The sequence below is a fragment of the Tyto alba genome, unplaced genomic scaffold (genome assembly GCF_018691265.1).
Source record: "Tyto alba isolate M040663 unplaced genomic scaffold, T.alba_DEE_v4.0 Super-Scaffold_40, whole genome shotgun sequence".
NCBI classification, from domain to species: domain Eukaryota; kingdom Metazoa; phylum Chordata; class Aves; order Strigiformes; family Tytonidae; genus Tyto; species Tyto alba.
The window spans coordinates 46946027-47017011 of NW_024881316.1; the positions used below are offsets into that span (position 1 = coordinate 46946027).

At 48.9% G+C, this 70985-nt stretch overlaps 2 protein-coding genes across 2 annotated transcripts; one reads left to right on the plus strand and one right to left on the minus strand.

The window, feature by feature from the left end:
- Nucleotides 1-243: 243 nt before the first annotated feature.
- Nucleotides 244-33783, plus strand: LOC116964687. Its single transcript, XM_042803459.1, is given in 6 exon segments — nt 244-3070; nt 3873-3981; nt 4439-4838; nt 28593-28680; nt 29051-29177; nt 33750-33783. Coding segments are annotated over 6 exon segments (879 nt in total). The 5' UTR covers nt 244-2949.
- A 15694-nt stretch (nt 33784-49477) lies between these two features.
- LOC104355442 (antimicrobial peptide THP2) lies at nt 49478-51649 on the minus strand. The gene is made up of 3 exons (XM_009976741.3): nt 51598-51649; nt 50257-50335; nt 49478-49599 (listed from the first exon to the last, which is right to left on the minus strand). The coding sequence occupies exons 2-3, from the start codon at nt 50312-50314 to the stop codon at nt 49478-49480; spliced, it is 180 nt and encodes a 59-aa protein (XP_009975043.3). The 5' UTR covers nt 50315-50335; nt 51598-51649.
- Between the last annotated feature and the right edge of the window lie 19336 nt (nt 51650-70985).

Below are 70985 nucleotides of genomic sequence, written 5' to 3' on the forward strand. Positions count from 1 at the left end.
GACTGGGAGCAGCCTCAGCCTGGGGCATTGGGCACCTCCGTGAAGATGAGTCAAGGCCAGGACAGGGTGTCAGCTCTGGGTCAAAATCAAGGTCTGGATCAGCAGGACCAAGGTGCAGCTCTGGTGGGGTTCAGCACAAAATCCCCAGCTCAAAGTAGCTCTGGTGGGGTTCAGCACAAAATCCCCAGCTCAAAGTAGCTCTGGTGGGGTTCAGCACAAAATCCCCAGCTCAAAGTAGCTCTGGTGGGGTTCAGCACAAAATCCCCAGCTCAAAGTAGCTCCGCTGGGCAGGGGGTGGCCCCAACCATGATCTCCCTGCAGTGTGGGCTGGAAGCCCCCTCCAAATCAGCAGCCCTTGGTTGTGCTAGTCTTGAGCCTGATACCAAACCTCCAGGAGTAAGGATGCTCCTAGGACCTTCACATCCACAAAGACACCACCACGGACACCCAATCCTACTCCTATTGGTTTCTGCTCAGGGAAAATCCCCATTACGTGTGTAGAAAAGGTGGCCTTACACCTGTCTCTGACAGATGGCACCAGACCCTTTGTCTCTGATGTATCCAACCTCAAGTCCCTTAATTCTCTCTCGGATCCAACTTCCAGAGCTTTGGTCTCTCTGGGAGATGGACCAGCACTCCTGTTACTCTCTCCCATAACCAGTACTCTGGCTTGAATTTGCTAGAGGACTGCACAGCCATGCAGACACGCCACAGACAGATGGTTTGTACAAAGAAATTGTTATAAATAAAGTTTACTAGGAATAGAGGACAAATCATGGTGATCAGATATAGAGTATGGCAAGAGAAGTATAATAACCAGCAACCTGCTTACATGAGCTTAAGCCCTTTCATTCCTTGTTTCTTTCTGTTTCCACTGAACCACATTTGTGGGTTTTGTAACAGGAACTACAGTTTTAAGAGCAGTGAAATCAGACAGAATTAGGTGAGCTGTGGTTTCACCTGAGCACTTTCCCTCTGTTCGCTGTCTGTTTATCTCAGTAGCCATCAGAAAGGTAGCTTGTCGCTTCCTGGCATATCAAATGCAAATCACTTTGGTAAGGATGAAGCTGTTCTTGTAATGTTAAAAGAGGAGAAAATTAAAATATTTTGCATAATACTGCAAGTCGCACACTATCTGCTTACTATGTAAATTGAGAGGAAAGGAAGACAAATATTTTATCTTTTTATGGGACTGGTTATTACCGGTGTCTACACCAAGCACTCTGCTTTGTCCATCCCAGGCAGTTCATGTTGAGCCACCACAGCCCAAATGCCTGCTGTGACATGGGTGTCACAAGACTTGTTGCACAGGGTAACGGTGAAGATTACAACAACCTCCAGGAGGTACCTCAGCCTCTCCCATTGCATCAGAGAGGGACAAGGTGCAACCCCATCATCCTCACACAATGGGTCCCTTTCTGATTGGCCAAGGGGGGACGTGTCAGCAGGAATAAGCACATGTCCCACCCACCAGCAATGGTAGAAAAAGGGTATTTTCACCAAGCCAGTACTCTTCGGACACAAGGGCGTCTGGAGGCAGGTGACTCCTGGTGCACTGGTTAACTGCCTGAACACCAAGACCTTCATCAGGTAGGTATTATCTGGGTCTCTTTCTCAAAAAACTGACCATTTGGCTTCTCTGTTCAACTACCATGACCCTAGACTCATATAAATGACAAACTGCTGGATATAATTAGACCATCACAGACACCTAGGAAAAAGAATAAAAACCTTACTATGAGTCTAAGAGCCCAGAACATGGGGAGGGTGGCATTAATATTTCCTAATAACAAAAGGGACTGCAAAGGTGCGTTGAGACAGGAGGAGGGACCCGAGGTCTTCTGTTCTGGGAGAATGGGGACTTTCCTCAGCAAAGCAAGGCGATACTTTTCCCACAGCAGTGCAGAGATCTCCCATCCTGTCAGGCTTTTACTTAACTCAAAAGATTGATTGGTTTTTGTGTTTCTGGCCACCAAGACACTTGCTTGTGCTCTTTCTCCTCCCTGGGTTGGTGCTGCACAGGGCAGGGGTAGGAAGCGTGGGGCCGTGGAGCGTCTTTCCTGGGAGCCCAGGCTTGGTCTTGAGTTGGGGATGGGCACTCCCCAGCCAAGCTGGCAGGACTTTCCTGAGCACAGGAAAGCAGAGCTGATGGGGCAGGGTGTTTTGGGCAGCCAGCTTTGGACTGGCTGAGCTGATGGAGAGCACTGGGTAACATTTCATAGAGCGTGTTATTTCCAAGCACATGTATTTCCCCAAATTCGAGCGCCTGGATCCTTTCTCTCCCATAATCTGACTAAGGGCATGGCACTGAGTGTTGGCACAATCCTTTCCTGATGTGCAGACCTTCCTTGCTCTGGCCCTTGCTTAAAGGAGAGGCAGAAATGAGAGAGGAAAGTCACAAGTAATAATTCTGATCTGCTTGAAATCAGGTCACCTTTCACTTGTTGATTGGGGACAACCCTGGAGACAGACCATGTTTATTTCAGGCCATAAGAATTTAGCATCTTCAGAGAACCTTGGACCTTTGTGTGGTTCTAGCAATCAGGGAATATATATGTGCTTTGTTGATGAGAAAAGCCTTTGATACATGAAGAATGAGGGTGTAAATGTTCAATAGTTCCGTAACTTTCAATGTCAATTTTAAATCTTCATTTTCCAAATTTCACTGGATGTTGTTTTAATTGAATTGGTGACAATTGGCCCCGAGGTTTGCAGTGTGTTCTTTGGGGAAGACCTTTGAGAAAGTTAATGCAAAACATCAGCTTCGTTACTCAATTTCCAAGAGACTGAGACATCAACAAATGGTCCCAAGATAAGCTGGGCACTATAGAGGTGGAAATTGTCCTGAAGAGAAAGGTAGAGGAAATATCATCGACTTTAGCTGAAGGTAGACCCTCTGCAGTTTAGTATACCACAGTGCTGAGGCTTCTGCACCTCCTGGGTTCCTCCATGTCATTATTGCCTTGGTGTCCCCCTCTGCAGCTCCCTGAAGACCTGCGCCAGTCATCAGCCATGAAGATCCTGTACCTGCTCTTCCCCTTCTTCCTCCTGTTGATCCAGAGTGCTGCAGGTGAGAGGGAAAGAGGGGAGACAGGTGAGGTGTGAGGGCCCATCAATGGGTTTTTCCATGTCCCAGAAAGTGACCCCACTAGTTGGAGCAGTGCAAATGTTGTCAGGGATTGAGGAAAAGGGGTTTTCCGAGTGCTTTTCAAGGAGCTCATGGACAGGGGGCAGAGAGAGCCCCTGGCAATAGAATCCCGCTTCTTCTATGTGTCAGGAAGGGGTTTGGTTTCAGTCTCCAAACTTGCACCCAGCTGTTCCTCTGGGGGTTCCTCTGGATGATCTTTTGCCCCGTGCAGGGGCACAAGGGAGAGATCCCCAGGGGGTTGTTGGTTCGGTGGGATGCCTGGAGCAGAAAGCTGTCCCTTCTCATCTAGTGGTGACTCAGCTGAGAGTCCCAAAACCTCATTACCTCAAGGCAGGACCCTTGCAGTGGCTGGGCAAGGACTTTCCATCAGAGGTCACTCAAAGGTGAGGTGCAGCCAGGACAAGGACATGGGATGCAAAGAGTGCCCTGCTTGCCAGCTCTGCAGGTCCTGGCAGTGGTGGACACACAGCTGAGGAGCCAGCATGGCTCTTCCTCAACCTCCCTCTCATCCTTCCCACTCTCTGCTCTTGTGTGTACCCACTTTAGAGTGAAAGAGTCTTTCTAGGTGAAACACACTGCTCTTGAAAATGTGGCTTTGATGAGGCTAAAGAGCCCATACATTAGCTTGAAACACATGGGGTGAATAAGACTTTCTGTGACCACACCCTGCTCACACAGATTATCACTGCCATTTTTTTGTGTGTATCATTCTCCATGGAAACAGGAAGCTCGTCAGGATGCAGGCGAAGAGGAGGATTTTGCAAAATTGGGTCATGTAGGTATCCTACAACACCTATTGGAAGATGCTCAAGATTTCGAACATGCTGCAAAAGGTAACATCTAGATGTTTCTCAGAGGAAAGATATATTTCTTTGTCCACAGAAATATCTGTCAAATATTGCTTTCTTGCCAATGCGTGGTAAAAAATTTCCTGCCATTATAGTGTGTGTGAGAAGCCCAAGAAGGAAGGGAAAAACACTTGTGGGTTTGGACTTGCCCTGATTGAAGCTGAAGCAGCCCAAGGTCAGCCAGCACATCCTCACTCTCCTTCAGCCCCATGAGACCCATCCGGGCTTTGCAGAGGGCTCTCCCAAGATAGCAAAGAGGGAATCACTCACTGTCCTCGCACAGCATTGAGAATGTGATCCTGGCCTGACTGCATCTGCATAGGGCAGGAGTCAGGACAGCCAACACTGAGAGAAATTGGGTTCAAACTGTCTGCAAAGGGGACACAACTTCACCTGCATTGAGCTCGATTCTCTTGCACCATGGACTTGCTTGTCATTGCAGGGGAGAGAGGAGGGAGTGGGAGGAAGAGAAAAGTAAGTTCCAGCAGGTGACATGCTTGTCTGCTTTCTTCATACAGTATCTGGGGGTGAGCCCCTGAACATCCCAAGCAGAACGTCCCCCTCGCTTCTGGCTCCTGGAACCATGCCCTGATGTCCTCTCCCCTCCCTGCCTCTGCCGTGCCCAGGGTCTGTGCCAGCAGCAGTGGCAGCGCTGCTCCCGCTGGGTGCCGGGTGCTCGTGGGCTGGAGACACCCCGCGATGGAGCCGGTGTCGCTGGGGCAGAGGCTGCTTTTCCCAGCTTGAATAAAGACGAGCAGTTTGGCATTGCAGCGGGTGGGACGTGTGGCTGTTTGCTAGTGAGGGAGGGCGTGCTGCGCCGGCTCGCTCTGGGGGTGGTGGCAGTGGGTTGGTGGCAGGAGAAGGGCCGGGGATGTTGGGGGTCAGCAGTGTGGCTGTCCCCAGGGAGGCTGGTGCCTGTCAGCCGTGTGGGGACACCGAGCGTGGCAGTCCCTGCTGGGCCAGGGTGTTGGCTGTGGATGTGAAAGAGCTGCTCTGCTCCCTCCCGGGAAGCAGCATCCTTGTCCTGGCGCTCATAGGAGCAGACTTCTTCCCTTCTCCAGGGCTCTGTTTCCGTGTCAGTCTCTTTTTGGGGTGGGTAGCAGCCCTTTCCTGTGACGAGTGCTCAGCCCAAGTGATGACGAGTTGAAGGGAGGCTCCATCCTGCTGCTCGCTGGGAGAGGCGTCTCCTTGGACGCTCTGCGGGGGATGTCTGTACCCAAAGGGAGCGGGACATTGCTCCGACTGGAAGGGTCAGCCTGCCCATCAGTGTTTGTCTCTTTGGCCGTGCACACGGGGGCAATTCCCTCCCCAGCTCATCACTGGCTGGGCAGGCACGGGGCTGGCCGGAGCCCAGGAGGGGCCCCTGCCCTCTCTGCAGGTGGCACATGGGCTGCCAGCAGTGTTGGGGGAGGCCTTGGAGGAAACTGGGTGGCTGCAGCCCCAGCAACATCTCCCAGGCTGGGCAGCGCTGCAATGACAACCCACAGTTGTCCTCGTGTCCCTGGGCTGCATATTGTCCCTGTTCCCCAACAGCCAAGGGAACATTTCCAGGGGAAAGCAAGGTGATGTTCATGGCACTTGGATGGGTTGGTCACTGCTGAGCTACAGCAGTCTGTGGGAGAGGCTCTCCAACACGCCTGCTGGCTCTGTCCTGCCATAAAGGATGACTGCCAGGGTGGAAGCAGGAGCTGCCTTCCTCCCTCTTCCCCCTCCTCTGTGGGTGAGATGCTGCACCCAGTGTTGCAGACTGGGAAAGACGTGGGCCTGAACGTACAGAGATGGTGGCCAAAGCTCATCCCTGGAGGGCGAGAGCTCTGTTACAAGGTCCCAGCTCTTGTCTCAGCTGCAGAATCCGCAGCAGGAGACTCCGCTCAAAGATATGGGTGGTAAGGGACCCCTCGGAAGATGCCACAGCAACCAGGAAAAGTGATGCATGCCTCATGATCTCACTGGGGGAAAAATATATAGCTGTACCAAATGGTTAGGCTTCTGTCTCCTTTTAATTTATTTATAAGAAAGCCACATCATCTACTGGCCAGCTTCACTGTAGTATCAGAGAAATCCTCCATTTTTCCATGCACCTCATCCATTTCTATATTACTTGCTGCTCCCTGGAGCATCACGAGGTGGAGAGTGCAGGGGACAGGCTGGAGTTGCTGCTGCATCAAAAAGTTCAGCCCAAATGCCCCTTTTCCTGATTCTCCTCCCACCAGAGAAAAGGAGGCATCGCTTTCCTCTTCTGACACCTCTGAGAAGGCTCCCCAGGCATCCAGCCCACGGTCCTGCGTCGTCTCGCCTTGCGTGAGGGCTGTTCAGTGCTGGGGTTTGCTGGGCACCTCTTGGGGACACACACACACACACAAAATCCCACACACAAACACACACACACACACACGGGCAGACACACACACTGCATCCCTGCTCGATGGAAACCAGCTCCAGACTGATGCCGTACGACGAGATGGAACTTTGTCCGCTTCTCTTCAGGAAGGTCTCCCAGCAAAACCCCAGAGCAGAATTCTGGTCAGGTGGGCCCTCTGCTGCTGCTGAGCATGCAGGAGCCATCTTCCACGTCTTTTGTGCTTCTTCTCTTGGCACCGACACTTGACATCTCAATGGCGCGCAAGGAGGAAAGGCCAAGAGGCCAGGCCCCACTGCCACCGTCCCCAGCAGGTAACCCCGTGGAGGTGGGGGGAGCAGATTCCTCTTCCAAATGGCCCGAGAGGCAGTTGCCAAGATGTCTGCATGGCACAACTCCTGCCCGCCAAGGACTGCCACTTGTGCCCATTGCAGGAACGGCATCGAATGCCTTGGCTAAACAAGAGGTGGCTGCATCCAGCCTCCGTTTCTTCACCTTGGGTGGCTTTAGGAGGAGATGCAGCTTCACTGGATCACCCTCTTTCCTGATCGTAAATACTCGCTGGTGTTCCTCTCATTTAATCTGAAGAGTGACTAGAGAGACAGGTCCTGCTTTTCACCTTTGCCACGTCAGGTGCACAGCCATCTGGTCCTAAACAAGGGATTCTTGCAGTGTCTAGAGGTGGGATTATTTTCCAGCTTTGGTGTGTTCCTTTACATCAAACACTAGTTGATAATTCCTTGTGATGGGAACAGACAAAGAAGGCTTCTTTGCTTCTGGGACTGGGCTGGTGCTGGTGTTCACACCGAACGCTTACTTTCTCCATCCCTAAGATTTTTCAGCAAGGCACCACAAGCCGGGTGGCCGCTGCGCCGCGGGGTGTCACAAGTCGTGTTGCATGAGGATAACGGTGAGGATTGCAACAGCCCCAGGAGGCACCTCAGCCTCTCCCCCTGCAGCAGGGAGGGACGAGGTACAACCCCACCGCCCCCACGCCGATGGGGCACTTGCTGATTGGCCAAGGGGAGACGTGGCCGTGGGAATAAACAAGTGCCACCCACTGTCAGCGGTATAAAACCAGGGCGTTTGGGGCAAAGGGATGCTCCCTGGTGCTAACGCTTCTGGGTGCAAGTGCCTCCTCTTGGGTCGGACTGTAGCAGCCGGTTGCTGCCTTGGTGCGCTCTGAACCAACACCTTCACCAGGTAGGTGACGGCCAAGTCTCTTCCAGGCTGGCCATCCCCTTCAGCCTCTCTGTGGAGATTTACTTTCCTGGAAAGGTCAAAATGATAAACTGCTGGAAGTATGCCTTTAGGACACCAGAATGCTTCGATCAGAGAATAAAATCTGCCTAGTTCCCTTTTTCTCCTCCCTGTGTTGGTTCTGCACGGGTCAGGGGTAGGAACTGTGGAGCAGTGGCGTGTCTTTCCTGGGAGCCTCGGCTTGGTCTTGAGTTGGGGATGGGCACTCCCCAGCCAAGCTGGCAGGACTTTCCTGAGCACAGGGAAGCAGAGCTGATGGGGCAGGGTGTTTTTTAATCTGAGTTTCTGAAGATAGGTTTTTTGAGCAAAATGGAAACAACCAGGCATGAATCCTCCAGTCTGAGTTTTGAGGAAACCATCAAAAGTTCTGTGAAGAAGAAAACGTACGAAACTCCTGCTTGCTCAACAGTCTCGAGCTGCCCAAAATACTTCCAGGATACCTGTAAAGTTGCAGTTTTATCAATCATTGTCTCTTTTTGCTGGAGATGGTGCGTCTGCTTGTTGGCTCACTGTTTGTTTCAAGACTTTTCCTTCTACGTCATTTTTTCTCTTGTTGTGTCCTCTCTGCAGCCCCGTGAAGATCTGGGACACGCGTCAGCCATGAAGATCCTCTACCTCCTCTTCCCTTTCTTCCTCCTGTTGGTCCAGGGTGCTGCAGGTGAGAGAGAAAGAGGGGAGATGGGGTCTGGTGTGCTCCCAATTAGTGCAGTCCCCCATGTCCTGGGAAGTGACCAGCTTTGTCAGATATGTAGAACATTTGGGAGGAATTGGCTCTGATGAACACCTGTGCAGCTGAGGAGTCAACACAGCACTTCCCGGACCTCACACTGCTCTTTCCCTAGGACTGTGCCACGTTCTGACATGCTGCTGCAGAAAAGATAACCTCTCACTGGAGAGCTAAAAATGTTGGGTTTGGTGCTCAGTGCGTTTGGGAGACTGAGATCCAGGGGCAGTGTCAGCCCCTCTGGAACCATGCACATTTGATACAGTTAAACCCATACTCACGTATTTGGCCTCTCTCAATGTGCAGGATCCTCCCTGGCTCCTGGGAATAAGAAAGAATGTGAGCGACAAAATGGCTTCTGTGGATTTCTGAACTGTAATTTCCCCTTTGTTATTAATGGAAAATGTTCGAGGTTCTTCTTTTGCTGTAAAAAGTAAGTTTTTGAATTAGAAATTCTACTGTGATGATAGAAAAAGTTGCTGTTGTATTTAAGCAGCCATGACTAGCTAACAGGGAAGTGCTAAACATCCTCCAAGGCAGAGGGCAGGGGAGGAAAGGAAAGGTGCTTGGACCTTCCCTGACTGGAGCTGAAGCAGCCCGAAGTCAGCCAGCACGTCCCCACTGTCCTTCAGCCCCATGAGAGCCATCCAGGCTTTGCAGAGGGCTCTCCCAAGCTAGCAAAGAGGGAAGCACTCACTGTCCTCGCACAGCATCGAGGATGTGATCCTGGCCTGGCTGCATCTGCATAGGGCAGGAGTCAGGGCAGCCAACACTGAGAGAAATTGGGTTCAAACTGTCTGCAAAGGGGACACAACTTCACCTCCATTGAGCCCGATTCTCTTGCACCATAGACTTGCTTGTCATTGCAGAGGAGAGAGGAGAGAGTGGGAGGAAGAGAAAAGTAAGTTCTTGCAGGTAACATGCTTGTCTGCTTTCTTCATACAGGATCTGGCGGTGAGCCCCTGAACATCCCAAGCAGAACGTCCCCCTCGCTTCTGGCTCCTGGAACCATGCCCTGATGTCCTCTCCCCTCCCTGCCTCTGCCGTGCCCAGGGTCTGTGCCAGCAGCAGTGGCAGCGCTGCTCCCGCTGGGTGCCGGGTGCTCGTGGGCTGGAGACACCCCGCGATGGAGCCGGTGTCGCTGGGGCAGAGGCTGCTTTTCCCAGCTTGAATAAAGACGAGCAGTTTGGCATTGCAGCGGGTGGGACGTGTGGCTGTTTGCTAGTGAGGGAGGGCGTGCTGCGCCGGCTCGCTCTGGGGGTGGTGTCAGTGGGTTGGTGGCAGGAGAAGGGCCGGGGATGTCAGGGGTCAGCAGTGTGGCTGTCCCCAGGGAGGCTGGTGCCTGTCAGCCGTGTGGGGACACCGAGCGTGGCAGTCCCTGCTGGGCCAGGGTGTTGGCTGTGGGGGTGATGGAGCTGCTCTGCTCCCTCCTGGGGAGCAGCAGCCCTGTCCTGGCGCTCATAGGAGCAGACTTCTTCCCTTCTCCAGGGCTCTGTTTCTGTGTCAGTCTCTTTTTGGGGTGGATAGCGGCCCTTTCCTGTGACGAGTGCTCAGCCCACGTGATGACGAGTTGAAGGGAGGCTCCATCCTGCTGCTCGCTGGGAGAGGCGTCTCCTTGGACGCTCTGCGGGAGATGTCTGTGCCCAAAGGGAGCGGGACATTGCTCCGACTGGAAGGGTCAGCCTGCCCATCAGTGTTTGTCTCTTTGGCCGTGCACACGGGGTCAATTCCCTCCCCAGCTCATCACTGGCTGGGCAGGCACGGGGCTGGCCGGAGCCCAGGAGGGCCCCCTGCCCTCTCTGCAGGTGGCACATGGGCAGCCAGCAGTGTTGAGGGAGGCCTTGGAGGATGCTGGGTGGCTGCAGCCCCAGCAACATCTCCCAGGCTGGGCAGCGCTGCAATGACAACCCACAGTTGTTCCCGTGTCCCTGGGCTGCATATTGTCCCTGTTCCCCAACAGCCAAGGGAACATTTCCAGGGGAAAGCAGGGTGATGTTCATGGCACTTGGATGGGTTGGTCACTACTGAGCTACAGCAGTCTGCGGGAGAGGTTCTCCAACACGCCTGCTGGCTCTGTCCTGCCACAAAGGATGACTGCCAGGGTGGAAGCAGGAGCTGCCTTTCTCCCTCTTCCCCCTCCTCTGTGGGTGAGATGCTGCGCCCAGTGCTGCTGACCGGGAAAGACGTGGGTCTGAACGTACAGAGATGGTGGCCAAAGCTCATCCCTGGAGGGCGAGAGCTCTGTTACAAGGTCCAAGCTCTTGTCTCAGCTGCAGAATCTGCAGCAGGAGACTCCGCTCAAAGATATGGGTGGTAAGGGACCCCTGGGAAGATGCCACAGCAACCAGGAAAAGTGATGCATGCCTCATGATCTCAGTGGAGGAAAAAATAAATAGCTTTACCAAATGGTTAGGCTTCTGTCTTCTTTTACTTTATTTATAAGAAAGCCACATCATCTACTGGGCAGCTTCACTGTGGTATCAGAGAAATCCTCCATTTTTCCATGCACCTCATCCATTTCTATATTACTTGCTGCTCCCTGGAGCATCACGAGGTGGAGAGTGCAGGGGACAGGCTGGAGTTGCTGCTGCATCAAAAAGTTCAGCCCAAATGCCCCATTTCCTGATTCTCCTCCCACCAGAGAAAAGGAGGCATCGCTTTCCTCTTCTGACACCTCTGAGAAGGCTCCCCAGGCATCCAGCCCACGGTCCTGCGTCGTCTCGCCTTGCGTGAGGGCTGTTCAGTGCTGGGGTTTGCTGGGCACCTCTTGGGGACACACACAAACACACACAAAACCACACACACACACACACACAAAACCACACAAAACCACACACACACACAAAGTACCACACACAAACACACACACACAAAGTACCACACACAAACACACACACACACACACAAAATCCCACACACAAACACACACACACACACACACGCAGACACACACACTGCATCCCTGCTCGATGGAAACCAGCTCCAGACTGATGCTGTACGACGAGATGGAACTTTCTCTGCTTCTCTTCAAGAAGGTCTCCCAGCAAAACCCCAGAGCAGAATTCTGGTCAGGTGGGCCCTCTGCTGCTGCTGAGCATGCAGGAGCCATCTTCCACGTCTTTTGTGCTTCTTCTCTTGGCACCGACACTTGACATCTCAATGGCGCGCAAGGAGGAAAGGCCAAGAGGCCAGGCCCCACTGCCACCGTCCCCAGCAGGTAACCCCGTGGAGGTGTGGGGAGCAGATTCCTCTTCCAAATGGCCCGAGAGGCAGTTGCCAAGATGTCTGCATGGCACAACTCCTGCCCGCCAAGGACTGCCACTTGTGCCCATTGCAGGAACGGCATCGAATGCCTTGGCTAAACAAGAGGTGGCTGCACCCAGCCTCCGTTTCTTCACCTTGGGTGGCTTTAGGAGGAGATGCAGCTTCGCTGGATCACCCTCTTTCCTGATCGTAAATACTCGCTGGTGTTCCTCTCATTTAATCTGAAGAGTGACTAGAGAGACAGGGTCCTACTTTTCACCTTTGCCACGTCAGGTGCACAGCAATCTGGTCCTAAACAAGGGATTCTTGCAGTGTCTAGAGGTGGGATTATTTTCCAGCTTTGGTGTGTTCCTTCACATCAAACACTAGTTGATAATTCCTTGTGATGGGAACAGACAAAGAAGGCTTCTCTTCTTCTGGGACTGGGCTGGTGCTGGTGTTCACACCGAACGCTTACTTTCTCCATCCCTAAGAATTTTCAGCAAGGCACCACAAGCCGGGTGGCCGCTGCGCCGCGGGGTGTCACAAGTCGTGTTGCATGAGGATAACGGTGAGGATTGCAACAGCCCCAGGAGGCACCTCAGCCTCTCCCCCCGCAGCAGGGAGGGACGAGGTACAACCCCACCGCCCCCACGCCGATGGGGCACTTGCTGATTGGCCAAGGGGAGACGTGGCCGTGGGAATAAACAAGTGCCACCCACTGTCAGCGGTATAAAACCAGGGCGTCTGGGGCAAAGGGATGCTCCCTGGTGCTAACGCTTCTTGGTGCAAGTGCCTCCTCTTGGGTCGGACTGTAGCAGCCGGTTGCTGCCTTGGTGCGCTCTGAACCAACACCTTCACCAGGTAGGTGACGGCCAAGTCTCTTCCAGGCTGGCCATCCCCTTCAGCCTCTCTGTGGAAATTTACTTTCCTGGAAAGGTCAAAATGATAAACTGCTGGAAGTATGCCTTTAGGACACCAGATTGCTTCGATCAGAGAATAAAATCTGCCTAGTTCCCTTTTTCCTCTCCCTGTGTCGGTGCTGCACGGGTCAGGGGTAGGAACTGTGGAGCAGTGGCGTGTCTTTCCTGGGAGCCTAGGCTTGGTCTTGAGTTGGGGATGGGCACTCCCCAGCCGAGCTGGCAGGACTTTCCTGAGCGCAGGGAAGCAGAGCTGTTGGGGCAGGGTGTTTTGGGAAGCCAGCTTTGGACTGGCTGAGCTGATGGAGAGCACTGGGTAACATTTCATAGAGGGTGGCATGTCCAGGCACACTCATTTCCCCCAAATTCCTGTGTTTGGATCCTTGCTTTCCGATAGTCTGAGTATGGGCATGGCACTAAGTGTCCACACAATCCTCTCCTGCTAATCAGATCTTCTCTGCTCTGGCATTTGATTCAATAGTGGCAGAAGGGAGACAACAACTGCCCTAATGTTAATCCTGGTGCCCTGGTTGTGCTGGAAGAATTTCTCATTTAATGCCTTGATCCTCTGTCTCTAGAAAATTCTGCTCAGGGGACAAAAACATTTCCTGTAAAATTACTGATGGAGTAACACATGTGAAAGTAAATTTTCTTTCCTTATAATCTGAGTTTCTGAGGATAGGTTTTTTGAGCAAAATGGAAATAACAAGGCATGAAACCTCCAGTCCTTTTTTCGAGGAAAACATCAAAAGTTCTGTGAAGAAGGAAATGTGTGAAACTCCTGCTTGTCGAACATGCTCGAGCTGCCCAAAATTCTTCCACGATACCTGTGAAGTTGCAGTGTTATCAATCATTGTCTCTTTTTGTTGGAGATGGTGCTTCTGCTTGTTGACTCACCATGTGTTTCAACACTTTTCCTTCTCCATCATTTTTTCTCTTGTTGTGTCCTCTCTGCAGCCCCGTGAAGCTCTGCGACACACGTCAGCCATGAAGATCCTCTACCTCCTCTTGCCTTTCTTCCTCCTGTTGGTCCAGGGTGCTGCAGGTGAGAGAGAAAGAGGGGAGATGGGGTCAGGTGCGTTTCCAATTAGTGGGGTCCCCCATGTCCTGGGAAGTGACCAGCTTTGTCAGATATGTAGAACATTTGGGAGGAATTGGCTCTGATGAACACCTGTGCAGCTGAGGAGCCAACACAGCACTTCCCGGACCTCACACTGCTCTTTCCCTAGGACTGTGCCACGTGCACACATGCTGCTGCAGAAAAGATAACCTCTCACTGGAGAGCTAAAGATGTTGGGTTTGGTGCTCAGTGCGTGTGGGAGACTGAGATCCAGGGGCAGTGTCAGCCCCTCTGGAACCATGCACGTTTGATATAGTTATCACATAGTAACATATATGATCTCCTTCACTATTCAGGATCCTCCTTGGCTTCTGGAAATAAAAAAAAATGTGAAAACCAAAATGGTGTATGTTTATTTCTGAAGTGTCCTTTATTCTATGTCGTCAGTGGAAAATGTTCAAGGTTCTTCTTTTGCTGCAAAAGGTGAGTTTTGGAATGAGAAATGCTACTGTGATGGCAGAAACAATTGCTGTTGTTTTTAAGCACCTGTGACTAGCTAACAGCACAGTGCTAAACATCCTCCAAGGCAGAGGGCAGGGGAGGAAAGGAAAGGTGCTTGGACCTTCCCTGATTGGAGCTGAAGCAGCCCGAGGTCAGCCAGCACGTCCCCACTGTCCTTCAGCCCCATGAGAGCCATCCAGGCTTTGCAGAGGGCTCTCCCAAGCTAGCAAAGAGGGAAGCACTCACTGTCCTTGCACAGCATCGAGGATGTGATCCTGGCCTGGCTGCATCTGCATAGGGCAGGAGTCAGGGCAGCCAACACTGAGAGAAATTGGGTTCAAACTGTCTGCAAAGGGGACACAACTTCACCTGCATTGAGCCCGATTCTCTAACACCATGGACTTGCTTGTCATTGCAGTGGAGAGAGGAGGGAGTGGGAGGAAGAGAAAAGTAAGTTCCAGCAGGTGACATGCTTGTCTGCTTTCTTCATACAGTATCTGGCGGTGAGCCCCTGAACATCCCAAGCAGAACGTCCCCCTCGCTTCTGGCTCCTGGAACCATGCCCTGATGTCCTCTCCCCTCCCTGCCTCTGCCGTGCCCAGGGTCTGTGCCAGCAGCAGTGGCAGCGCTGCTCCCGCTGGGTGCCGGGTGCTCGTGGGCTGGAGACACCCCGCGATGGAGCCGGTGTCGCTGGGGCAGAGGCTGCTTTTCCCAGCTTGAATAAAGACGAGCAGTTTGGCATTGCAGCGGGTGGGACGTGTGGCTGTTTGCTAGTGAGGGAGGGCGTGCTGCGCCGGCTCGCTCTGGGGGTGGTGTCAGTGGGTTGGTGGCAGGAGAAGGGCCGGGGATGTCAGGGGTCACCAGTGTGGCTGTCCCCAGGGAGGCTGGTGCCTGTCAGCCGTGTGGGGACACCGAGCGTGGCAGTCCCTGCTGGGCCAGGGTGTTGGCTGTGGGGGTGATGGAGCTGCTCTGCTCCCTCCCGGGAAGCAGCAGCCTTGTCCTGGTGCTCATAGGAGCAGACTTCTTCCCTTCTCCAGGGCTCTGTTTCCGTGTCAGTCTCTTTTTGGGGTGGGTAGCAGCCCTTTCCTGTGACGAGTGCTCAGCCCAAGTGATGACGAGTTGAAGGGAAGCTCCATCCTGCTGCTCGCTGGGAGAGGCGTCTCCTTGGACGCTCTGCGGGGGATGTCTGTGCCCAAAGGGAGCGGGACATTGCTCCGACTGGAAGGGTCAGCCTGCCCATCAGTGTTTGTCTCTTTGGCCGTGCACACGGGGGCAATTCCCTCCCCAGCTCATCACTGGCTGGGCAGGCACGGGGCTGGCCGGAGCCCAGGAGGGGCCCCTGCCCTCTCTGCAGGTGGCACATGGGCTGCCAGCAGTGTTGGGGGAGGCCTTGGAGGAAACTGGGTGGCTGCAGCCTCAGCAACATCTCCCAGGCTGGGCAGCGCTGCAATGACAACCCACAGTTGTCCCCGTGTCCCTGGGCTGCATATTGTCCCTGTTCCCCAACAGCCAAGGGAACATTTCCAGGGGAAAGCAGGGTGATGTTCATGGCACTTGGATGGGTTGGTCACTACTGAGCTACAGCAGTCTGCGGGAGAGGTTCTCCAACACGCCTGCTGGCTCTGTCCTGCCACAAAGGATGACTGCCAGGGTGGAAGCAGGAGCTGCCTTCCTCCCTCTTCCCCCTCCTCTGTGGGTGAGATGCTGCGCCCAGTGCTGCAGACTGGGAAAGACATGGGCCTGAACGTACAGAGATGGTGGCCAAAGCTCATCCCTGGAGGGCGAGAGCTCTGTTACAAGGTCCCAGCTCTTGTCTCAGCTGCAGAATCCGCAGCAGGAGACTCCGCTCAAAGATATGGGTGGTAAGGGACCCCTCGGAAGATGCCACAGCAACCAGGAAAAGTGATGCATGCCTCATGATCTCAGTGGAGGAAAAAATAAATAGCTGTACCAAATGGTTAGGCTTCTGTCTTCTTTTACTTTATTTATAAGAAAGCCACATCATCTACTGGCCAGCTTCACTGTAGTATCAGAGAAATCCTCCATTTTTCCATGCACCTCATCCATTTCTATATTACTTGCTGCTCCCTGGAGCATCATGAGGAGGAGAGTGCAGGGGACAGGCTGGAGTTGCTGCTGCATCAAAAAGTTCAGCCCAAATGCCCCTTTTCCTGATTCTCCTCCCACCAGAGAAAAGGAGGCATCGCTTTCCTCTTGTGACACCTCTGAGAAGGCTCCCCAGGCATCCAGCCCACGGTCCTGCGTCGTCTCGCCTTGCGTGAGGGCTGTTCAGTGCTGGGGTTTGCTGGGCACCTCTTGAGGACACACACACACACACACAAAACCACACACACACACACACACACAATACCACACACAAACACACACACACACACACGGGCAGACACACACACTGCATCCCTGCTCGATGGAAACCAGCTCCAGACTGATGCCGTACGACGAGATGGAACTTTGTCCGCTTCTCTTCAAGAAGGTCTCCCAGCAAAACCCCAGAGCAGAATTCTGGTCAGGTGGGCCCTCTGCTGCTGCTGAGCATGCAGGAGCCATCTTCCACCTCTTTTGTGCTTCTTCTCTTGGCACCGACACTTGACATCTCAATGGCGCGCAAGGAGGAAAGGCCAAGAGGCCAGGCCCCACTGCCACCGTCCCCAGCAGGTAACCCCGTGGAGGTGGGGGGAGCAGATTCCTCTTCCAAATGGCCCGAGAGGCAGTTGTCAAGATGTCTGCATGGCACAACTCCTGCCCGCCAAGGACTGCCACTTGTGCCCATTGCAGGAACGGCATCGAATGCCTTGGCTAAACAAGAGATGGCTGCATCCAGCCTCCGTTTCTTCACCTTGGGTGGCTTTAGGAGGAGATGCAGCTTCGCTGGATCACCCTCTTTCCTGATCGTAAATACTCGCTGGTGTTCCTCTCATTTAATCTGAAGAGTGACTAGAGAGACAGGGTCCTACTTTTCACCTTTGCCACGTCAGGTGCACAGCCATCTGGTCCTAAACAAGGGATTCTTGCAGTGTCTAGAGGTGGGATTATTTTCCAGCTTTGGTGTGTTCCTTCACATCAAACACTAGTTGATAATTCCTTGTGATGGGAACAGACAAAGAAGGCTTCTCTTCTTCTGGGACTGGGCTGGTGCTGGTGTTCACACCGAACGCTTACTTTCTCCATCCCTAAGATTTTTCAGCAAGGCACCACAAGCCGGGTGGCCGCTGCGCCGCGGGGTGTCACAAGTCGTGTTGCATGAGGATAACGGTGAGGATTGCAACAGCCCCAGGAGGCACCTCAGCCTCTCCCCCCGCAGCAGGGAGGGACGAGGTACAGCCCCACCGCCCCCACGCCGATGGGGCACTTGCTGATTGGCCAAGGGGAGACGTGGCCGTGGGAATAAACAAGTGCCACCCACTGTCAGCGGTATAAAACCAGGGCGTCTGGGGCAAAGGGATGCTCCCTGGTGCTAACGCTTCTGGGTGCAAGTGCCTCCTCTTGGGTCGGACTGTAGCAGCCGGTTGCTGCCTTGGTGCGCTCTGAACCAACACCTTCACCAGGTAGGTGACGGCCAAGTCTCTTCCAGGCTGGCCATCCCCTTCAGCCTCTCTGTGGAGATTTACTTTCCTGGAAAGGTCAAAATGATAAAGTGCTGGAAGTATGCCTTTAGGACACCAGAATGCTTCGATCAGAGAATAAAATCTGACTAGTTCCCTTTTTCCTCTCCCTGTGTCGGTGCTGCACGGGTCAGGGGTAGGAACTGTGGAGCAGTGGCGTGTCTTTCCTGGGAGCCTAGGCTTGGTCTAGAATTGGGGATGGGCACTCCCCAGCCGAGCTGGCAGGACTTTCCTGAGCGCAGGGAAGCAGAGCTGTTGGGGCAGGGTGTTTTGGGAAGCCAGCTTTGGACTGGCTGAGCTGATGGAGAGCACTGGGTAACATTTCATAGAGGGTGGCATGTCCAGGCACACTCATTTCCCCCAAATTCCTGTGTTTGGATCCTTGCTTTCCGATAGTCTGAGTATGGGCATGGCACTAAGTGGCCACACAATCCTCTCCTGCTAATCAGATCTTCTCTGCTCTGGCATTTGATTCAATAGTGGCAGAAGGGAGACAACAACTGCCCTAATGTTAATCCTGGTGCCCTGGTTGTGCTGGAAGAATTTCTCATTTAATGCCTTGATCCTCTGTCTCTAGAAAATTCTGCTCAGGGGACAAAAACATTTTCTGTAAAATTAATGATGGAGTAACACATGTGAAAGTAAATTTTCTTTCCTTATAATCTGAGTTTCTGAGGATAGGTTTTTTGAGCAAAATGGAAATAACAAGGCATGAAACCTCCAGTCCTTTTTTCGAGGAAACCATCAAAAGTTCTGTGAAGAAGGAAATGTGTGAAACTCCTGCTTGTCCAACAGGCTCGAGCTGCCCAAAATTCTTCCACGATACCTGTGAAGTTGCAATGTTATCAATCATTGTCTCTTTTTGTTGGAGATGGTGCTTCTGCTTGTTGACTCACCATGTGTTTCAACACTTTTCCTTCTCCATCATTTTTTCTCTTGTTGTGTCCTCTCTGCAGCCCCGTGAAGCTCTGCGACACACGTCAGCCATGAAGATCCTCTACCTCCTCTTGCCTTTCTTCCTCCTGTTGGTCCAGGGTGCTGCAGGTGAGAGAGAAAGAGGGGAGATGGGGTCAGGTGCGTTTCCAATTAGTGGGGTCCCCCATGTCCTGGGAAGTGACCAGCTTTGTCAGATATGTAGAACATTTGGGAGGAATTGGCTCTGATGAACACCTGTGCAGCTGAGGAGCCAACACAGCACTTCCCGGACCTCACACTGCTCTTTCCCTAGGACTGTGCCACGTGCACACATGCTGCTGCAGAAAAGATAACCTCTCACTGGAGAGCTAAAGATGTTGGGTTTGGTGCTCAGTGCATGTGGGAGACTGAGATCCAGGGGCAGTGTCAGCCCCTCTGGAACCATGCACGTTTGATATAGTTATCACATAGTAACATATATGATCTCCTTCACTATTCAGGATCCTCCCTGGCTTCTGGAAATAAAAAAAAATGTGAAAACCAAAATGGTGTATGTTTATTTCTGAAGTGTCCTTTATTCTATGTCGTCAGTGGAAAATGTTCAAGGTTCTTCTTTTGCTGCAAAAGGTGAGTTTTGGAATGAGAAATGCTACTGTGATGGCAGAAACAATTGCTGTTGTTTTTAAGCACCTGTGACTAGCTAACAGCACAGTGCTAAACATCCTCCAAGGCAGAGGGCAGGGGAGGAAAGGAAAGGTGCTTGGACCTTCCCTGATTGGAGCTGAAGCAGCCCGAGGTCAGCCAGCACGTCCCCACTGTCCTTCAGCCCCATGAGAGCCATGCAGGCTTTGCAGAGGGCTCTCCCAAGCTAGCAAAGAGGGAAGCACTCACTGTCCTCGCACAGCATCGAGGATGTGATCCTGGCCTGGCTGCATCTGCATAGGGCAGGAGTCAGGGCAGCCAACACTGAGAGAAATTGGGTTCAAACTGTCTGCAAAGGGGACACAACTTCACCTCCATTGAGCCCGATTCTCTTGCACCATGGACTTGCTTGTCATTGCAGGGGAGAGAGGAGGGAGTGGGAGGAAGAGAAAAGTAAGTTCTTGCAGGTGACATGCTTGTCTGCTTTCTTCATACAGTATCTGGCGGTGAGCCCCTGAACATCCCAAGCAGAACGTCCCCCTCGCTTCTGGCTCCTGGAACCATGCCCTGATGTCCTCTCCCCTCCCTGCCTCTGCCGTGCCCAGGGTCTGTGCCAGCAGCAGTGGCAGCGCTGCTCCCGCTGGGTGCCGGGTGCTCGTGGGCTGGAGACACCCCGCGATGGAGCCGGTGTCGCTGGGGCAGAGGCTGCTTTTCCCAGCTTGAATAAAGACGATCAGTTTGGCATTGCAGCGGGTGGGACGTGTGGCTGTTTGCTAGTGAGGGAGGGCGTGCTGCGCCGGCTCGCTCTGGGGGTGGTGTCAGTGGGTTGGTGGCAGGAGAAGGGCCGGGGATGTTGGGGGTCAGCAGTGTGGCTGTCCCCAGGGAGGCTGGTGCCTGTCAGCCGTGTGGGGACACCGAGCGTGGCAGTCCCTGCTGGGCCAGGGTGTTGGCTGTGGATGTGAAAGAGCTGCTCTGCTCCCTCCCGGGAAGCAGCAGCCTTGTCCTGGCGCTCATAGGAGCAGACTTCTTCCCTTCTCCAGGGCTCTGTTTCTGTGTCAGTCTCTTTTAGGGGTGGGTAGCAGCCCTTTCCTGTGACGAGTGCTCAGCCCAAGTGATGACGAGTTGAAGGGAAGCTCCATCCTGCTGCTCGCTGGGAGAGGCGTCTCCTTGGACGCTCTGCGGGAGATGTCTGTGCCCAAAGGGAGCGGGACATTGCTCCGACTGGAAGGGTCAGCCTGCCCATCAGTGTTTGTCTCTTTGGCCGTGCACACGGGGGCAATTCCCTCCCCAGCTCATCACTGGCTGGGCAGGCACGGGGCTGGCCGGAGCCCAGGAGGGGCCCCTGCCCTCTCTGCAGGTGGCACATGGGCTGCCAGCAGTGTTGGGGGAGGCCTTGGAGGAAACTGGGTGGCTGCAGCCTCAGCAACATCTCCCAGGCTGGGCAGCGCTGCAATGACAACCCACAGTTGTCCCCGTGTCCCTGGGCTGCATATTGTCCCTGTTCCCCAACAGCCAAGGGAACATTTCCAGGGGAAAGCAAGGTGATGTTCATGGCACTTGGATGGGTTGGTCACTACTGAGCTACAGCAGTCTGCGGGAGAGGTTCTCCAACACGCCTGCTGGCTCTGTCTTGCCACAAAGGATGACTGCCAGGGTGGAAGCAGGAGCTGCCTTCCTCCCTCTTCCCCCTCCTCTGTGGGTGAGACGCTGCACCCAGTGCTGCAGACTGGGAAAGACGTGGGCCTGAACGTACAGAGATGGTGGCCAAAGCTCATCCCTGGAAGGCGAGAGCTCTGTTACAAGGTCCCAGCTCTTGTCTCAGCTGCAGAATCCGCAGCAGGAGACTCCGCTCAAAGATATGGGTGGTAAGGGATCCCTCGGAAGATGCCACAGCAACCAGGAAAAGTGATGCATGCCTCATGATCTCACTGGGGGAAAAATATATAGCTGTACCAAATGGTTAGGCTTCTGTCTTCTTTTAATTTATTTATAAGAAAGCCACATCATCTACTGGGCAGCTTCACTGTAGTATCAGAGAAATCCTCCATTTTTCCATGCACCTCATCCATTTCTATATTACTTGCTGCTCCCTGGAGCATCACGAGGTGGAGAGTGCAGGGGACAGGCTGGAGTTGCTGCTGCATCAAAAAGTTCAGCCCAAATGCCCCTTTTCCTGATTCTCCTCCCACCAGAGAAAAGGAGGCATCGCTTTCCTCTTGTGACACCTCTGAGAAGGCTCCCCAGGCATCCAGCCCACGGTCCTGCGTCGTCTCGCCTTGCGTGAGGGCTGTTCAGTGCTGGGGTTTGCTGGGCACCTCTTGGGGACACACACACATACACAAAATCCCACACACAAACACACACACACACACACACGGGCAGACACACACACTGCATCCCTGCTCGATGGAAACCAGCTCCAGACTGATGCTGTACGACGAGATGGAACTTTCTCTGCTTCTCTTCAAGAAGGTCTCCCAGCAAAACCCCAGAGCAGAATTCTGGTCAGGTGGGCCCTCTGGGGCTGCTGAGCATGCAGGAGCCATCTTCCACGTCTTTTGTGCTTCTTCTCTTGGCACCGACACTTGACATCTCAATGGCGCGCAAGGAGGAAAGGCCAAGAGGCCAGGCCCCACTGCCACCGTCCCCAGCAGGTAACCCCGTGGAGGTGGGGGGAGCAGATTCCTCTTCCAAATGGCCCGAGAGGCAGTTGCCAAGATGTCTGCATGGCACAACTCCTGCCCGCCAAGGACTGCCACTTGTGCCCATTGCAGGAACGGCATCGAATGCCTTGGCTAAACAAGAGGTGGCTGCACCCAGCCTCCGTTTCTTCACCTTGGGTGGCTTTAGGAGGAGATGCAGCTTCGCTGGATCACCCTCTTTCCTGATCGTAAATACTCGCTGGTGTTCCTTTCATTTAATCTGAAGAGTGACTAGAGAGACAGGTCCTGCTTTTCACCTTTGCCACGTCAGGTGCACAGCCATCTGGTCCTAAACAAGGGATTCTTGCAGTGTCTAGAGGTGGGATTATTTTCCAGCTTTGGTGTGTTCCTTCACATCAAACACTAGTTGATAATTCCTTGTGATGGGAACAGACAAAGAAGGCTTCTCTTCTTCTGGGACTGGGCTGGTGCTGGTGTTCACACCGAACGCTTACTTTCTCCATCCCTAAGATTTTTCAGCAAGGCACCACAAGCCGGGTGGCCGCTGCGCCGCGGGGTGTCACAAGTCGTGTTGCATGAGGATAACGGTGAGGATTGCAACAGCCCCAGGAGGCACCTCAGCCTCTCCCCCCGCAGCAGGGAGGGACGAGGTACAGCCCCACCGCCCCCACGCCGATGGGGCACTTGCTGATTGGCCAAGGGGAGACGTGGCCGTGGGAATAAACAAGTGCCACCCACTGTCAGAGGTATAAAACCAGGGTGTTTGGGGCAAAGGGATGCTCCCTGGTGCTAACGCTTCTGGGTGCAAGTGCCTCCTCTTGGGTCGGACTGTAGCAGCCGGTTGCTGCCTTGGTGCGCTCTGAACCAACACCTTCACCAGGTAGGTGACGGCCAAGTCTCTTCCAGGCTGGCCATCCCCTTCAGCCTCTCTGTGGAAATTTACTTTCCTGGAAAGGTCAAAATGATAAACTGCTGGAAGTATGCCTTTAGGACACCAGAATGCTTCGATCAGAGAATAAAATCTGCCTAGTTCCCTTTTTCTCCTCCCTGTGTTGGTTCTGCACGGGTCAGGGGTAGGAACTGTGGAGCAGTGGCGTGTCTTTCCTGGGAGCCTAGGCTTGGTCTAGAATTGGGGATGGGCACTCCCCAGCCGAGCTGGCAGGACTTTCCTGAGCGCAGGGAAGCAGAGCTGTTGGGGCAGGGTGTTTTGGGAAGCCAGCTTTGGACTGGCTGAGCTGATGGAGAGCACTGGGTAACATTTCATAGAGGGTGGCATGTCCAGGCACACTCATTTCCCCCAAATTCCTGTGTTTGGATCCTTGCTTTCCGATAGTCTGAGTATGGGCATGGCACTAAGTGTCCACACAATCCTCTCCTGCTAATCAGATCTTCTCTGCTCTGGCATTTGATTCAATAGTGGCAGAAGGGAGACAACAACTGCCCTAATGTTAATCCTGGTGCCCTGGTTGTGCTGGAAGAATTTCTCATTTAATGCCTTGATCCTCTGTCTCTAGAAAATTCTGCTCAGGGGACAAAAACATTTCCTGTAAAATTACTGATGGAGTAACACATGTGAAAGTAAATTTTCTTTCCTTATAATCTGAGTTTCTGAGGATAGGTTTTTTGAGCAAAATGGAAATAACAAGGCATGAAACCTCCAGTCCTTTTTTCGAGGAAAACATCAAAAGTTCTGTGAAGAAGGAAATGTGTGAAACTCCTGCTTGTCCAACAGGCTCGAGCTGCCCAAAATTCTTCCACGATACCTGTGAAGTTGCAGTGTTATCAATCATTGTCTCTTTTTGTTGGAGATGGTGCTTCTGCTTGTTGACTCACCATGTGTTTCAACACTTTTCCTTCTCCATCATTTTTTCTCTTGTTGTGTCCTCTCTGCAGCCCCGTGAAGATCTGCGACACGTGTCAGCCATGAAGATCCTCTACCTCCTCTTGCCTTTCTTCCTCCTGTTGGTCCAGGGTGCTGCAGGTGAGAGAGAAAGAGGGGAGATGGGGTCAGGTGTGCTCCCAATTAGTGGGGTCCCCCATGTCCTGGGAAGTGACCAGCTTTGTCAGATATGTAGAACATTTGGGAGGAATTGGCTCTGATGAACACCTGTGCAGCTGAGGAGCCAACACAGCACTTCCCGGACCTCACACTGCTCTTTCCCTAGGACTGTGCCACGTGCACACATGCTGCTGCAGAAAAGATAACCTCTCACTGGAGAGCTAAAGATGTTGGGTTTGGTGCTCAGTGCATGTGGGAGACTGAGATCCAGGGGCAGTGTCAGCCCCTCTGGAACCATGCACGTTTGATATAGTTATCACATAGTAACATATATGATCTCCTTCACTATTCAGGATCCTCCCTGGCTTCTGGAAATAAAAAAAAATGTGAAAACCAAAATGGTGTATGTTTATTTCTGAAGTGTCCTTTATTCTATGTCGTCAGTGGAAAATGTTCAAGGTTCTTCTTTTGCTGCAAAAGGTGAGTTTTGGAATGAGAAATGCTACTGTGATGGCAGAAACAATTGCTGTTGTTTTTAAGCACCTGTGACTAGCTAACAGCACAGTGCTAAATATCCTCCAAGGCAGAGGGCAGGGGAGGAAAGGAAAGGTGCTTGGACCTTCCCTGACAGGAGCTGAAGCAGCCCAAGGTCAGCCAGCACGTCCCCACTGTCCTTCAGCCCCATGAGAGCCATCCAGGCTTTGCAGAGGGCTCTCCCAAGCTAGCAAAGAGGGAAGCACTCACTGTCCTCGCACAGCATCGAGGATGTGATCCTGGCCTGGCTGCATTTGCATAGGGCAGGAGTCAGGGCAGCCAACACTGAGAGAAATTGGGTTCAAACTGTCTGCAAAGGGGACACAACTTCACCTGCATTGAGCTCGATTCTCTTGCACCATAGACTTGCTTGTCATTGCAGTGGAGAGAGGAGGGAGTGGGAAGAAGAGAAAAGTAAGTTCCAGCAGGTGACATGCTTGTCTGCTTTCTTCATACAGGATCTGGGGGTGAGCCCCTGAACATTCCAAGCAGAACATCCCCCTCGCTTCTGGCTCCTGGAACCATGCCCTGATGTCCTCTCCCCTCCCTGCCTCTGCCGTGCCCAGGGTCTGTGCCAGCAGCAGTGGCAGCGCTGCTCCCGCTGGGTGCCGGGTGCTCGTGGGCTGGAGACACCCCGCGATGGAGCCGGTGTCGCTGGGGCAGAGGCTGCTTTTCCCAGCTTGAATAAAGATGAGCAGTTTGGCATTGCAGCGGGTGGGACGTGTGGCTGTTTGCTAGTGAGGGAGGGCGTGCTGCGCCGGCTCGCTCTGGGGGTGGTGTCAGTGGGTTGGTGGCAGGAGAAGGGCCGGGGATGTCGGGGGTCAGCAGTGTGGCTGTCCCCAGGGAGGCTGGTGCCTGTCAGCCGTGTGGGGACACCGAGCGTGGCAGTCCCTGCTGGGCCAGGGTGTTGGCTGTGGGGGTGATGGAGCTGCCCTGCTCCCTCCCGGGGAGCAGCAGCCCTGTCCTGGCGCTCATAGGAGCAGACTTCTTCCCTTCTCCAGGGCTCTGTTTCCGTGTCAGTCTCTTTTTGGGGTGGATAGCGGCCCTTTCCTGTGACGAGTGCTCAGCCAACGTGATGATGAGTTGAAGGGAGGCTCCATCCTGCTGCTCGCTGGGAGAGGCGTCTCCTTGGACGCTCTGCGGGAGATGTCTGTGCCCAAAGGGAGCGGGACATTGCTCCGACTGGAAGGGTCAGCCTGCCCATCAGTGTTTGTCTCTTTGGCCGTGCACACGGGGGCAATTCCCTCCCCAGCTCATCACTGGCTGGGCAGGCACGGGGCTGGCCGGAGCCCAGGAGGGGCCCCTGCCCTCTCTGCAGGTGGCACATGGGCTGCCAGCAGTGTTGGGGGAGGCCTTGGAGGACGCTGGGTGGCTGCAGCCCCAGCAACATCTCCCAGGCTGGGCAGCGCTGCAATGACAACCCACAGTTGTTCCCGTGTCCCTGGGCTGCATATTGTCCCTGTTCCCCAACAGCCAAGGGAACATTTCCAGGGGAAAGCAAGGTGATGTTCATGGCACTTGGATGGGTTGGTCACCACTGAGCTACAGCAGTCTGCGGGAGAGGCTCTCCAACACGCCTGCTGGCTCTGTCCTGCCACAAAGGACGACTGCCAGGGTGGAAGCAGGAGCTGCCTTCCTCCCTCTTCCCCCTCCTCTGTGGGTGAGACCCTGCGCCCAGTGCTGCAGACCGGGAAAGACGTGGGCCTGAACGTACAGAGATGGTGGCAAAAGCTCATCCCTGGAGGGCGAGAGCTCTGTTACAAGGTCCCAGCTCTTGTTTCAGCTGCAGAATCCGCAGCAGGAGACTCCGCTCAAAGATATGGGTGGTAAGGGACCCCTCGGAAGATGCCACAGCAACCAGGAAAAGTGATGCATGCCTCATGATCTCAGTGGAGGAAAAAATAAATAGCTGTACCAAATGGTTAGGCTTCTGTCTTCTTTTAATTTATTTATAAGAAAGACACATCATCTACTGGGCAGCTTCACTGTGGTATCAGAGAAATCCTCCATTTTTCCATGCAACTCATCCATTTCTATATTACTTTCTGCTCCCTGGAGCATCACGAGGAGGAGAGTGCAGGAGACAGGCTGGAGTTGCTGCTGCATCAAAAAGTTCAGCTCAAATGCCCCTTTTCCTGATTCTCCTCCCACCAGAGAAAAGGAGGCATCGCTTTCCTCTTGTGACACCTCTGAGAAGTCTCCCCAGGCATCCAGCCCACGGTCCTGCGTCGTCTCGCCTTGCGTGAGGGCTGTTCAGTGCTGGGGTTTGCTGGGCACCTCTTGGGGACACACACACACACAAAACCACACACACACACACACAAAATCCCACACACAAACACACAAACACACACACACGGGCAGACACACACACTGCATCCCTGCTCGATGGAAACCAGCTCCAGACTGATGCCATACGACGAGATGGAACTTTCTCTGCTTCTCTTCAAGAAGGTCTCCCAGCAAAACCCCAGAGCAGAATTCTGGTCAGGTGGGCCCTCTGGGGCTGCTGAGCATGCAGGAGCCATCTTCCACGTCTTTTGTGCTTCTTCTCTTGGCACCGACACTTGACATCTCAATGGCGCGCAAGGAGGAAAGGCCAAGAGGCCAGGCCCCACTGCCACCGTCCCCAGCAGGTAACCCCGTGGAGGTGGGGGGAGCAGATTCCTCTTCCAAATGGCCCGAGAGGCAGTTGCCAAGATGTCTGCATGGCACAACTCCTGCCCGCCAAGGACTGCCACTTGTGCCCATTGCAGGAACGGCATCGAATGCCTTGGCTAAACAAGAGATGGCTGCATCCAGCCTCCGTTTCTTCACCTTGGGTGGCTTTAGGAGGAGATGCAGCTTTGCTGGATCACCCTCTTTCCTGATCGTAAATACTCGCTGGTGTTCCTCTCATTTAATCTGAAGAGTGACTAGAGAGACAGGGTCCTGCTTTTCACCTTTGCCACGTCAGGTGCACAGCCATCTGGTCCTAAACAAGGGATTCTTGCAGTGTCTAGAGGTGGGATTATTTTCCAGCTTTGGTGTGTTCCTTCACATCAAACACTAGTTGATAATTCCTTGTGATGGGAACAGACAAAGAAGGCTTCTCTTCTTCTGGGACTGGGCTGGTGCTGGTGTTCACACCGAACGCTTACTTTCTCCATCCCTAAGATTTTTCAGCAAGGCACCACAAGCCGGGTGGCCGCTGCGCCGCGGGGTGTCACAAGTCGTGTTGCATGAGGATAACGGTGAGGATTGCAACAGCCCCAGGAGGCACCTCAGCCTCTCCCCCCGCAGCAGGGAGGGACGAGGTACAACCCCACCGCCCCCACGCCGATGGGGCACTTGCTGATTGGCCAAGGGGAGACGTGGCCGTGGGAATAAACAAGTGCCACCCACTGTCAGCGGTATAAAACCAGGGCGTTTGGGGCAAAGGGATGCTCCCTGGTGCTAACGCTTCTGGGTGCAAGTGCCTCCTCTTTGGTCGGACTGTAGCAGCCGGTTGCTGCCTTGGTGCACTCTGAACCAACACCTTCACCAGGTAGGTGACGGCCAAGTCTCTTCCAGGCTGGCCATCCCCTTCAGCCTCTCTGTGGAAATTTACTTTCCTGGAAAGGTCAAAATGATAAACTGCTGGAAGTATGCCTTTAGGACACCAGAATGCTTCGATCAGAGAATAAAATCTGCCTAGTTCCCTTTTTCTTCTCCCTGTGTCGGTGCTGCACGGGGCAGGGGTAGGAACTGTGGAGCAGTGGCGTGTCTTTCCTGGGAGCCTAGGCTTGGTCTTGAGTTGGGGATGGGCACTCCCCAGACAAGCTGGCAGGACTTTCCTGAGCACAGGGAAGCAGAGCTGATGGGGCAGGGTGTTTTTTAATCTGAGTTTCTGAAGATAGGTTTTTTGAGCAAAATGGAAACAACCAGGCATGAATCCTCCAGTCTGAGTTTTGAGGAAACCATCAAAAGTTCTGTGAAGAAGAAAACGTACGAAACTCCTGCTTGCTCAACAGTCTCGAGCTGCCCAAAATACTTCCAGGATACCTGTGAAGTTGCAGCGTTATCAATCATTGTCTCTTTTTGCTGGAGATGGTGCGTCTGCTTGTTGGCTCACTGTTTGTTTCAAGACTTTTCCTTCTCCGTCATTTTTTCTCTTGTTGTGTCTTCTCTGCAGCCCCGTGAAGCTCTGCGACACGTGTCAGCCATGAAGATCCTCTACCTCCTCTTCCCTTTCTTCCTCCTGTTGGTCCAGGGTGCTGCAGGTGAGATGGAAAGAGGGGAGATGGGGTCAGGTGTGCTCCCAATTAGTGGGGTCCCCCATGTCCTGGGAAGTGACCAGCTTTGTGAGATATGTAGAACATTTGGGAGGAATTGGCTCTGATGAACACCTGTGCAGCTGAGGAGCCAACACAGCACTTCCCGGACCTCACACTGCTCTTTCCCTAGGACTGTGCCACGTGTACACATGCTGCTGCAGAAAAGATAACCTCTCACTGGAGAGCTAAAAATGTTGGGTTTGGTGCTCAGTGCGTGTGGGAGACTGAGATCCAGGGGCAGTGTCAGCCCCTTGGAACCATGCACATTTGATACAGTTAACCCATACTCACGTATTTGGCCTCTCTCAATGTGCAGGATCCTCCCTGGCTCCTGGGAATAAGAAAGAATGTGAGCGACAAAATGGCTTCTGTGGATTTCTGAACTGTAATTTCCCCTTTGTTATTAATGGAAAATGTTCGAGGTTCTTCTTTTGCTGTAAAAAGTAAGTTTTTGAATTAGAAATTCTACTGTGATGATAGAAAAAGTTGCTGTTGTATTTAAGCAGCCATGACTAGCTAACAGGGAAGTGCTAAACATCCTCCAAGGCAGAGGGCAGGGGAGGAAAGGAAAGGTGCTTGGACCTTCCCTGACTGGAGCTGAAGCAGCCCGAAGTCAGCCAGCACGTCCCCACTGTCCTTCAGCCCCATGAGAGCCATCCAGGCTTTGCAGAGGGCTCTCCCAAGCTAGCAAAGAGGGAAGCACTCACTGTCCTCGCACAGCATCGAGGATGTGATCCTGGCCTGGCTGCATCTGCATAGGGCAGGAGTCAGGGCAGCCAACACTGAGAGAAATTGGGTTCAAACTGTCTGCAAAGGGGACACAACTTCACCTCCATTGAGCCCGATTCTCTTGCACCATAGACTTGCTTGTCATTGCAGAGGAGAGAGGAGAGAGTGGGAGGAAGAGAAAAGTAAGTTCTTGCAGGTAACATGCTTGTCTGCTTTCTTCATACAGGATCTGGGGGTGAGCCCCTGAACATCCCAAGCAGAACGTCCCCCTCGCTTCTGGCTCCTGGAACCATGCCCTGATGTCCTCTCCCCTCCCTGCCTCTGCCGTGCCCAGGGTCTGTGCCAGCAGCAGTGGCAGCGCTGCTCCCGCTGGGTGCCGGGTGCTCGTGGGCTGGAGACACCCCGCGATGGAGCCGGTGTCGCTGGGGCAGAGGCTGCTTTTCCCAGCTTGAATAAAGACGATCAGTTTGGCATTGCAGCGGGTGGGACGTGTGGCTGTTTGCTAGTGAGGGAGGGCGTGCTGCGCCGGCTCGCTCTGGGGGTGGTGGCAGTGGGTTGGTGGCAGGAGAAGGGCCGGGGATGTCGGGGGTCAGCAGTGTGGCTGTCCCCAGGGAGGCTGGTGCCTGTCAGCCGTGTGGGGACACCGAGCGTGGCAGTCCCTGCTGGGCCAGGGTGTTGGCTGTGGGGGTGATGGAACTGCTCTGCTCCCTCCTGGGGAGCAGCAGCCCTGTCCTGGCGCTCATAGGAGCAGACTTCTTCCCTTCTCCAGGGCTCTGTTTCTGTGTCAGTCTCTTTTTGGGGTGGATAGCGGCCCTTTCCTGTGACGAGTGCTCAGCCCACGTGATGATGAGTTGAAGGGAGGCTCCATCCTGCTGCTCGCTGGGAGAGGCGTCTCCTTGGACGCTCTGCGGGGGATGTCTGTGCCCAAAGGGAGCGGGACATTGCTCCGACTGGAAGGGTCAGCCTGCCCATCAGTGTTTGTCTCTTTGGCCGTGCACACGGGGGCAATTCCCTCCCCAGCTCATCACTGGCTGGGCAGGCACGGGGCTGGCCGGAGCCCAGGAGGGGGCCCTGCCCTCTCTGCAGGTGGCACATGGGCTGCCAGCAGTGTTGGGGGAGGCCTTGGAGGAAACTGGGTGGCTGCAGCCCCAGCAACATCTCCCAGGCTGGGCAGCGCTGCAATGACAACCCACGACTGTCCCCGTGTCCCTGGGCGGCATATTGTCCCTGTTCCCCAACAGCCAAGGGAACATTTCCAGGGGAAAGCAAGGTGATGTTCATGGCACTTGGATGGGTTGGTCACTACTGAGCTACAGCAGTCTGTGGGAGAGGTTCTCCAACACGCCTGCTGGCTCTGTCCTGCCACAAAGGATGACTGCCAGGGTGGAAGCAGGAGCTGCCTTCCTCCCTCTTCCCCCTCCTCTGTGGGTGAGACGCTGCACCCAGTGCTGCAGACTGGGAAAGACGTGGGCCTGAACGTACAGAGATGGTGGCCAAAGCTCATCCCTGGAGGGCGAGAGCTCTGTTACAAGGTCCCAGCTCTTGTCTCAGCTGCAGAATCCGCAGCAGGAGACTCCGCTCAAAGATATGGGTGGTAAGGGACCCCTGGGAAGATGCCACAGCAACCAGGAAAAGTGATGCATGCCTCATGATCTCACTGGGGGAAAAATATATAGCTGTACCAAATGGTTAGGCTTCTGTCTCCTTTTACTTTATTTATAAGAAAGCCACATCATCTACTGGCCAGCTTCACTGTAGTATCAGAGAAATCCTCCATTTTTCCATGCACCTCATCCATTTCTATATTACTTGCTGCTCCCTGGAGCATCACGAGGTGGAGAGTGCAGGGGACAGGCTGGAGTTGCTGCTGCATCAAAAAGTTCAGCCCAAATGCCCCTTTTCCTGATTCTCCTCCCACCAGAGAAAAGGAGGCATCGCTTTCCTCTTGTGACACCTCTGAGAAGGCTCCCCAGGCATCCAGCCCACGGTCCTGCGTCGTCTCGCCTTGCGTGAGGGCTGTTCAGTGCTGGGGTTTGCTGGGCACCTCTTGGGGACACACACACATACACAAAATCCCACACACAAACACACACACACACACACACGGGCAGACACACACACTGCATCCCTGCTCGATGGAAACCAGCTCCAGACTGATGCTGTACGACGAGATGGAACTTTGTCCGCTTCTCTTCAGGAAGGTCTCCCAGCAAAACCCCAGAGCAGAATTCTGGTCAGGTGGGCCCTCTGCTGCTGCTGAGCATGCAGGAGCCATCTTCCACGTCTTTTGTGCTTCTTCTCTTGGCACCGACACTTGACATCTCAATGGCGCGCAAGGAGGAAAGGCCAAGAGGCCAGGCCCCACTGCCACCGTCCCCAGCAGGTAACCCCGTGGAGGTGGGGGGAGCAGATTCCTCTTCCAAATGGCCCGAGAGGCAGTTGTCAAGATGTCTGCATGGCACAACTCCTGCCCGCCAAGGACTGCCACTTGTGCCCATTGCAGGAACGGCATCGAATGCCTTGGCTAAACAAGAGATGGCTGCATCCAGCCTCCGTTTCTTCACCTTGGGTGGCTTTAGGAGGAGATGCAGCTTCGCTGGATCACCCTCTTTCCTGATCGTAAATACTCGCTGGTGTTCCTCTCATTTAATCTGAAGAGTGACTAGAGAGACAGGGTCCTACTTTTCACCTTTGCCACGTCAGGTGCACAGCCATCTGGTCCTAAACAAGGGATTCTTGCAGTGTCTAGAGGTGGGATTATTTTCCAGCTTTGGTGTGTTCCTTCACATCAAACACTAGTTGATAATTCCTTGTGATGGGAACAGACAAAGAAGGCTTCTCTTCTTCTGGGACTGGGCTGGTGCTGGTGTTCACACCGAACGCTTACTTTCTCCATCCCTAAGATTTTTCAGCAAGGCACCACAAGCCGGGTGGCCGCTGCGCCGCGGGGTGTCACAAGTCGTGTTGCATGAGGATAACGGTGAGGATTGCAACAGCCCCAGGAGGCACCTCAACCTCTCCCCCCGCAGCAGGGAGGGACGAGGTACAACCCCACCGCCCCCACGCCGATGGGGCACTTGCTGATTGGCCAAGGGGAGACGTGGCCGTGGGAATAAACAAGTGCCACCCACTGTCAGCGGTATAAAACCAGGGCGTTTGGGGCAAAGGGATGCTCCCTGGTGCTAACGCTTCTGGGTGCAAGTGCCTCCTCTTGGGTCGGACTGTAGCAGCCGGTTGCTGCCTTGGTGCGCTCTGAACCAACACCTTCACCAGGTAGGTGACGGCCAAGTCTCTTCCAGGCTGGACATCCCCTTCAGCCTCTCTGTGGAAATTTACTTTCCTGGAAAGGTCAAAATGATAAAGTGCTGGAAGTATGCCTTTAGGACACCAGAATGCTTCGATCAGAGAATAAAATCTGCCTAGTTCCCTTTTTCTCCTCCCTGTGTTGGTTCTGCACGGGTCAGGGGTAGGAACTGTGGAGCAGTGGCGTGTCTTTCCTGGGAGCCTAGGCTTGGTCTAGAATTGGGGATGGGCACTCCCCAGCCGAGCTGGCAGGACTTTCCTGAGCGCAGGGAAGCAGAGCTGTTGGGGCAGGGTGTTTTGGGAAGCCAGCTTTGGACTGGCTGAGCTGATGGAGAGCACTGGGTAACATTTCATAGAGGGTGGCATGTCCAGGCACACTCATTTCCCCCAAATTCCTGTGTTTGGATCCTTGCTTTCCGATAGTCTGAGTATGGGCATGGCACTAAGTGGCCACACAATCCTCTCCTGCTAATCAGATCTTCTCTGCTCTGGCATTTGATTCAATAGTGGCAGAAGGGAGACAACAACTGCCCTAATGTTAATCCTGGTGCCCTGGTTGTGCTGGAAGAATTTCTCATTTAATGCCTTGATCCTCTGTCTCTAGAAAATTCTGCTCAGGGGACAAAAACATTTCCTGTAAAATTACTGATGGAGTAACACATGTGAAAGTAAATTTTCTTTCCTTATAATCTGAGTTTCTGAGGATAGGTTTTTTGAGCAAAATGGAAATAACAAGGCATGAAACCTCCAGTCCTTTTTTCGAGGAAAACATCAAAAGTTCTGTGAAGAAGGAAATGTGTGAAACTCCTGCTTGTCCAACAGGCTCGAGCTGCCCAAAATTCTTCCACGATACCTGTGAAGTTGCAGTGTTATCAATCATTGTCTCTTTTTGTTGGAGATGGTGCTTCTGCTTGTTGACTCACCATGTGTTTCAACACTTTTCCTTCTCCATCATTTTTTCTCTTGTTGTGTCCTCTCTGCAGCCCCGTGAAGATCTGCGACACGCGTCAGCCATGAAGGTCCTCTACCTCCTCTTGCCTTTCTTCCTCCTGTTGGTCCAGGGTGCTGCAGGTGAGAGAGAAAGAGGGGAGATGGGGTCAGGTGCGTTTCCAATTAGTGGGGTCCCCCATGTCCTGGGAAGTGACCAGCTTTGTCAGATATGTAGAACATCTGGGAGGAATTGGCTCTGATGAACACCTGTGCAGCTGAGGAGCCAACACAGCACTTCCCGGACCTCACACTGCTCTTTCCCTAGGACTGTGCCACGTGCACACATGATGCTGCAGAAAAGATAACCTCTCACTGGAGAGCTAAAGATGTTGGGTTTGGTGCTCAGTGCATGTGGGAGACTGAGATCCAGGGGCAGTGTCAGCCCCTCTGGAACCATGCACGTTTGATATAGTTATCACATAGTAACATATATGATCTCCTTCACTATTCAGGATCCTCCTTGGCTTCCGGAAATAAAAAAAAATGTGAAAACCAAAATGGTGTATGTTTATTTCTGAAGTGTCCTTTATTCTATGTCGTCAGTGGAAAATGTTCAAGGTTCTTCTTTTGCTGCAAAAGGTGAGTTTTGGAATGAGAAATGCTACTGTGATGGCAGAAACAATTGCTGTTGTTTTTAAGCACCTGTGACTAGCTAACAGCACAGTGCTAAACATCCTCCAAGGCAGAGGGCAGGGGAGGAAAGGAAAGGTGCTTGGACCTTCCCTGATTGGAGCTGAAGCAGCCGAAGGTCAGCCAGCACGTCCCCACTGTCCTTCAGCCCCATGAGAGCCACGCAGGCTTTGCAGAGGGCTCTCCCAAGCTAGCAAAGAGGGAAGCACTCACTGTCCTTGCACAGCATCGAGGATGTGATCCTGGCCTGGCTGCATCTGCATAGGGCAGGAGTCAGGGCAGCCAACACTGAGAGAAATTGGGTTCAAACTGTCTGCAAAGGGGACACAACTTCACCTGCATTGAGCCCGATTCTCTAGCACCATGGACTTGCTTGTCATTGCAGTGGAGAGAGGAGGGAGTGGGAGGAAGAGAAAAGTAAGTTCTAGCAGGTGACATGCTTGTCTGCTTTCTTCATACAGGATCTGGCGGTGAGCCCCTGAACATCCCAAGCAGAACGTCCCCCTCGCTTCTGGCTCCTGGAACCATGCCCTGATGTCCTCTCCCCTCCCTGCCTCTGCCGTGCCCAGGGTCTGTGCCAGCAGCAGTGGCAGCGCTGCTCCCGCTGGGTGCCGGGTGCTCGTGGGCTGGAGACACCCCGCGATGGAGCCGGTGTCGCTGGGGCAGAGGCTGCTTTTCCCAGCTTGAATAAAGACGATCAGTTTGGCATTGCAGCGGGTGGGACGTGTGGCTGTTTGCTAGTGAGGGAGGGCGTGCTGCGCCGGCTCGCTCTGGGGGTGGTGTCAGTGGGTTGGTGGCAGGAGAAGGGCCGGGGATGTCGGGGGTCAGCAGTGTGGCTGTCCCCAGGGAGGCTGGTGCCTGTCAGCCGTGTGGGGACACTGAGCGTGGCAGTCCCTGCTGGGCCAGGGTGTTGGCTGTGGGGGTGATGGAACTGCTCTGCTCCCTCCTGGGGAGCAGCAGCCCTGTCCTGGCGCTCATAGGAGCAGACTTCTTCCCTTCTCCAGGGCTCTGTTTCCGTGTCAGTCTCTTTTTGGGGTGGGTAGCGGCCCTTTCCTGTGACGAGTGCTCAGCCCAAGTGATGACGAGTTGAAGGGAGGCTCCATCCTGCTGCTCGCTGGGAGAGGCGTCTCCTTGGACGCTCTGCGGGAGATGTCTGTGCCCAAAGGGAGCGGGACATTGCTCCGACTGGAAGGGTCAGCCTGCCCATCAGTGTTTGTCTCTTTGGCCGTGCACACGGGGTCAATTCCCTCCCCAGCTCATCACTGGCTGGGCAGGCACGGGGCTGGCCGGAGCCCAGGAGGGGCTTCTGCCCTCTCTGCAGGTGGCACATGGGCTGCCAGCAGTGTTGGGGGAGGCCTTGGAGGACGCTGGGTGGCTGCAGCCCCAGCAACATCTCCCAGGCTGGGCAGCGCTGCAATGACAACCCACGACTGTCCCCGTGTCCCTGGGCTGCATATTGTCCCTGTTCCCCAACAGCCAAGGGAACATTTCCAGGGGAAAGCAGGGTGATGTTCATGGCACTTGGATGGGTTGGTCACTGCTGAGCTACAGCAGTCTGCGGGAGAGGCTCTCCAACACGCCTGCTGGCTCTATCCTGGCACAAAGGATGACTGCCAGGGTGGAAGCAGGAGCTGCCTTCCTCCCTCTTCCCCCTCCTCTGTGGGTGAGATGCTGCGCCCAGTGCTGCTGACCGGGAAAGACATGGGCCTGAACGTACAGAGATGGTGGCAAAAGCTCATCCCTGGAGGGCGAGAGCTCTGTTACAAGGTCCCAGCTCTTGTCTCAGCTGCAGAATCCGCAGCAGGAGACTCCGCTCAAAGATATGGGTGGTAAGGGACCCCTCGGAAGATGCCACAGCAACCAGGAAAAGTGATGCATGCCTCATGATCTCACTGGGGGAAAAATATATAGCTGTACCAAATGGTTAGGCTTCTGTCTTCTTTTAATTTATTTATAAGAAAGCCACATCATCTACTGGCCAGCTTCACTGTAGTATCAGAGAAATCCTCCATTTTTCCATGCACCTCATCCATTTCTATATTACTTGCTGCTCCCTGGAGCATCACGAGGAGGAGAGTGCAGGGGACAGGCTGGAGTTGCTGCTGCATCAAAAAGTTCAGCCCAAATGCCCCTTTTCCTGATTCTCCTCCCACCAGAGAAAAGGAGGCATCGCTTTCCTCCTGTGACACCTCTAAGAAGGCTCCCCAGGCATCCAGCCCACGGTCCTGCGTCGTCTCGCCTTGCATGAGGGCTGTTCAGTGCTGGGGTTTGCTGGGCACCTCTTGGGGACACACACACATACACACAAAACCACACACACACACACACACAATACCACACACAAACACACACACACACACACACGGGCAGACACACACACTGCATCCCTGCTCGATGGAAACCAGCTCCAGACTGATGCTGTACGACGAGATGGAACTTTGTCCACTTCTCTTCAGGAAGGTCTCCCAGCAAAACCCCAGAGCAGAATTCTGGTCAGGTGGGCCCTCTGCTGCTGCTGAGCATGCAGGAGCCATCTTCCACGTCTTTTGTGCTTCTTCTCTTGGCACCGACACTTGACATCTCAATGGCGCGCAAGGAGGAAAGGCCAAGAGGCCAGGCCCCACTGCCACCGTCCCCAGCAGGTAACCCCGTGGAGGTGTGGGGAGCAGATTCCTCTTCCAAATGGCCCGAGAGGCAGTTGCCAAGATGTCTGCATGGCACAACTCCTGCCCGCCAAGGACTGCCACTTGTGCCCATTGCAGGAACGGCATCGAATGCCTTGGCTAAACAAGAGGTGGCTGCACCCAACCTCCGTTTCTTCACCTTGGGTGGCTTTAGGAGGAGATGCAGCTTCGCTGGATCACCCTCTTTCCTGATCGTAAATACTCGCTGGTGTTCCTTTCATTTAATCTGAAGAGTGACTAGAGATACAGGTCCTGCTTTTCACCTTTGCCACGTCAGGTGCACAGCCATCTGGTCCTAAACAAGGGATTCTTGCAGTGTCTAGAGGTGGGATTATTTTCCAGCTTTGGTGTGTTCCTTCACATCAAACACTAGTTGATAATTCCTTGTGATGGGAACAGACAAAGAAGGCTTCTCTTCTTCTGGGACTGGGCTGGTGCTGGTGTTCACACCGAACGCTTACTTTCTCCATCCCTAAGATTTTTCAGCAAGGCACCACAAGCCGGGTGGCCGCTGCGCCGCGGGGTGTCACAAGTCGTGTTGCATGAGGATAACGGTGAGGATTGCAACAGCCCCAGGAGGCACCTCAGCCTCTCCCCCCGCAGCAGGGAGGGACGAGGTACAACCCCACCGCCCCCACGCCAATGGGGCACTTGCTGATTGGCCAAGGGGAGACGTGGCCGTGGGAATAAACAAGTGCCACCCACTGTCAGCGGTATAAAACCAGGGTGTTTGGGGCAAAGGGATGCTCCCTGGTGCTAACGCTTCTGGGTGCAAGTGCCTCCTCTTGGGTCGGACTGTAGCAGCCGGTTGCTGCCTTGGTGCGCTCTGAACCAACACCTTCACCAGGTAGGTGACGGCCAAGTCTCTTCCAGGCTGGCCATCCCCTTCAGCCTCTCTGTGGAGATTTACTTTCCTGGAAAGGTCAAAATGATAAACTGCTGGAAGTATGCCTTTAGGACACCAGAATGCTTCGATCAGAGAATAAAATCTGCCTAGTTCCCTTTTTCTTCTCCCTGTGTCGGTGCTGCACGGGGCAGGGGTAGGAAGCATGGGGCCGTGGAGCGTCTTTCCTGGGAGCCTAGGCTTGGTCTTGAGTTGGGGATGGGCACTCCCCAGCCGAGCTGGCAGGACTTTCCTGAACGCAGGGAAGCAGAGCTGATGGGGAAGGGTGTTTTGGGAAGCCAGCTTTGGACTGGCTGAGCTGATGGAGAGCACTGGGTAACATTTCATAGAGGGTGGCATGTCCAGGCACACTCATTTCCCCCAAATTCCTGTGTTTGGATCCTTGCTTTCCGATAGTCTGAGTATGGGCATGGCACTAAGTGTCCACACAATCCTCTCCTGCTAATCAGATCTTCTCTGCTCTGGCATTTGATTCAATAGTGGCAGAAGGGAGACAACAACTGCCCTGATGTTAATCCTGGTGCCCTGGTTGTGCTGGAAGAGTTTCTCATTTAATGCCTTGATCCTCTGTCTCTAGAAAATTCTGCTCAGGAGACAAAAACATTTCCTGTAAAATTACTGATGGAGTAACACATGTGAAAGTAAATTTTCTTTCCTTATAATCTGAGTTTCTGAGGATAGTTTTTTTGAGCAAAATGGAAACAACCAGGCATGAAACCTCCAGTCTGAGTTTTGAGGAAACCATCAAAAGTTCTGTGAAGAATAAAATGTGTGAAACTCCTGCTTGTCGAACATGCTCGAGCTGCCCAAAATACTTCCACGATACCTGTGAAGTTGCAGTGTTATCAATCATTGTCTCTTTTTGTTGGAGATGGTGCTTCTGCTTGTTGACTCACCATGTGTTTCAACACTTTTCCTTCTCCATCATTTTTTCTCTTGTTGTGTCCTCTCTGCAGCCCCGTGAAGATCTGGGACACACGTCAGCCATGAAGATCCTCTACCTCCTCTTGCCTTTCTTCCTCCTGTTGGTCCAGGGTGCTGCAGGTGAGATGGAAAGAGGGGAGATGGGGTCAGGTGTGCTCCCAATTAGTGGGGTCCCCCATGTCCTGGGAAGTGACCAGCTTTGTCAGATATGTAGAACATTTGGGAGGAATTGGCTCTGATGAACACCTGTGCAGCTGAGGAGCCAACACAGCACTTCCCGGACCTCACACTGCTCTTTCCCTAGGACTTTGCCACGTGCTCACATGCTGCTGCAGAAAAGATAACCTCTCACTGGAGAGCTAAAGATGTTGGGCTTGGTGCTCAGTGCATGAGGGAGACTGAGATCCAGGGGCAGTGTCAGCCCCTCTGGAACCATGCACGTTTGATACAGTTAACCCATACTCACGTATTTGGCCTCTCTCAATGTGCAGGATCCTCCCTGGCTCCTGGGAATAAGGAAGAATGTGAGCGAGAAAATGGATACTGTGGTTTTCTGAAGTGCAGTTTTCCCTTTTTCATCAGTGGAAAATGTTCAAGGTTCTTCTTTTGCTGCAAAAAAGTATGTTTTGGAATGAGAAATGCTACTGTGATGTCAGAAAGAATTGCTGTTGTGTTTAAGCACTCATGACTAGCTAATGGCACAGTGCTAAATATCCTCCAAGGCAGAGGGCAGGGGAGGAAAGGAAAGGTGCTTGGACCTTCCCTGATTGGAGCTGAAGCAGCCCGAGGTCAGGCAGCACATCCTCACTCTCCTTCAGCCCCATGAGACCCATCCAGGCTTTGCAGAGGGCTCTCCCAAGCTAGCAAAGAGGGAAGCACTCACTGTCCTTGCACAGCATCGAGGATGTGATCCTGGCCTGTCTGCATCTGCACAGGCCTGGAGTCAGGGCAGCCAACACTGAGAGAAATTGGGTTCAAACTGTCTGCAAAGGGGACACAACTTCACCTCCATTGAGCTCGATTCTCTTGCACCATAGACTTGCTTGTCGTTGCAGGGGAGAGAGAAGAGAGTGGGATGAAAGAGAAAAGTAAGTTCCAGCAGGTGACATGCTTGTCCGCCTTCTTCTTACAGTATGTGGGGGTGAGCCCCTGAACATCCCAAGCAGAACGTCCCCCTCGCTTCTGGCTCCTGGAACCATGCTCTGATGTCCTCTCCCCTCCCTGCCTCTGCCGTGCCCAGGGTCTGTGCCAGCAGCAGTGGCAGCGCTGCTCCCGCTGGGTGCCGGGTGCTCGTGGGCTGGAGACACCCCGCGATGGAGCCGGTGTCGCTGGGGCAGAGGCTGCTTTTCCCAGCTTGAATAAAGACGAGCAGTTTGGCATTGCAGCGGGTGGGACGTGTGGCTGTTTGCTAGTGAGGGAGGGCGTGCTGCGCCGGCTCGCTCTGGGGGTGGTGTCAGTGGGTTGGTGGCAGGAGAAGGGCCGGGGATGTCAGGGGTCACCAGTGTGGCTGTCCCCAGGGAGGCTGGTGCCTGTCAGCCGTGTGGGGACACCGAGCGTGGCCAGGGTGTTGGCTGTGGGGGTGATGGAGCTGCCCTGCTCCCTCCCGGGGAGCAGCAGCCCTGTCCTGGAGCTGTTGCTCACAGATGTCCCTCTTCCCTATCAACCACATCTTCATGCAGAGGGCTGTGCTGGGTGGTGTAACCTTTGGGTGGGTATGGCTCAACGCTGCCTACCCCTCCTATTTCAGAATCCCTAGGTTTCCCACTGCACATTGGGATTGGACCTTCATCTCCCTTATCTGCAGTGGGTGTGAGCACTGCAGAACAGTCCCTTCTCTGCTCCCTCCCTGCTGCCAGCCCCATGGCACCCATGCCTCTACCCACTCCACAGTCTCCCTCCCTGCCACATCCCTCCTGGAGGGGCTTGATCACCCAGACAGCTCCCAAGGAGACCTTTATATGCCTTGGAGAGGTGTAGGTCTCCCAAGCTGGCTGTCCAGATCCTCCTCAACGTGACTTCTCCAATGGGTCCCATTCATCACATCCTGGAAATGTCCACAAGTGTAGTCCTGGAAGGAGAAAGGGGATTAATCAGTGCTTCTTCTTCTCTTTGTCTGTCTCAGACAAACTAGGATTGCAACACTGTTCGCCATCAACAGACAGTGACCTCTAACCTTTCTGCAAGGGTAGATCTCTGCCCTGTATATTTAAATACATGTGTGTGTCCATGCACACATGACTATGTCTGCAACTAGTGATCCTAGCTGTTTTGCCTATTCCTTTCCATTCCGAAGAGGCAGATCCCCCTCAGCACTCCATCACTTACTTCCCCACCTTCTGCTTCCCCTCTGTGGGTGCAGCCCTTCCAGAACCACGGGGCTGATGCCTGCATTTGCTCCCAGGGCATTTCTCCTCTGATCCTGAAGCTGAAGGTCCCTGCTGGATTCACAATGGCCCAGTCTCCTGTGACATAAATTCCTGTGGGAGGGTTGCAGTAGTGAGTGTGGATCTGTAGAACCCTGAGATAGGGGTCCACATCAACTAGGGTCTTTCCTCACATCCACCAGAATCTCCAACCCTGCTGTCCAGGTTCTGTACCCAGAACAGCAGGTTCCCACTGAATTTCCAGGGTCTTTTCCTTCATGTTCATTCATGTATCATTTAACTGAACATTTAGTAGTCACCACGAACTCCCTTTATCACAGCAGCGTGAAGCTGTTCCGCTGGCCCCTGGACCCCTTTGCCCAGAAAATCTTGAACAAGACCAGTGGTGCTATGGAAAGTCATCTCATGAGTTTAATATAGTAGAGATAGAGGAGAAATAGCAAGAAAAGGAGAAAGAGAAATGAATAAATGATATTTTCTGATACCCATGATATGACATCACTTCCATGGAAGCAGTGAACTGGTGGTGTTTCTTTACATGTGCATTTGAATATCAGCTCATACATACATGCAGAAATCAATGTTATTTCCAAAATATAGAATCATATCATAGAATCATAGAATCATAGAATCATAGAATCATAGAATCATAGAATCATAGAATCATGGAATGATTTGGGTTGGAAGGGACCTTAAAGATCACCTAGTTCCAACCCCCCTGCCCCGGGCAGGGCCCCCTTCCCCCAGCCCAGGGGGCTCCCAGCCCCGTCCAACCTGGCCTTGAACCCTTCCAGGGAGGGGGCAGCCACAGCTTCTCTGGGCAACCTGTGCCAGTGTCTCACCACCCTCACAGGAAAGAATTTCTTCGTCATCTGACGAAACTTTAAATAGAAACAGAGGTAAAACCCTTCTGATAATTTTTAAAGGTAAGAAGATTTATAATACTCCTCATGTTCTTTCACATCCTATGCTAGTTGATTATTTTATCAGTCTGAAGGAGGCAAGGAGAGAAACACATCAGGACAAGAGCTCACACATCATCCATCAAGTTCCTGGAATGCGTAGAGGACTGCTTCCTCATACAAAGTTTAGATGTGCCAACCAGGAATGAGGCACTGCTGGACTTGCTACTTACAAACCAAGAAAACTTTGTAATATCTCAGTTAGTGATAGCCTTGGCTGTTATCTCAGCTAGTGATCACCATATTGTGGGGTCTGGGATCCTGATGAGCATGCTGAAGGTTAGTACTAAGACCAAAGTTTTAGGTTTTAGAAAAGCAAATTTCAGCTTATTCAGAGCTTAGTTGGGAAGTATTCCATGGGAAGCTTCCATGGAGGATAAAGGAGCTAACAAGTGCTGGGAGTTTTTCAAGAATGCTCTCCTGGAAGCATGAAAATAGTTCATCCCCTCTAAAGGTAAAGAAAGTAGGTAGAGCAAGAGACCCCCTTGACTTAACTGTGAGCTTCTGAGCCTGCTCAAAACCAAAAGAGAAGTATGCCAGGGTTAGAAAAGTGGACTAATATCCATTGAGAACTAGAATGGCATTGCCAGAGCATGCAGAGATGTAATTAGACAAACAAAAGCTCAGCTTGAATTGAAATTGTCCAGAGATGCCAAAAACTACAAGAAAGGGTTCTTTAGTTACGTAAACAATAAGCAGAAACGAAAGGAAAATATTTTCCCGCTGTTAAACAGGAGAGGTGATTTTGTCACCAACAACTCTAAAAAGGCAGAGGTTCTCAACAGTTTACTCACCTCTTTCTTTACCAGCACTTTTGAGCCCCAAAAATCCAGGCTTTAGTAACAAAATTCCAGGTCAATGCAAACACAGACCCACTGTTAGGGAAGGAAAGTTGGTATGAGAACTATTACAGGAGCTTGACCCCTACAAATTGATGGGCCCATACATTATCCACACAAAGGTGTTAGGAGGAGAGATGGGTGCTCTCCATAATCTTTCAGAAGTCGTGGAGATTGGGGAATGTCCCAGAAGACTGGAAGAAAGCTAATGTCACCCCCATCTACAAGAAGGTCTTAAAGGAGGATCTTGGAAATTGTACATCCATTAGTCTTACTTCAATCCCTGGGAAAGTTATAGAATGAATCCTCCTGGGGGATTCACAGATCAGATGAAGCAATTGATTGGGAAAAGCCAACGCAGATTCACCAAAGTCAAATTGTGCTTAACAAACCTGATCACTTTCTATGACAAAGTAACCTGTTCGGTTGATGTGAGGCGAGTGGTGGACACTGGATTTCTCTCTCCAAGGCTTTCGATACAGTTCCCCACAGCCTCCTCCTGGAGAAACTGGTAATTTACAGTCCAGACAAGTGGTTTGTGTGCAGGGTGGGGAACTGGCTGACAGGTCCCACCCAGAGAGTGGTGGAAAATAGCTCTTTTTCAAGCTGTCAAACTGTCACAAGTGGGGTCCCCCAGGAATCGATATTGGGCCCAAATCTGTTTAATACGTTCTTAAGTGATGAGTAATGCTCTTATGTGCTGAGTGCTCTTGGGCTGGAGACATCCCATCGTGGTCCTGGTGTCATTTGGGCAGACGCTGCTTTTCACGACTTCAGTGAAGACATGTAGTTTGACAGAATCACAGAATCACAGTCTGATTGAGGCTGGAAGGGACCTCTGGACGTCACCTAGTTTGAGCTCCCTTCTCAAGCAGGGTCACCAGAGCTGGTTGCTGAGGATTGTGTCTAGATGGATTTTGAAGATCTCCAAGGATGGAGACTCCATCATCTCCCTGGGCAACCTGTGTTAGTGCTTGGTCTCCCTCACAGTAGAAAAGTATTTCCTGATGTTCAGAAGGAACCTTCTGTATTTCATTTTGTGCCCATGACCTTTAGTCCTGGCACTGGGCACCACTGAAAAGAGCCTGGCTCCATCCTCTTTGCACCCTCCCCTCAGGTATTTGTGCACATTAATAAAATCCCTGCTGGGCTTTCTCTTCTGCAGGCTGAACAGACCCAGCACTCTCAGCCTTTCCTCATGAGAGATACTCCAGTCCTTTCATCATCTTGGGGGCCCTTTGTTGGACTCTCTTCAGTATGTCCCTGCCTCTTTTGGACTGGGGAGCCCAGAACTTGACACAGTACTCCAGGTGTGGCCTCACAAGTGCTGAGTAGAGGGAAAGGATCACCTCCCTCATCCCACTGGCAATACTTGGTCTAATACAGACAGGATATCTTCATGATAGCCGCCTTTTCCACAAGGGTCCATTGCTGCCTTACGTTCAGCCTGGTGTACGCCAGGACCCCCAGGTCCTTTTCTGCAAAGCTGCTTTTCATCTGGGTGGCCACCAGCATATACTGGTGCATGAGGCTGTTCCTCCCCAGGTGCAGAACATTGCACTTTTTCATGTTGAACTTCATGAGGTTCCTGGCAGCCCATTTTCCCAGACTGCTGAGGTCCCTTTGGGTGGCAACACAACCCCCTGGTGTATCAGCCACTCGTCTCAGTTTGATGTCATCTGCAAGCTTCCTGAGGGTAACCTATATCTTAAAATTTCCCAGTTTCTAGAGAAGATACAGGGTGCCTCCTCCTCTTTTCCCATCTGGAGACCATACAAAACCAGCCCTGCTACTCTCTGCTATCAGGCATGATGAATCTCAGCTCTTCTACAAACCAACAGATGAACAGATGAAGCTGTGCTGCTGCCGCAGGTGAACATGCGTGTTTGTCTGTGCGTAGGTCTGCGTGTGACCAAAATATTTGTCAGGGAGCAACAAGGTCAAGCTGTTACACCAGACAAGTCTGGCTTCACAGCAATGAGGCAGCTCCAGGTTTAAACCAGGAAGGCAGCTCACCAAGGTGGACAGACAGGATCAAAGCTGACAAAGAGCTCAAGCAAGGGCCTGGGAAAAGACTTTGAGCTTAAAAACAGCTCTCAAGTGATGTTTGGGAGAGTCCTGATTATCACAGCTCATTCTCGTGCAGCACTGTTACTCAAGGCCACATGGAAGCTTCATGTGAATCCTGGCCTCGAAAACAGGCAGCCAAACCTCTGAAAGGAGTGGGCTGAGCACAGGACAACGTCTCTAGGAGGTACGTTCATCTTTGTCAAGATGGGAAGTAAATGTATCTCTGTGCTGTACTTCTTGATAATATGTATGAGTCTGTTTTTTAAGTGAGGCAGGAAGTAAGAACTTCTTCTGAGTCTTCTGCTTCATAACTCCATCACTAGCTAGAGTTTTGCTGCCAAGTGATCTTCCTGAAGATAAAATTGCAAGCACTTTTCTAATGTGGTGCGTTTTGGAACAATAGTCAGCATAGACCCATCTTCATAGCAAGTGAGAGCTGGACTAAGTTACCCAGTGAAACTTGATGGAAGCAAATGCAGCCTAACATCTCTGCCAAGTGCTGCATACCCAGCTGGAAAGTTGGCCATGTCTGTGGGTGGCCTCCTCGGAAAGAGAAGTCTTCACCAGATTAACCAGAGTGATTTCTTATGAACAGACATGTGCATGGGTGGATCACAACCATGGAGACATTCTGTAGAAAGGGTGAGGTCAGCTCATTGGCAGAGAGCAACCAGTCTAACCTCAGGTTGTCTCCGGATGGGTGGGGAGGAGAAAACACCCTGATCACTCCCCGCAGGACTATCCATCTGATCCATGGGACCCCTTCCAGATGTCACCTTGAGGGGGAGATGGACAGCAGCCTAGGAGATCTATTTCCCCCTAAGGCATACAAAGGTCTCCTTGGGGTTTGCCCATGGAATCAGCCCAAGTGTTGCTGAGGGCAAGGGAGGTCCCTCCCCGCTGCATGGTAGAACGGGGCATGGAGCAGCACAGCTCCCAGCAGGGCCTCTAACAAAGACGGTTACAGTGTGCTGGACCAAGATGAGGAGGAGCCCAGGGCCGCCAGGATGGGTAGTGCCCACCCAAGGGACATACTGCCCAGCACAGACCTCTGTGAACATTTTCTGCTGCTGGTGCCTGTGGCCACAAGGAACAAGGACCAGAACAGGGGTGACATGGCCATTCATACCAAGCAATAGCCTGTATACTGAGGCCAGATTTTTTGTCATGGTAACGGCTTGAAAAGCATCAACAAGAAATTTTAGCTTTTGAATTGTAAAGAAACCTCAAGAGTCAGTGGCCAGCTACCCACTAACTCCTGCTGTGTCGAGAAATAACTATGTTTCTCGTCCTTCACTTCCACGGTGTGTGCTTCGTTCCCAGACATAACTGTAAAAGGTTACATCACCAAGTGGTGCCACTTGAGGGGATATTAAGCTTTTGGACAAGTTCAGGCAAATCTTCAGGGGGTAAGAGAGGAGCTGAGACAAGACGAAATATTTCAGCACCAAATATTATGTGACCTGTGAAGTACGTATGCCATATCTTCCACAATAAATACCACGTGCAACATATATGGGGGGGGCGGGGGTGGGATTCAGTTCCTCTGACTTAATTTGGGTGACTGCAGACACAGTGGTGGATCTACTGACATCACGGTCAATAGAGTCAGGAGAACCAACAGACCAGTGAGGGTGGCTTGAATATTGGCAGTAGTGTCATCTCTAGTGCTGTGTGAGACTCTGCCTGGTCTCTATGCACTGTTGTGGAAGAATCAAGACCTCTTGCAAGTCCTGTCTATTACAGCATTGTAAAAAATAAAATCTGTAATTTTAAATGTCATAAATCAGAGCTTCTAAGGACCTTCTCTGTATGGTTCATTAACACCATTGAACAATGTTTAACGTAGGAAATCTTGCAAGGAACAGCAGGCTAGATTTGCATAATGTATTTGGGCTAAAAGTGAGTATAATATAATTATCCTGCTTATCTGCTGGTCAAGGAATAGTCAACAACTGTGTTCTTTGTGAGCTAATTCCTTTGTATGTTTGCATTTCTAAGCAAAACTTCTTTCATGATTACAATTAAAAACACCCTGATGTTTTCTAGACACAGATTGTCACAGCTTTGTTTCTGTTCTGGTGTCTTTTTTCCTGTCTTAATACAGAGTTCTGGACTTGCTTTCAACCATTAGGCTCCAGTGTATTCTCTTTGCGTTTCTCTTAGCAGTGTCAGATAGAGAACAAGTCTACAGCCTACATCAAAGAGAAAAAAAAAAAAAAAAAAAAGGAAATAAACACTCAAAAGCATTTTTCTAAAATTTGCACTATCAGTTTTGAGCTGTTTTTAGAAGGTAGACGTAAACTGTTCTCTATAAATACACTGAGAAGAGGCCTGAGATTTTGCCTAAATGCATGTCCATCGTGCATGTTCAATGCCTCCTCTAGATACCTTCCCTCTGGGGGATAACGGTCCCCTCTCAGCCCCCTTTGATGTGTGAGCAAGCCCTGCCAATCATCTCACTGCACAACAGGGCCAGACTGTCAGCTAGGACCAGGCAGAGCATCTACAACTTGTCCATGCATACATTCCTCCAAGCACCCATTTTCCAAAAAGATTTTGAGTTATGTTAACTATCACCATGACTTCAGTATAAGAAATTGTGCCACAGAGGACTAGAAGTTGCATGGGTCACCTGGGGGATAAGTTTTTTCCCTTCTAAGAAGTGCAAAGAAATGGTCATAGAACATATAAGTGCTGTAATTTTGGCAGGCAAACAAAATCTTCTCCGGAACATTTCAGAAATGTGAAGAACTGAAGGGAGTGTGTCATGTGGTGGAGGGAGTGGGAGAGGAGTTAATGGAGAGAGACCAGTATAAGCTGTTTTCCATCTACTATCATTTATGCATCCTTTCAGAGGGACAGGTGGGGAAAAAACCCAAAACTTACATCCATTGCTATGAAATTACAGGACAAACAACTTATGGAGAGAAAAGAACTGACATAAGTTGTTGCACTATTTAAAAAAAGTAAATAGGCCTACATGTTTCCTGGATGCCCATGGGCATTGTCCAGAAGACAGAACACTGAGTCTCACATGCTGATGTTTTAATGGATGGTGAGTGTCTGGATTTTTAGCTATTTCTATTTCTCTTTCGCCAAGAAAAGATTTCTGCATAGTAAGAAAAAAATTATTTCAGCATCTGAACACATTCCTGCAAAGGGAAGCTGAGTTGTCCCAGCCAGCCTGTCTCTTGGTAGTAGAGGGTAAAGTTTTCAGTCCGTGTCTGTCTAGCCCTGGATAGCTGCATGTCTCAGAAAATCTCAAATTAAGGAGCAGTTGGCACTGTAAACTGTTTCCCTCTGGGGTTTTTGTATCAAAAGCCAGGTAGAAGCATCATTCTCAACCCATGCAACAGACATCCGTGCTTCAGTGATGTGAATGTTAAGCAACAGCAATTTATTCAAAAGGATGGAAAGCAATGCATAATACATTTGGATTTACTCTACATCATAAAGCTTTTTGCATTAAAAATGAAAGGTACATTTGTACCAGGATCCAGTGGTTTTAGCAGTGAGGGTGATTCAAAGCAAATTCCTAGGTTCAGAAGAAACTTTCATCACTCTTGAATGGAAAGTCCGTGAAGTTTTTATACGTCCCATGGGCTGCACAAAAGAAAAAAAAAAAAAAGAGAGAGATTATTTTTATGCTTCTATTCTCTCCCTACTTACTCTCGGTCCGTGCATATTTTCCTCTTGGGTATAAATACTTTCCAAAATATATAATGTCATGTGTAATCATGCTGTGACAGCACTGTGCACTCATACCTGTGAGTAAGAAGGGTATTTTCCTATTGTTTCAGGAAAAGCAGGGAATTAAATTGATATCCCTTCATATTGAGGTGAGTGCATTCATTCCTGAGTGAAAAAAGAAGGTGACCTTTCATATAACAATTTCTTTTTACAGAACTGTTACACTTTTTGCACACACTTGTCAGCACTTGGAGATCCTGTTCACCCTGCAGCATAACTGAGTTCCCTTCTGTTTCCCATGCAGCACAGCAGCCCAGTTCTGCAAATATCAAACCTTGATATTTTGCTCCGGCATAGGAGCTGTAAAGGGGTCAAATAGAGCTGGGACAGCACAAGGCTGGCATCTCTGACCGTGTTTTATCCTTCTTGCTGGGGCAGATCGGGTTGCACATCTCAGGAGAAAGAGCACTGTAGAGCTCAACCTACCTTAACACTTGACTGTCCTCATGGTGCAATGTGTTTTTTCCTTTATATCCAATCTGAACATTCAATAGCACCTTGGGGTAAGGACACAGGCAAAATAGATTTGTCTGCTCATATTGCAAATAAGCCTTGGTGAATGTCAAACTCACTATTTGCAGCAGGAGCGGAAGCCAAAGCAACTTCCAACTTTAACCAGAGGGATGGGACATCTTCCGAAGTGGCAGGACCCTTTTCTACAGAAAAACATGTCCCGCCGGGGTGAAGACAAACCTGTAACAATACCAAAAATTTCCTTCTCATTCTGCAGGGCATGACAATGCAGGGTTTCCCATTTGTTGAGCTGTTTTCAGCACCAACTTGCTTTAAGGACTGTTGCCCAGATTTGGCTGTGTTGAAAGACCATGGAAGAGGTGATGTTACAAAGCAGGTCTACACCTTGCAGAGGTGGGATCCTTAGCTCAGAGTGGATGGACAGCCTTAAAATCCAGCTGGAGAGTGATACAGACCTCCTGACTTGTTGTCCTTCACCTTATGGAGAAGGATCACGGGTCCAGAGGCTTTAATACTGGCTCCTATCTGAAAAGAGTTGACCAGGCTTCATTTTTACCGGCATATGCACTGCTGAGTGTACTGTTATCCAAAGATCATATCACCACAGGCACCATCTCAGGTGTCTAACACCAGAGTGTTCAGCATGATCTTTTTAGGAAGGCACCAGAAGTGAAAAATCACTCTTCTTCAGAAGTCATAATTTTTCCACCTTTGAAAGAGTTTTCATGGGTGAGCACAGGAGCTGAGCTATTTGAATAACTTCTGATCAATTTCTAGCAATTTTAACCAGTAGTGGTTAAAATGTGCTGGGAAGTTTATTTCAGGTGCACAAAAATACCCTTCTAGCATCTTTTTTTTTTTTTTTTTCCATCTTACCTGGTGAAACCTGGAGTGCCAAGAGGAGGAGAGAAAAGAGCAGGTGAAGGATCTTCATGACTGTGGATTTGCTGTATCACTGTAGGGAGAAGGACCGTGAAAGATGTATGACAGGCAGTCCCTGGGATCTACAGGCTTCTGAACTGTGCAAATAGAGTGTTAATCAAAATGGCATTTATATTGACTTTGTCTTCAAACTTTCAAAAATAATAAGTAAGACCCATATGATATCATGACTGTTGTGTGAGCATTTATGGAAAAGTAAACATATGAGGCAACAGGCTTTCAGGATATGTGATCATGAAGTTATTTTAATAGTTTGATTGCTTGGATTTCTTTTAGAATTTGCAAATAGTCCTTAACCATTATGCAATCCCGACTGTATTTTTAATTAAATGTTTTATCTAATAAACAAACACTACTAAGCAAAATTAGGTGATTATACAGTCAAACTTAGAAACTTCAGAAGAAAAATGTTCATATTGCAATGTTAAAATTTATCAAGAAGTAACAGCTCAAATCAACTTGCTCAAAATCTTCAGTCTTAGTCTACAGGCAGCAATTCTAGAATGAAAATGTACAACTAAATCAATTCCCATTTGAGAAATTAAATTTGAAAAGGAAACATGGAATTCCTTAATTAAAAGAGTTAATAACTGAACTAATATCAGCAAAACGGAATATAGATAGCCTACATAGATATAAAGATAGCCTAGAAGGGGGCTTACTGTTAAAGAGAAGTAGTTAATGACATTATTAATGTTATCTTGGCATTAAAGATTCTTCTGATCTGTCACAAATTATGTTCTCTGAAGTAAGGAAGGGGAATGAGGTTGTACCGAAATGTTATATTTCTGCAAATGAAATGGTAGAGGGTAGCCTAAAGCAGCTTCAAAGTGAATATTCGAAGTTTACACAGATTTCTATATATTTGAAAATATCAGGAGAAACTAGTAGTCAGAGTTAACAACTGTGAAAATGAAATAAAGTTCTTAACATAGAAACATAGATAAAAAAATATATACCAGTTTCCATTGAGGAGAACACCAATTTCTCTGAACCACAGACCTCTCTCAACTAACCTGACCCAGCCAGAATTTCTCCTAGGAATTAGTAGGCAGAGTATTTTTATCAAAGTATTCTAGGTATTAGCACATATTTGAACTATTTATTCAACCTGTGTAATTTATGGAAAACTTTGGTTAAACCTTCTTTAGTAGCCTACACATTTAGGTTAATAATGCAGAGGTTTGGGTTCCTGGTTTTGACTTTTTTTTTTTTTTTTGAGGAAAAGACAACAGTAGATATTGAAAGAAAGACAGAAAAGAAATGAGAAATTACCAGGTATCAGGTGAGCACAGAAGCCGAACAAGACCTGCTCTTGGCCCCTTCCCTCCAGAGGTCTTTAGCTGTGGGGCTGAGACCCTCTTTTATAACATGTTTCCTAAGGGGTGTGACAACTGCTTTCTCTTCCTAGCAAGCACACACTGAGCCAATTAAAACGTTACCCATTTTTTTAGTGACTTCTAATCCAACCAGAATCAAGTTGCTTTTGCATTTCCCAGTGCAAAAGCAGGGCTTCTCTCCGAACCTATTGGAGCTTTTCTTCTGGAAAATCCCAAGTTATTCTTGCAATACCTGTTGTGACACTCCAGTTTGTGTAAGATACGTTAAACCACCGTGGTATGTGTCAAACATCTTTGCACATACGTTGAACAGTTCCTGCTTAGGAGCAACATAATCCAATACAATAGAAAACATCTGCATGCCCCTCTGCACTCCCAGTTAGTTAAGTTTTTATTCCATAAATACAGAATATAAGAACACAGAATGGACATATGGAACTAAACCAAATGTCCATTGGCTTAGTGACCAGTTGTCACTATGGATGCCTGAGTAAAGAACATAAAATGTAGAGAAATGCGGTGAGTGCCTTGTGGTTATATCCCTGTACACCCTTCCAGATAATGGAAAATATATCAGTTTAGGGCAATCCAGTGCCAGAGGCTGTCTCTGGACACTCAGGCTGCAGAGCTCCCGATTGAGTATTTTTCCATGACTCCAGCTGATCTTCTGGTACTTCTGGCCTCCACAGGACTTTCACTTGATAGTTCCACAAACATACTCTGGCTTAGGTGAACATTCATTTTTTGTTTATCTGCTCTCAGTCTGCCAGCTGATCACCTCTGCTTTTTCTGTCATGGGAAGTAGCAAATATATATTCCACTTTTACCTCTCCGCATTACTACTGATGCTATGGTCTTTTCTTACACTTTCCCTTGGCTGTGTAATTTCCCTACAATGAAAAGGGGGATTTTGTCAACCTCATCTCTCAGAAAAGTCTTCAAATGGATCCAGTTATTTCAGTGGATTGTTCCTGTTGTACATTTATCTTAATATTTCAGTTCTCTTATGCCCTTTTGGGAATGGGCTGTGTAGAATTGCATGCAATGTCCAAAATACATCTTGGATTTGTATAGTGCCTAATCATATTTATTCTTTTGTTTTCAGCTCCTTTTCCCCCCCCTCAGTTCCAAGCATTTGCCTTGCCTTTCTGTCCACAGGCGAACACTGATATTTCTAGAGCCATATCCACAGTGAAGTCCACAATTGCATTAGTGCAGTTTTAAAATAACGCTCTGCTGGTCCCCTATGACTTCATGATCATTCAATTTGCAGAGGGGTTTTCATGTGTGCAAACTAGATTCCTTAGGAAGAAAGTGAACCAGAAGTTTTGCTTTGAAGAGACTCCAAAGGTACTCTGAAGGTACTCCAGTGCCTAGTGGGGCATGAACCAATGTGTGGGCTACAGCCCTCAAAGGCCCTGTAGAGTGTACATAATAACATTTCTATTTTTTTGGAAACCTGGAGAGTTTGGACTGGAAGATCAGCCATTTGAGGTCAAGCTGAAGGACCCATCTTTGTTCAGCTTGAAGAAAGAATGGCTAAGGGTCACCTAATTGCTGTTCACAAGTACCTAGTCATAGCTATAGTGAAGATAGAGCCACACTCCAGAAGTGCACAGTGGAAGGATGAGAGGTAACAGACATAAATTACAATGAGAGAAATTCCAACTAGGTATAAGGAAAAAAAAACCACTCACAATGAAGGTCATCAAACACTGGAATGGAGGCCCAGAGAATTTACAATATTCTGATCCCTATATGCATATTCAAGCTCAACTGGAAAAAGCTCTAAGCAACCTGATCCATCTTTGAAACTGGCTCTGTCTGGAGGGACAAATGGTCTGTAAGCATCCATTCTGACTTACATTGTTTTTTTGGTTTATTCAACAGCAAAATCCAGGCAAAACTGAATTCATAAATCAATATAATGAAAATTTGAGGAGCCTCAGCACAGTCTCTAAGGTCTAATGATCCTTTCTTATCTACTGATCTTACATTGCACCAAGTCACTTGCTGACAAACTATCCAAAGACACCAATATTAAATACTTTTTCAGATCATATCTCACTTTAATCCTCACTTCAGTCAAGAAACAAAAATTGTTCAAGCAATATTTTAATATGACACCTCAAGTACCTCACAATAGATTATGATATGTTTATCATTTTGAATGACTAGTGTTTCTAACTGAGCAAGATCGCTGCAAATAACACCATGTCTTACAGAGCATTTAGTACCAAAAGTAAACTGAAATCTTTCAATTACTTGTTGGTTCCTCATTTTAGTTACTAGTGATGTGATTTTTTCAATACTTTGATATTAATTACTTCTGTATACAGAAGTGTACAAATGTGCATACATGCACAAACACACATAGTTCTATATGCATGTGAAAACATGCCTAAAATTATTTCCTTTAAATGCATACATTGTTAATTAAGATAGCTTTTTATTTTCTACATAGTTTTATAAGTGAACTGTGTTTGCAGTAGGAGAAAATAATAATCTAATTTCTACTGTGTCTGTGAACTTCTGACCATAAAGCAGAATATGTAAGGAATAAAATTGCAAAGGTTGTAGTTGTTTCACAACTTGCCAAGAGATTGTGGTTAGCTTGCCTACCAACTGTTACTGTTACTCAACCTGATTCCTCAAGGAAACAAAGATGCATCGTTAATTTTTACTATGTCTAAGGTCCTGTGTGCAAGTAATGTCAATGACTTGGCTTTAACACTGAGCATTCTTGATGTTGTTAATTATAAATTCTACAGGGTTTCTCCCATTGTCATCATTAGAATCCTCTGCCTGGACATGGGAAAGGGAGAAATAGAGGAGGGATGGAGCACCTTTGGTTGTCCAAAGCTCGTAGTGGTGAGGCAGGCCTTATCAAGGTTTTGGATTGTGGCTCTTAGCATGGATAATGTTTCCATGCCCACCTGCAGCTCCTGTTCTTGTGACCAGGAGACATCCAGTTTCATACACCAGGAGGGACATATGATTGTTTTGCTCCTCAGGATATCACTTTTTTTTTTCCAGTGCCTTTTCCTGATAGACCTGACTTACACCAGGATCACAGTAGCACATGTTCCTTCACCCAGGGTATCTGGGTAGGCAAGTGCATGGGATCCATCCCAGCTAAGCTGGGCAGCACTTCACAATCATTTGGCTCTTGACATTAGGTAGCTAATCCTCTCTAACCAAAACATCATCTACTTTATCACTGTTTTCAGTGCAGAGGAAAAGGGAGTCTTCATGGAGAGTTTCCTTCTGCCTAAATAACATGTTTCTTTTGTTTCCTGGTTTCAGCAAAGTTTGGAAGTTGATCCAGTTATGTTTCTCTCTGTCTCCACAGCAAGTCTACACTCCAACTTCTTCAAGTTGGAGTTCACCAACGGTGCCACACTTCCCCACCTATTTCAGGTCCAGATCACCCAGTCCTCTTTTAAGCAGAAAAAATATTATGATGGGGTCATCATTTTAAATAATAATATAGTGCTTAGAGCCCTGGCAGAAGAACTGCTAGATGGAGCCTGAAGCACTGCTCTGTCTGATGCAGGTGGGATACAATACTAAGGGAAGTGTCTTCAAAACAAAGCTGCAGACTGTCATGAAGAGAAGTGGTTTTCACCCTTTGCAGATCAAGATGTTTGCATAATTGTGCAAAGATCACTTCCCAGAAAGGAAGGAGAATCTTACCTCCATCTTAGGAATCTGTATCTAGCACAGAAGATGAGGCAATTAGGAGCAAAAGGGAGAACCTCAAACTCTGCTCCTGACAGCTTTCTAGTGGAAAAAAAAGCAGCAAGTATTAGGGAGGTCTTTCAGTAGTGTCACCCCTATTTAAAATCCTGCTGTACAAAATACTGGTGTTCCATCCCTTGCCTCTGGAGGATGATTTGTTCATGTCAACGAAGGCTCCAGGCATCTGGAGTCTCTGTATGCTGGCATAGCTAGAACATCTGGCCAGCAAAAGGCTGAGCCCTATCAGCTTGCCAAAGAGTAGATGTTTAGCTCTAAAGAGGAGATAGGTTGAACAACAGTGTGGCTGGTGGCCTGCCTAAATACAGACTGCTACTGGGTTGTATGGCAACATCATCCCTTAGCCTTTTTCGTGTGCACTGAACCCAATTCAGAAGGCATAACCAACGCATATAAGATCAAGGTATTTTGATGCCACTGTGGACTGTATAATATAGAAATTCAGACTCCTCTAGATTAGCTGCAGAAGATGCTAGTAGCAGTTGTACTGGCAATGTAGATCCACCAGAAGGAGGATGAACAGTATTTAGATGTTGTTCTATAGTCATAAGTGAATTTGAAAGGCATGTACTGCATTGTAGCTATCAGATAAAGATTTGACGCAAGTATAGATCACCTGAATTGCTAACGACTGGGTACACAGTCATAAACTTTGAACAGTACACAAAAAACATTTAATCAGTCAAGCTCAAGACTTTAATGATTACATAGTTATCCTGAGTAACCAGGGAGCAATTATGAGATCAACATTTATGTGAACGAATCTTCCCTCCATCTTATTTTTTACTTTTGACAGCTAACTGAAGGTATCAAGGTAGCAGTGTGGGGTCCAGCCTCTTGGTTTAAGGGCTACACTGTGACAGGCAGGCATACAGTATGTGTCCAGAGCTCCTTGGCACAGGCCATGTAGCCTAAAATTTCTAAAAAACCCCAAATCTCTGAAAACTGAAATATATTAAAGACAAATGGCAAGAGTGACTTCACCAAACTTTAGATGTCCTGGAGGTAAAAATCAAAGTCCAAGATATTTTCACTGCTCTTCCTTTATAGTTAATGGAGAGAAATTCTTCTAAAGATTTTTAACTGAAGTACAAACATTTGCAATAAGACTGTTGGAATAAATGAAAAAGTAACAGTAAGGTTGCAAGAAACCCAGAAATGTTGCATTAGGAGATGTTGTGCTACAGCATCTCCTGCAAGCTGAAGAGCCATAAGCACTCATTCTGCAGAACAACATAAACGGGAGCTGTGTCTCTAACAAAGCCAGCATTATCCTTTTTCAGAGAGTTTTTACATATGTGGGCACCAATCCCTGACCCAGCAAGACATTAGGAGTCAAAACCATCTCAGTGTTGTGGTTTGAGCCTGGTCGGCAGCCTAACACCGCACAGCCACTCTCTCCCCCTTCCCTTCTGGCAATAAGAAGGGACAGATGAGCCAAGCTTGGGGTTCAAGATAGGACTGGGATGGGGAAAAAAATCACCCTTTATGGTCACGAGCAAAAGGCAGACTCGTTAGGGGAAGAAAAAAAAGAACATACATTTATTACAGACACTAACAACACGTAACAGAGTAGGACAGGGAGAAACATTGCCACGTCTTGAGAACACCTTCCCCCCACCCCTCCCTTCTTCCCGGGCTCAGCTCTGCTCCTGATATCTCTACCTCCTTCCCCCAGAAGTGCAGGGGCAGGGAATGGGGGGTGCAGTCAGTGCTGCCGCTTCTTCCATCTTTGGTGGGGGGAGCTTCTGGAACTTCTTCCCCCTGCTCCATCGTGGTCCCCCTCTCACAGGAGACAGTCCTCTACAAACTTTCTCCAACATGAGTTCCTCCCACGGGCCGCAGCGTTCCCCACACTGCTCTGTCGTGGGTCACCAACTTTCTCCAACTGGAGTCCCTCCCACGGCTGCAGCCCTTCCCGAGCTGCTCCGGCGTGGGACTCCCCCGCATGCTGCAATCCTCCCAGCACTGAATTACAGCAGCGGGGCTACCTTTTCCCATGAGACCCCGGCCTTCTTCGAGCACAGCACCTTGACCAGGCGGAAGCCACAGCCCACAAATCAGTGTCTGCTCCACCATAGATTTTCATGGGTGGCAGGGGGCGGCCGCCCTGCCGTCTCACCACAGGATACAGGGGGGTCTCTGCTCCAGCAGACCTCCCCCTCCCCCCCCCTTCTTCATCCGTTCCTCCACTGTCCTTGGTGTTCACACAGCTGCAGCAACTCCTCCTCACAAGTCCGACTGTTCATTACCACATCCCTTAAAAACATTTTCACAGAGATGCAGCTGATTGGCTCAGTTTTCGAGAAGAAGTGGAGCTGACTTGGAGCTGGGGGAGCTCCGAGAAGCTTCTCACAGGGGGCTGCCCCATAGCCCCCTCCTCTGCCACCAAAACCCCCACCACTCACTCAAACCCAGGACACTCAGTTTTGTAAAGTATTTGACTGAGCACTGTTCTGTGCACATTCAGCAACTGCTTCTGAGAAGATAATAGTCAAATCACTATGTTGCACATCCATAACTTTTAGAAATGCTTGCTAGTCTCTTTCTTTTTCCTTCTTTGTACCTTTTTTTTTCTGGTTTGTGTCACTGTCAAGGGTCTGATGTTATCCAAAATGTTCCCGATTTTCTCTTGAGTGAGGTTCTCTCAGAAGTGAAATTTCTCAGATGCCTCCAGACCCTCTGAAGGAAACATCTGGAGACATCTTGTCATTTTCTACACTGCTTAGGTCATAATGGCAGGGAAAAAGACAGAAAGCACAGATTCTGTTTCTGACATCTCAGCCAGAAATACCATAATGCTCTCAAAAAGCAGCCTGGAAACTACCAGAATGTGTGCTTACTGGACACAAGCACCCATGAAATCATCACAGAGAGAAGCTAGGTTTCATCCCTAACAAAGATATCATGGTCATTGCAGGAGTGTTCCAAGAATATGACCATTGGAAAATGGGGGATGGAATGATCTCCCTTTTGCCTGGGGGTGCAGTGGGGTGCAAGTGGAGAAATGTCTAGCTGTAAAAGCCACCATCTGACCTGTGCTTTACTGCCCACGGTGTGAGCAGTTCTACAAAATATCCCCTCCTTCCCTACAAAAAACACCCAAAGGTCAGCCATATGAATGCCATCATAACTGATTTTATTAAGGCGCAGGGGGAAGAAATAATTTTCACCATGTTTCTGCGTTCATATTTATGCTTTTGCAGATGCTGATATTAGCTTCACTGCGTTTTTGAGCGTTTTTCATTGCATCAGGAACTGGTGTCACCAGAAGCAACGGGATCAGGGTGATTCAAAGGCCATTCGGTAGAAGCAGAAAGGATTTCCAAGGAGAATCGAGTGAGTCTTCATACCTTCCACCCCCTGCAAGGTAAATAAGAGAGAGTCACAGGTTACCCACCAGCAGGTTTTCTGCAGTGATGTTCTCTTTGTTTCATAGCATCAGAGCAGAGGATCCCATGGGATGTGAATGCTCCCTGAGAACCCTCTATGCCAGTAGGTTTGGCATTGGAGAAGGGAGACAGGATGGTGTCAGGAGCTGTGCCTCTAAAATGTTCCTCTGAAGAAAATATAAGGAAGATATCAGTCATTACCACAGTGATCCCTCAACTTCTACATACTTTCTGCAGCAAGAAAATCCATTGTGACATATTCCAATCCAGTAATACGGCCGACGACATATCCCTGGGAAGCATTTTCCATTTTGGATTTGACAACTATTGAATTGTCTACGGATGAAGCGCTGACCTGCACAGTGGAAAGATAAGTTGTTTGTCATGAAAGTGAGCAAAAGTGGATGCACTCTTTTTCTCTCCTCTAATCCCTCTCTCCACTCCCCTCACACCTTACCTGCAGCCCCTTGGAGCATTATGAAGAGGACAACCAGCAGCTGGTAAAGGATCCTCATGGCCACAGCTGGAATGTGAATTCCCTACCTGTAATAAGCAGAGTCCACAAGAATGAAAGATACTGAATAGAGGGTCCTTTCCTCGCTGGGAGACAAGGAACTGCTTAAAATATGACCCGAGTCATCAAAGCCAAAATCTTAGAAAATACAATGGACTTCAACAAAGTACAGAGTGAAAACTGCATACTTGGAGATATTCAAAACTTCAACAAATATACATCTAAGCATCAAAGCATCTGCTTTGAGCACAGATTCAGACTAGAAACTCCAGGACTCCTTTCCAACCTAAATTATTATACAATTCTGTAGTGTTTTGGTGGTATTTTTTTTTTAAATATTTGTCTTATTGCATTGAAAAATTATATTCCAGATCTCTTCAACACCAAGGAGACCAACACAGACCCATGAGTTATTTACCTTCAAACTAATTTAGTTCACAAAATGTTCAGAGACTGAGACAACCATCATCCTTAGGGACATCTAAAAAAGACATCTGTATCTCTTGAGCATCAATAAAGGTGGCAACTCACTCAAAACATTACTGGAATTAAGGCAAGTTGTGCAGCTCAAAACGCAACTCTGAACTGCTGTGCTGGCTAGATGCCTGTTTCTGTAGGAAGCTAGACATTTCTTAACCGACAAGCCCTTTGTCTCTGATGCCTTCAGTGAAGGTTTCTGAGCCTCTGTTCACTCCTCTTGGAGGTCAGCAAACAAAACTTCCTCCTGCAAGTCCTATAAGCAGCAAACCCATGGTTCTGTAAAACATGTACGGACCAGACACACTGACTGGAGGGATCAGAAGGAATGGGGTTAATGAAAGCAGAATACTCATATAAGTATGAGATTCATGAAAGGAGAAGATGTGTATAAAGACAAAGAGGTGAAGGTGCCTGGCCAGAACCAGGCAGAGAGTTACCAGCGGAGGAGGTGGAGGATCACTGCTGCTCTCCTCTTCTCCAGTGGGTGTCCCAGGCCCAAACATGTCTCTTTATATAAAGGTTTGGGCACGCTGACAGTGCAGGCACGAGCCAGTGAAAAAAGCCTTTTCAAGTCAAATTTTCCCTGTCCTTGGGTTCCTTCCAATGAGAAAGGAGGGTCAGCTTTGAGACTGCTTTCACCGCAAAGCCCCTGATCTTTGTGCAACCCATCTTAGACCATCCAAGTTTGTGTAAGATACGTTAGGCCACAGGGTTGTGTAAAATACCTGAGAACATGCAATGACTGCTCCTTTTGGTCCCACAGGCCCCTTATTCTGCTTTTGGTACGCAGCTTTGTTATTTAATTTGCAGCTGTAGCACAGTCGTTGTTTCTCTTCATAAAATTTTGTCCTTTATATCTAACCTTCCGGTTGTCTTTTCTCCACATCAGTAAAAGAATAAGTACTGCTTACTTTTCAGCTTATTAATTACAAAGTTAATAGTTTAGTGCATAATGAAATTATGAGGTATAAAATCAAAACACAAATACAATCTTTCATATATCCTTTTTTAATAGATCAGATTTTCATTTCTACTATCTCCTGTTTGGACTACACCTGGTTTTTATTCTGTTGTTTCAGCATCCTTTCAGATATCAGTGTTTACTCAATCTTTTCCAGGCTGCCAAACCTCTGGCAGGATAACCAGCACAGCTGCTAACCTCATATATACTTCTCAAATTATCTGTATGAGATAAGCAGTTTACTAAGAAGCAATCTCATTTCTAATCCTTCCTGTTCTGAATGGCAGTCAGAAGTCATGCATTCTCTCTATATACATGTGCATGTATATTTGTATATATATATATTATATATGGATTGGTATACATACAGGTATTCAAACACTAAATATTTACCTCAAAGGTTGTAAAGATTTTACAGTTTCTGAACCATGAGCACATTTGCTGTTACTCAGCTTAAGTCTTTTCTGAGACACAAAAGCAGCAATTTTTATTTCTGAAGTGTTTCTACTCTAAGTCTAAACTGTATAAATAACTCCAGCCTCTGTCAGGACATCTTTTTTTGACAGTTTATTCGATATAATCCAGCAAATATCACGGGTCAGCGTAGAGGGGGTGGATAGCACGTGTGAGAAGCCTGGTTAGGAAACACTACTGATAATCCTCTTCCAATGCAGCAACCAATGCAGCTGGCCACGTGTTTTTAAACCCCTGACAGCCCACCAAGTCAGCCATGGCATGGAGAAGGAATTTTCTGCTTTTTTTTTTTTTTTTTCCCCCCACAGAGAACACAATAAAAAAAATTCTCTGAATCTCCAACACTGATTTTGTTGGAGCACAGAGTCAAATGAGGAGATTTTTGTCATGGATGAAATGCAGACCTCCTGGCTGCCTGCATCTACTGGTGAGCAAATCTTTCCTCCAGGTTTACCTTTAGTCTGGGAAGTTTATGTGGTTTTCTAGATGTTATAAACCCCACACAGTCCCTTTCTGTAGCAGCAAGAAACGTTATTTCTTTCCACCTTTCCTGAACTCCATCCTGACAAGATGTCTGGTCCCTGTTCCTTCGGGACCTTCCCACTCTCCCATGCTACCCCATCTTCTCTGGATGTGTTTCCACCTACCCCACTCTCTACTCCAGAAATTTTACTTGCCTCCACTGAAAATATCAACAAATAATTGTCCATGAGCCAACAATTTAAAGTCAAGCCGTGCCTGGCAGTAGCAGATTTGTTAACCCATGCCACGGGGAGCTTGCTTCCATAGTTGGAGGATGGTGGGAAGACCCAGACGCACACAGCTGCTGTCAGCTGGGCCATCAGACGCTTCGCTGTGTCCTACCAGGCAGGAGGTCTGGATCCGTGGTGCCCTTGCCCAGAGGTTGCTGCCTTGCAGCTGGGCTGGTGCAATGCTTGTGCATCTGGTGTCATAAAGGGGAGAGGTGGGAGGAAGCTGTGGATGCACAGCTGCAACCAGAGGGTTGACCGCACATGAGGCGGGTCATCAGTGGCATCCCAACGGCACGATGCCTCGCATTTGCACAAATCCCCATCTGTCTTTTCCCCCCTGCCCCTCCTCCCCCCCACCTCGCCCCAGGCCTCTTTAGGTGTACAAAGAGAGGATTAACAGAGAGGTTCATTTATTACAGCTCTTTAAGCCCAGCTTTCTCAGTTCCTCATCATCCAAGGCCCTGTTGTGCAGCTGGGCTGGGCACTGGGTCATGGAGAGCTGAAATCTGGGCTGCAATAGAAGGTTACAGGGGGAATTACAGAGAGACAGAAGTAAAAATTGTAGGAAAATAACACTGAATGGTTTCCTTCTTTCTTCCTGTACCACAGTGCTTAGTTTTACACTACATATATAGTTATTCTTTTTCAAATAACAAACCTCAGCCTTTGAAAGAAGCTCCCCACTGAGTTTCGCTGCATGACCAAAAGGAGCAGTACTCCCCATCTCTCTCCTGAAAACTTTATCAATTTTCATTCCAGTTATTTTCCCTATTGACAGTTGTTCAACTGTGTCTACCCAGTTCCCTCTGGAAAAGTGTGTGGCTTGAAAAAAGCAACAGGGAAATTACACAGGGTAGAATGGTAATTTTCTGGGTAGGACTGGTGCTGGAGATGGGAGTTGAGTGGCACTGGATTTCATGGACATTAGTTACACTGATGATGTTGGTGTGGAGCAGGAGTGCCCAGGGACTGCCTGGTTATGGCTTCTTTACATGAAGGGAAAAACTAGGTTTATCTTAAAAGGTGCTGGGACTGTTCCTGGTTCAGACAAACCAATACTGCAGCAACACAAAACTTGCATGAGTCATTGCTGTTCCTAAACTGGGCCACAAATGTAAAAATGCTTTAAATTGACTTGGATGAAGGGAAGAAGAAGAACCTAAAACTTCTATGATGCCTTAGAGTCCTGAATTTTCCTTTTACAACAACTGTGTCTGTGAGATGATGTCCCACTGTAATAAAAATAAATGTGTAACAAAAGATGTTGCTGGTTGTGTCGCTGACTTCCCCTGGTGACTGCTGTGATGCTTTTATAGACCTTCTGGACCATGTAACCAGGAGGACCATAAGCCCTGCTGCCCAGGAGGGATGCCACACTTGGGTGAGGAAGGGGGCTGAAACAGGCTGGTTCTCTGCAGGACTCTATGTGGATGACTTAAAGAAATCTCAGTGCTGGGAATATCTTCCTCAAAACCAGCTCTCAGCTTTATAGTTGCTTGAGTGGCCTGAACAGAAAGGAGGCTCAGATGTCCTACTTCAGGTTATTTAAATTTATGTTTTGGTCCCAGCTGGGTAAACTCTCCATGTGGTATAAAGCCTGGTTTTGCAATACAGTTGGTGAAGCACAGACAGCTATTGCTGCTGCTCTGTAGACGTAAAGCTGAATTTCTGCTTCTGGCTCACCAAGCAGCACGTTTTCCTTCATATTTCAAAGGCTTTGGAGGCAGCTGGCAAACCCTCTCTTTGTCTTCTCTGAGTTTGGGGGTGTCTGTGGGTGGGAGAGGTGCAGCCCCACAGCCGTGCCCGGGGGGAGCACAAACAGTGGGCAGCAGCTGTGATTTCCAGGAAGGTTTTGGTCAAGTCAGGTCTGGGCAGGTTTCCACAAAGCTGGCCAAGGCCACCGAATGGACAGCAGGGCTGTACCCCAACTGGATTTCATACCTTTTTTTTTAAAGGCAAATTGTGGAGGTGCTGTGAGGACAAGCGTTGGGCAATTGTACCAAAGGTCTGTCATCCCTTCCCGTCATTCGCACAGAGGACACTGGAGGAAGAGGATGGCAAAGAGAAGGTGAAGGATCCTTTGTCTTCAAATTGACAGAGGACATCCCACCACCAGAGGTAAGCTGCAGCAAGACAGAGGTGATATATAGACTCGAAGGGTTTAATTCAGTTGCTTTCACACCAGCAGCTAGAGCAAATTGTGGTGGTCTGGACTGTCTCAGACCTTCACCTGGGGCTGGTGGACAAGGTCAGGAGAGAGGAGACCAAGCCTTGCTGGAACAGCCGGGGAGGCCAGGGGGGACACAGGGGCATCTCAGGTGGCACTTGTCTAAGTGTGAGCAAGAGGACTGAGACCTGGATATTCACAGAGAACAGGAGCCTGTGGCATGCTGACTGATAAAAAGCCACCTGGGATTTAGAAGAGTCCTTCCACATGTTCATATTAACAATATTATACAGTTAGTTAGCCAGCTAGTAAGTGTGGGTTTGCTAGGAGGACTAGAGAGAAATGTGAGAGTAAGAAATACCAATGTTATAGAATATGTGTAACTTTAAATAAACAATTACTTAAATTAATATCCTGACTATTCCTGAGTAAATCACAGATTAGAATATCTGGATTATTCTTTTCTATTCACATGTTCTTAAGCTAAGACAAAATATAAAGCAATTTAGAAAATTCAGGTTTTATTTCTCTTAGAACATTTCTATATTATGAATATATACATACACAGGCATGCAAATAAATATATATGTGTGTGTGTGTGTATGCACCTTCACGTGTTCTTTGTCTAAAAGCAGAAAATGATTTTTAGGGCTCTACCCACTATCCTTTACAGTACTGCAAAGGAAGGAAACTAAGACATTCAGCTGTCAAAATGTTTTCAGTATACAATATTAATTGATATGCAATATTGATTATTTTATTACACATGTTTAATTGCCAAGAAACAAGTTAGGGAAATGTATTACTTTTCTGGTCTTGAGTAACCAAAACAGTATTTAGACCCAATAGTACTAGATTGTATTTAAAACAGCAGATAGTTTAATTACCATATTTAAGAAATTGAAAGTAAGTTTACCATGAAGTATAACAACAGATATAATTAATTAGTTGAATATCTTACCCCAGTCTTGATTCATGTTTGAGCTTTGATCTGTTTTGCACCACTTTGGGCAGGTGGCACAGGTACAAAGTGGGAAACAGGAGGGAAAAGTCATTTTATCCTATTTGAAGGTCCTTTTCAGGAGGTAACTAATTGTCAGACACCAAAAACTCAGTTCAGAGCTCTATGCCTTTACAAACACATTTATGTATTTAATATTTATAGTGCTTATTTCTGTCTCTTTACAATTCATCATTTGATTGTTTCAATAACTTATTTTAAAAAGAAAAAAAAACAAATCCAAACAATAGAAACCAAACAATAGGCCCCTGCCAACTGTACAGATACATGTTCCATCAATTAAATTATATAAGAATGGGATTTAAATTAGCTGTCTCTTTCTGGGCGGTTAAAGCACCTGTTTGGATTTTTCCTATCATATCTTTTGGGCCTAAGTAAACAGGATTTTGGTCTCCTGTGACACAGGCACTGATAATTTCTGCAGGAAATAAATGTGTCCCACCTCCCCAGGTGCTCATCGTTGGCTGCCTCCAGCTGCCAAGGCAAAAGAAATCCCACACTCCAAATCCCTAGACCTGCCTCTGTTATCTCTTAGGTTCAACATGATTTTCAGAGCAAGGATTGACCTCTGGTCCATTGCAGGAGTCACAGCAGATTGCCAAACACTGAGGGCATTGAGTTTGGACTGTCAGAAAACATAATTCACTAACATATCAATGCTGGGAATCAGAAGACATCGGTATAATTAAGAAGAAAATCCACAAAACCCTGCTGTCAGAATGATTTACTTACTGGACTGAAGAAGTCTGCTGGAGAAATAGTTCAGTATTAGCTCTTCATTGCCCTCTTCTGGGAGGCAGGTGACCTGGGTAGATGGATGTTTGTTTGGATGGCTGTTTGGTGTGTAAGGGTGTTGGGTTGTTTTCTAGACTTAGTAGTATGACAGTCAAAACACAACATCTTTTTTCCTGAGCTCACCTGGGTGCATTCAGGGTTGAGGAGATACCAGTGCTGCCATCAGCATCTCTGGTCCAAATCGTCTGGGGGCACACGTTTGACCAAAATATGTTTTGTGGAGGTTGGTTCTTTTGGCCACCTAGAAAGTGTGTGCGTGGAAGTGGGTGCCTCCTTAACACTTACATTATTCAAACACCAGTTATTTCCTCTGCAATGGGTAGAACACAGGTGTGGTAAATGCATGAAAATGCAAATATTCTATGTGGATAGGTAAGTGTGCTCTTCTATGTGATTGCACCGCTGCAAAAGGGTTGCTCAAACTAGGTTGGACACTCAGCACCTCTTTGCTCTCAAGACATTATCTACAGCCTCCAGCACCTATCAGGAGGAGCTTTTTATTTTTTTATTTTTGTAAAGTCTTGTCCAAAAGCCGAGCTTCCCTAATGTAGCTGTTTAGGTGCTGTGGTAGGTATCTCCAGGCTTCTGGAGTCAGCACCAGGCACCATGGCCATGGGACAACCCACGATGGATCGACGTGTTGTACACAAACCGGGGTGGTGTAAGGTGTTTTTTGGAAGAGCCAGCTCATGTGCCAGAGAAAGGGGAGGGAGTTCAGGAGAGGTCACTATTTCCCATCAGCTGCTGGGAAGTGACATTTTAGCTGCTGGGAATTGCTGTGAAAAGTCCATGTCCTTGGCCAGCTGGTCTGTGGCACATCTGTGGTCAACAGGAATATATAGAGACAGTTGTTTTGGGTCAAGACATCATTCTGTGAAGATTGAGAGGAACCAGGTAGGACAGATAGCACTGAGCTGCCTCTCCTGAAGTCCTGGAGTGTAGAGCTTCCAGTTTCAACTGATAAGGAGAAAAATACATATATTTGTGATAATATTCTTTGCTTCTCTAAAAAGAAATTCATCATTCCAAGAAGTATAATTTTGCAGCTTAATTATATTCTCATAAACAACTGAAATTGTACAATGCTTGGTATTTCAGTAATGCATTTTGTTGATTGTTAGAGTCAATAATGGTGATTCTGAATGATTCTAATAGTTTGCATTATTCTTAAAAGTTAATTGGAGTCTGCAGCAAGAAATGATGGTGGAGAGATATTTTGAGGCTTTCAGCGTGCACACATTGTAGACACAGATGGCATTTTAGATTTTTATGTAAAGATGTTTCCAAGAAATTACTACTGGTTTGTAAGATACAAAAATTATTATTATTGGAATAAAAAAGTTTCTGAGTGTTTATTATCCATGAGATTCAAATATAGGAGTCTGCACTGGAGTTCGTATAGGATATCTTTGTGGGTGATGAAAAGAAAATCACAATATTACTCTTATTCTTCTAAATTTTATAGGCACAAATACATTCTATTGATTTAAGGAAATGTGCTTTCAAATATATATTTCCTCTGAAAGTGATATTTTTATGCATTTAATCTCAAACATTTATTCCATTGCAATTCCATGTCAATTTTTATTAACAAGATGCAGCTTATATGTCATAGTGTTTGGATCAGATAATGACAAATGCAGGACAAATGCGTGACCTCTTTCTGTTTTTTTTCTTAGTAGCTGCTGTATTTGGTGGTACTGAATTCGGACATGAGGATATTTTCCCTTTTCTTTGCTGTTGTCCTTTTAATGGCCCAAGGCACTTTAGGTAAGAGCTACATAAAATCCAAGGAAATGCAGCGGGAAGATTTTGAGTATGGAGAACCTAAAATAGAAATGGAAATAAAATGGGTTTTATCCCCCTTTATCCCAGGCCAGTTAGTTCTGCCAGTGTGCTGGGCACACTTTAACAGGGAACAGATGCCAGCTGGGTCCACTGGATGTACTGAACCCTCCTGCTTTGGAAAATAAGGGAATTTAATGGTACAGACTGTGGCAGCCTGCAGGCAGACTAGACTATAGCTGTCACACTATAACCCTAACTTGTTCTCAGTCTTCTTTGGGAAGGAAAATCAAGACTCTGGGTTTTGGTTTTTTTTTTTTTTTTTTTTGTGCAGGTTTCATGCGTGCACCTAGTAATGATGTGCAGTGCAAACAGGCTGGGGGTACCTGTTCCACTGACCACTGTCCTCTACCCAGTATGAGGTCCTTTGGACGTTGCCAGCAAGGGGTCCCTTGTTGTCGAACAGTGGTGAGTTATGGATTTGATGAAGATCAGGTATTTCTTAGGGGAATGGGGTTTATTATTCACTTTCACACACTCATTTTGCCCTTTAGATGTAAAACTCCTCTAGTGCAAGCCGGCAAGGGAGCAGAGATTCTGTACACTCAGATATAGGATTTCCTGAGGGTTTCCTCACTAATTCCCTCTGTACCATTAATGATGTAACTCGAGTGCCTCATGGGAAAGATCACAGTCAAATCTCTTTGACAGAGATAAGTATTCACATAAAAATTAATGGTTTTTTTTCTGATGTTCCCATTTTGAATTGCTCACGATGAATAATACTGGCTTCAAAGGACATGTCTCTCTATGTGCACAGTGTCTGGAGACCTGGGACATTTAGGTCAGGTTCATAGGAAATATGCCTATTCCACATTGCACAGTCTGCCAGGTCTCACAGTCAGAAGAACAACTTGAAAGTCATGTTGTTCTGCTACATGTTTTCTTTAGTTCTGTAATTGTCCCCTCTCAGACAAAACCAAAACATTAAAACATATTTTTTTCTTGAATTACTTACAGGAATCCCAAAGTTCAGCCTGTATCTTTATTCCAGTGTGAAACTGCAGAAACAAATAGCCATGAAAATTTATACTTTGTCTCCAGTGATTCCAATATTTCATTTTCTGTTTCTTTCTGCTGTAAGATACTGCAGGTAGTCTTATTTTGGGGGGCTCTTATTTAAACTTTGTTCAATATTAGTAGTAGAGATGTTAAAAACAAAGCATGACCAGCAGAAATTCCTCTCATCTACCCTCTCAGATATTTCAAGATGAGTAGGAATCTTCAGGTGCAGAGACTGGGAAATTTATTGTTAAGTAAAATAGAAAAGCAATTTCTGATTAAAATTCAGCTGGACCATGAGTATCCGAGTACGTGCTGATGACTTATCCAGGAATATCAACCCTTGGTGCTCATTTAATCCCTCTCGTGCTTTTTATTCAAATCTTTTCCTGGTCGTAAGTACAAAATCTGAAAGTTTCTTTCCTTTTTTTTTCAGTATGATTAGTGACTATTGGCGTCTCAGATGGCTTAATCAGAGCTTCTGGAAACTTATGAGATGCATCATCCCACTGGAAAATCTGGAATTTTGAGCTGAAAATGTGCCTTTAACACACACACACACACACACACACACCCTGACACATGAACAACAGAAAGAAAACAAATTCCTGCGCAAACAAACTTAATGAACCTGAAGAAACTCCAAAGCAATTATTGAACCACTCAGAAAATACCAATATTTCTAATTTTTCTAAAATGTTTTTATGTTGAAACTATGTTGTGGCCACCAACATCTATCCCAGAGAGAAGATCACTAACATGCAGAAGTCTGTCCCGTGAGAGGATGAAGAGCAGGTTCTTCCTTTGGCCTTCAGAACATATATTAATTATTTTATTTTCCTTTTAGAGTTAACAACAATGTGAATAACACTAGAAGGCACCGTCTCCGGGAGACACTGAATGCTGGGGGGTTTGTATTTTGTAGTCTACATATCTCAATAAATTTTAATGAATTTGCTCCAGAAAACTTGTGTTTGATCCTTATACCTGTAAGGAATTGTCTTGGTGTGTGTTTTTCTGGAGGATCTGTCTCTCATCTCACCTGGGGTCAGCGTGAGATGTGTCTTGTTGTAAACTTATTCAAGAAGAGGAGAAGAAACCAAACCCGTGTGTGGACAGGAATACGACCTGGTCCTAGTCATTATTAGGTTGACCAGTAACAGTCAAGAATAACTTCTCCAAACTCACTGTGATCAGGCTAATAAAAAGCTGGAACAAACTGACCATGTTTAGGGTCCATGGCAGTTCTAAAACCATCCATAGCAGCTTGTGGCATGGAGATCATGGATATTTTTAGTCATCCTTTATCTCAAACCCTTTTGGCCTTTGCATTAGCATTCTGGAATGTTATAGATGGGGAAAGGAAGAAGGGGATGTGTCTATCCCTTGTAACAGCAGGTGCCAAGACTCCAGGCTGATGGACATGCAAACCACTGACTCCAGACAGCATAGTGCAGTGATAAATAGCCTGACTAGTTTAGGATCCAGAGAAGTAAAATTCCATTAGCATGATTCTGGCTTAGACTAAATAGAGGCAGCAGGAACAGAACGATGTGAATGTGGTGAGGCCATTTCAAGACTTTAAGAGGTTGGCCGTCTGCCACCCTGGGGTTTCCCTGGGTGGCCATTCCTAGCACCCCAGGTTGGGTTAGCAAATGCAGCCCTGTTGAGGAGCAGAGGACTGAGCCTGTCTCCTAAACCCTAGCCCAGTGCCCTGGACTGGGATGTCAGAGGGAATGGGCTCTAGTGCTTTTTGATTTATTAATATATATTTTGCCACACAAATCGTTGCAAGACAGGCACTCTGCAGGATGATTTAACAGGACTCAATGACACATACACTTAAATTAACTTAATTTAGTTAAATAAACTTCATTTACAGGTTGATTTTTATAGAAAATAAGGACAGCAAAAGCCATCCTGACATACATGAGCAAATATCAGCAACGTGGTTTCACAGTGACTTGTTTTTATTAGAATTTAAGCTGCAAATCTCTTTATCAGGGTACAAGAACTCCTCCTCAGATCTTCTTGTGCTCCTAAGGGTCTTCACCACCATGGGAAAGGCTGTCCAGGCTTGCACTGGGGCTGGGATCCATTGACGTCAAAAGATGGGAGATGTCTCAGATGCCCAGAGCTCTTGTCTATCTAGTGAGTGAGG

What these genes read in the sequence shown, in the direction of transcription:
- LOC104355442 (XM_009976741.3), bottom strand. Translation starts at nt 50,314, where the DNA reads ATGAAGATCCTTCACCTGCTCTTTTCTCTCCTCCTCTTGGCACTCCAG. An exon ending in GGCACTCCAGGTTTCACCAG is followed by an intron (nt 49,600 to 50,256) that starts GTAAGATGGAAA and finishes GTATTGTTACAG; the next exon opens with GTTTGTCTTCACCCCGGCGG.